The following is a 60,948-nucleotide window of genomic DNA, read 5'->3' as shown; positions in this document are numbered from 1 at the left end:
GTACGTAAAAAGATAAATGCATGAAAAGATTCTTTAAGAAATGAAGGCAGCGATGCGTGGGGAACTGTTTTAAAGATGAAAGCATGTTTTCAAATAAAAATTCCACCTCGCAATGTTTTTAAAATGAAAAGAAAGACGTATGCATGCTATGTAAGATATGTATGTACGGAATGCTAACTACATGACTGAAAATCTGTGTTATTATATTTTGACTGTATGAAATAATGCTTACGAGTCATCGACTCATTTTAATTTTTATGTGTGCCCTCCCAGGCACAGGATGAGCATGACAGGTTAGGACGGGCATAGCCCAAGGGGAAGAGCACGAAGGCCTAGGCAAGATCTTTTATACGAGAAACTTTAATTATGAAAGTTTAATGTTTTCCACTGTAATCTTTTAATTAAGAAAACAAATTTTATTTATAGCATGGAGTCTTTTGTATCCTGGCATGAATGGAAAAGAAATTTTAAATGAATCGTAATTCCCTTCAATTTTTATCAAAATCGTTATGAAAAGGACCCACCATAAGGACGAGCGTTACAGTTATTGAGTAATAAAGACCACAAAACACAATATAGTAAATAATCAAACACAACAAATACATAACCAAACACACATATAATAAATTTAGTAGAAATCATTGATACACAAAAACAATTTATAAGAATCTTGTATTGACTTCTCAAAATCCATATCTAATTTCTCACATAGAATTGAGAATAGAGACTAAATATTAACCAACATAAATGCACAACCTGAATGCACTGCCTACAAGGTGCTAATTTGGCAAGCCAAAAAATAAAAAAATTGGCTCACATTGTTCATTTAATGGTTATTTAAGAGGATCACCGAGGTAAGTTCGATTTGACGTAATGCTTGACCTCCCTCAAAGTTACAAGTCGAAAGGGCGAGTCCAGTCTATCATTTTGCTCGACCCCCTCGTGCCTATGAGGGTCAACAAGGCAAGTCCGGTTTGATGAACTACTTGATCTCCCTCAAAGCTACAAGTCGAAAGACGAGTCCAATCTAACATACTGCTCGACCACCCTCATGCCTATGAGGGTCAACGAGGCGAGTCCAGTCTTGCGTATTGCTTGAATTCCCTCAAAGCAAGTCAAAAGGGCAAGTCCTGTCTAACATACTGCTTGACCTCACTTAAAGTTATAAGTCAAATAGGTGAGTCCAGTCTAATGTATTGCTCAACCCCCCTCATGCATACGAGGGTCAACGACTAAACGCAATCCTTAGCTAACAACTCACACAAAGGTCTTGATGTGGAGCTAAAGTTTTTTATGAAACGCTTATAAAACTCGGCATGTCCCAAAAATGATCTAATATTTGTGACTGATTTTGGAATGGGTAGCATCGATATTAGATCAATTTTGAATTTGTCAACTTCAATGCCTCGGGCTAAAATGATGTGCTCAAGGACAATACCTTGCCGCACCATAAAATTGCATTTTTTCCAATTTAAAAGCAGATTTTTCTCTTCACATCGAGCCAAAAGAACAATGAGGTGAGTAAGACATGCATCAAATGAATCACCATAGACTGAAAAATTATCCATAAATACCTCCAAGATATGCTCAACCATGTCACTAAAAATACTTAACATGTATCGCTGAAATGTGGCAGGTGCATTACAAAGTCCAAATGGCATTTTCCTAAATGCAAAAGTTCCAAACGGGCAAGTAAAAGTAGTTTTTTCTTGGTCGTCAGGGGCTATTTCAATTTGATAATATCCCGAAAAACCATCAAGAAAATAATAAAAACTATGGCCCGCAACTCTTTCCAAAGTTTGGTCTAAAAATGGTAATGGAAATTGGTCATTTCTTGTGGTAGCATTTAGTTTCCTAAAATCAATGCACATGCGCCATCCCGTGATGGTCCTAGTTGGGATTAACTCATTTTTTTCATTTTTCACAACTGTAATCCCAAATTTCTTAGGAACTACTTGAGTAGGATTTACCCATTGACTATCCGAGATGGGATAGATGATACTTACATCCAAGAGCTTCAAGGCTTCATTTTTAATCACTTCCTTCATTGTAAGATTCAACCTCCTTTGCATCTCTCGAGTTGGTGATGAATTTTCCTCCAAGAAAATTTGATGTGTACAAATGGTGGAGCTGATTCCTTTGATGTCGGCAATCGACCATCCAAGTGCTCCTTTATCTTGCTTGAGGACCCGTAGGTGTTGCTCCTCTTACTCAACTGACAAAGAAGATGAAATAATACATGAAAAAGTGTTAGTTGGCCCAAGAAAAACATATTTCAGCGATTCAGGTAGTGGTTTCAAAATTAGAGATGGAGGAACTTCATCTGATGGTTGCTGGTTTATGGATTGAAGTGGCAGATCTTCAAATTTGAGTCGCCACAACGAGTCCATTTTGCTACCTGCACTAAAATTTACTGCATTAGTATCCAACAGTTCACTATTTTCTAAGGTTCCAGGTAAAACATGTTCCATTTGACTCTCTTGCTCTAATAAAAAAGTTTCTTCACCTAGTAAGGAATCCAAGCAATTCACTTCTTGGAGTTCTTTCAAATCTTGTGGTTGCCTACAAGTGTTAAACACATTTAACTCCAACGTTACATTTCCAAAAGTCAATTTAAGGATGCCACTTTGACAATTTATCAAAGCGCTGGAAATAGCCAAAAATGGCCTCCCTAAAATGACATGTGCCTAAAAAACAGAGTGAAGAGTTAATTGAATATCTAACACCACAAAATTAACGGGATAATAAAATTTATCCACTTGCACCAACACATCTTCTACCACTTCCCTAGGCTTTTTAATTGAACAGTCAGCCAATTACAAGATGATAGAAGTTGGTTTCAACTCTCCTAAACCAAGTTGTACATAGGTGTTATAAGGAAGCAAATTGATACTAGAACCTAAGTCTAGCAGTGCTTGGCCTATTTTGGAGCTTCCTATAACACAAGCTATTGTTGGAGAACCTGGATCTTTATACTTAGGAGGAGTATTGGATTGGATAATGGCGCTGACTTGTTCCGTGAGAAATGCCTTCTTTTACACATTAAGTTTTCTTTTAACCGTACACAAATCTTTCAAAAATTTTGCATATGTAGGGATTTGCTCAATGGCATCAAGAAGAGGAATGTTAATGCGCACTTGTCTAAAAAGTCTAAAATCTCAGCATGATGTTTATCTTTATGTAAAGTAACCAATCTTTGAGGAAAGGGTGCCAGAGGAGTTACCTTTGGTTCCAAAGAAACATCAACATCAGAATTTTTACCTTGTATAATAGGAATGTAACTTTCACCTTTCTTACTATCTTCATTACCTAATGTATCAACTTCCTTGCCACTACGGAGAGTTATTACAGCCTTGCAAGTCCTGACATTTGCTTCTGAAGAAAATGAAGACTCTATGGCAGCAATTTGGACTTGAGGATTTGGTTGGCGTTGAGATGAGAATTTTCCTTTCTCTTGTGCACTCAAGGTTGTGTTCAGCTTGGTCAAATTATTCCTTATGTCATTGATGGTGACTCACTCAAAAATGAGTAGCACTAATGCTATCCCAAGTGCAGGAGGATGTCGTGTAATAATTAGGAATAAATTCCTAGATCGTCTCCTCAGGGAAAGTTGCTTAAAATTAAACTTGTTGAAAAAATGTGAAAAACTTCACAAAGAGAAAACAATAGGATGATATGTACAATGGATGGAAGAGGTTACTAGTCATGGACTAGATTCATATTTTTAGATGTTTGATTGTCGGATTGAAATGTAAATGACTAACAAATTAAATTCAGAGATTAATAAAACTAAATTAAGAACTAAACTAGATTAGAAAATAATTGACAAAACATGCATTGAAAATTGAAAATGCATAAAACCAATAGTCTAGGGTTTATCATTGTATCACAAATTCTCAATTTAAACCATAACAATTGTAATCACTATTAAAATGAAAGTTTAATGAAACAATAAAAATAAATAACATGAAATAAGTACACAACAATTAAATTACCCAACTTTAAACAAAAACAAAAGCTCTCTACCAAATCCTTCTTGCAATAAATTAAAAATCTAAAACAACCCAAGCTTAAAAAAAAGAAAATGGCATGAAGAAAAATATACTTGCAAACTCCAAACGATGAACACAAACGAGAGAAAGGAAAAAGAAATGCTCAACGCTACAACCGAAAAGAATAAAAACTAAATATGAGAAGTAAAACTATAGAACTGAACTAAACAAAATTGAATACAAGAAAATAAATTCCAACCGCCTAGTTCATGAGGTCTCAAAGTAAAAGCAATACAATAAATGAAAAAACTAAAACTAACGTGCTGCTGCTGCTAGCTTCTAAATGAAAGTGAAACAAGTAAACAAAAACTAAAACTTTACGTGGTGCTGCTACTAGCTTCTAAATAGAAAATAAAACAAGTCCAAAAACTGAACTCTAAAACTGAAAACTGCTTCTTCTAAACAGAAAAGAAAATAAGTAAAGAACTGAAACTGCAACTGCCGTGCTTCTTCTATGTCTGAACGAAAAGCATGAAAGAAAACTTTAAGCTAAGCTATCGAACTCCCTTTCGAAAAAAACTCCTCCCCTTTTGCTGCTGCTGCTACCAGCTATAAATAGCTGCACGTCCAGCTGCTCCAGCTAACCCATGTGTTCTCCTGCTGCCCCAGATGCTAAAGGCTACCACTGCACGTCCAGCTACTCGGAAAAGAGAGAACAAATCTGCTGCTGCATGTGCATGGTTCTGTTCTGTCAAAGTTGAAGGCCAGGCGCTGCTTTATTCTTCTGCCGATCTGTTGCAAGTTCGTGTGAATTTCTTTTTGCATGTGTGTTGCCCGAATGAGTGTTCTGCTTGTGTGAGCTGGTGTGAGTTGGTTGCTGTGTGCTGTCCGAATGAGGTTGCTGCACGTTCAGGTTGGTCCCATGCATGGTTTTGCTTTGCTGCTGTCCGCATGTGCATTTCTTTTGCTGTCAATGTGCTTTCTGCATGTGTGCATGTGTGTGTCCACTGCATGTCTGCATGTGTGTTGTCCATGTGAGTTTCCTTGCATAAAACCGAACCTGACTTCAAAACACTTCATGTTTTGGTTCGGCCTGTTGGCCACTTACTAGGCCCTTTAATAAGCACAAGTTTGAATATAGGGCCATTTTGTTTGTTTATTTTGGTTTTAGTCCAGCCCATAAAGGATCTATTTGTTACCATGTACCCACTGCCCACATTTACATTTCAAAAGACATCAAGCACAATGAAAAACATTTTCCTTTTGCACATTTGTCTCAGCCCATCTTTGAGCCACTCGAACCCACTCACGTTCCCTTGCCTATTCTCAATCCAGCTTTGAGCCAACTCAATCCTTCTCCATCAATCTTAGGGCCCATACTTTCTTCACCATCATCCTCTAGCTCTCTTTCTTCCAACTCAATATCACCACCTACACTGCATCATGCACATATGGTTGTCACTTGTTCACAAACAATACAAATAACACTCAAAAATAAATTAAAAGAAAAATAGATTATCACAAATAAACTATATATGTGAGGAAATATTGTCCCATTAAATCATAGTTATAAAATTAAGCATAAACATGATATTAATCAATTAAAAATCGCAACTCGTATTTATGCTTATTAACTATTTTTTTCATTTAAAACCAATAATAGTGTCATGAAGAATTTAAAATACATTGGTTTTAAATAGCTAAAACATTCAATATTTCAGCTCAATCACACCCCCCAACTAGCATTTTGCTAATTCTTGAGCAAAATAGTGAAAATTAATTGAGATGAACATTGCATAAAGCTCGAAATTCAAACAAAATCAATAAAACATAATTTTGAATTCTCACAAACTAATTGATTCGTAACTACTCAACACCATGAGTTGTATCCACAAGGAAAGTCTCAGTAATTGTTCACATAGAATTGGGGCAAATGTTTTAGAACTCAGATATGTGTGTGTGGCTAAACCTCTGTATGTTCCTCACTAATAAACATGATTTATCATAGGATTTTTCAACCTTAAGATTAATCATTATTGATTCTAACTACCTCAAAGCCTAAGGGACTAGCAGTTTTCACGCCAACTCTGTTTAAAGGTTGAACATTCAACTCCCAAAGTTTTGGGTAACTGTTTCTAGCCCTTTATTTAGGAAAACTTACACGATCTTTTTCTTTTCTTTTCTTTTCTTTCTTTTTTCTTCTTCTTTTTTTTATTTTTTATTTTTTTTTTATTTTTTATATAAGGCTCGGTAGTCCTGCAGTTTACTTCTCCTGTTTTAAATCAATGAACATTAATGAGGAACACTACAAGTGTAAGCATGTGCAAAATGTTCTTTCAAAACTTGCCCTTCATTCTATATAAATCATACTAATTCTCATTTTTGTAAATATCGCATCCCAGTGTTTCAAGTCACTCCTCAACAAGATATGAGGCATCATAAGTCATGTTCTATGTTTAAGGTTGAAAATAAATCTTCACAAAATAATTCCGCTCAACTACTCCACCAAGATACTCAAATCTAACAAACATGCCAGAAGTGTGTGTTAATCGTTTATGTTTTAATGCACCTCACAAATTCTATTTTATTTTATTTTATTTTATTTTTATTTTATTTTATTTTTTTATTTTTTTATTTTTTTATTTTTATTTTATTTTATTATTTTTTTTAAAAAGGATTTTAACACATTTTTAACAGAAAACCCTCCCCCCAACTAAATGTGACATTGTCCTCAATGTTCAGCAATGAATATTCGATGATGTATGTTATACATACATGAATTTGAACAAGATAAACACTGTAGAACATATATTGAGACGAAAATGATTAAACAGAGAGGAAAAATTCACCTGAGATATTCGAGCGTACATAAGGAGTAGATTTCTGTCAAAGCAAAAGAAAGAAAAACAAAACAAACGAAATGCAAAATGCAAAAAGCAAGCAGAATCCTCCAGAATAGTGGACTCAAAACAAAATAAACAAAATGCAAAACAAGCAAGAAAGAAATTTTTTTTTTTTTTACATAAACTTGAGGTTCTTAGCCTCCTGCTTGAGACGCTCATGTTCTTCATACAACATCAGGTCATCCTTAGCCATGGGAACTGGTAAGCAGAATGAAGAATCTAAAAGAGACTTCAACTGTCTATTCTTCTACCGTTTGATTCCTTCTCTTATGTGAGCCTCTTGAGCAATTCGTTGAAGTACAACGATTTGTTCTTTAAGCCTTTCAACCTCATGGTTTTTGGCTTGTACCCGCTGGGAAAAAGCAACAATGGAGGATGAGTAGCGAGTCCCAAGACTCACCAGGTCGTAGATAGCATCTGAGTCTGACCTATTAGCCATACTATTATTCTCTAGTTGCAACATGGCACTAATGGTAGCTGCAGAAAGAACAGGAGGTTGAGATGCAGAAGGCCTCATGGATTGATCTAGAGGAATGCTAGAGGAATGAGCCATTGACAGAAGAACAGAAGGCTTAAAAACGAGAATGTTAAAAGAATGCAGATGAGTTTATAGAGATGAGAATGAAAACTTGATGCGGATTTGATGAAGTTCAGGACTGATTTTATAGAGATAGCACAAAGAACCAGACGAGCTATCATCCAAGTTAAAAAGTAATGTGATTTCGGTGAAATGACATTTCTTAGAAACTCGGAGCCTCCAATCCCGTTTTTCAACAACATCATGTGATTTTTTTTTTCAAATCTCCAGCCGCTCCTTGTCAGATCACGGACGGATCCAACTATTTTTTTAACTTTCACATCTCCAGCCGCTCTTGTCAGATCACGGACGGATCCAACTATTTAACTTTCAACTCTCTACAGTGTCTACCAACTATTTAATCAAAGACCATGAAAAATAAACAAAGCGAAAGGAAAAGATTAGATGTCACCCAGGCTGTGAAAAGGTTCACAGCTCCACAACGTGCACACAAGGAAAATACAAAAGAAAACAAAAGAAAAAAAAAACAAACACATACGGTATATACAAGGAGGAATCAGAAATTAATTCTGATACGCAGGATCCTCCAGAGTAGTGGACTCAACCGCTGGAGTAAAATCATCCAAAAATGGTTTCAACCTTTGTCCATTAACTTTAAAAACATTACCATTTTCTGGATTTTCTATCTCAATGGTCCCAAAAGGATAAACAGTTTTTACAACAAAGGGACCAATCCATCGGGATCGAAGTTTGCCAGGAAACAAATGGAGCCTTGAATTATACAACAAAACTTTTTGTGAAGGCTCAAACGATTTTCGAAAAATATTTTTGTCATGAAAAATTTTCATTCTCTCCTTGGCAATACAAGAATTTTCGTAAGCTTCATTCCTGATTTCCTCTAACTCATTAAGCTGAAACTTACGAAGAGAACAAGCTTTATCCAAATCAAAATTAAATTTCTTGATTGCCCAATAAGCTTTGTGTTCCAATTCCACAGGTAAGTGACATGCCTTTCCAAAAATGAGTCGATATGGGGACATACCAATTGGGGTTTTAAAAGCAGTACGGTATGCCCAAAGTGCGTCAGTTAGTCGTAAAGACCAATCTTTGCGGCTTGGGTTAACCGTCTTTTCCAAAATTTTTTTGATCTCCCGATTAGATACCTCAACTTGGCCACTTGTCTGTGGATGATAAGGGGTAGCAACCTTATGGATAATACCATATTTTCGCATTAAGGCCTCGAAAGGCTTATTGCAAAAATGCTTACCCCCATCACTGATAATGGCTCGAGGTGTTCCAAACCTTGATAAAATATTTTCTTTCAGAAATTTCAGTACCACTTTGTGGTCATTGTTTTTGCATGGAACAGCCTCAATCCATTTGGACACATAATCCACATCTACCAAAATGTAGAGATTGCCAAAAGAAACTGGGAAGGGTCCCATGAAATCGATGCCCCAACAATCAAATATTTCAACAACCAAGATTGGATTTAATGGCATCATATTCCGGCGGGTAATCCCTCCCAACTTTTGACAACGCTCACAGGTTTTACAAAATTCATGGGTGTCTTTGAAAATGGTAGGCCAATAGAAGCCACATTGCAAAATTTTAAAAGCAGTTTTCTTTCCAGAAAAATGGTCACCACATGCCCCAGAGTGACAAAAAGATATCACACTTTGAAATTCGTTATTGGGAACACATCGTCTAATTATCTGATCTGGGCAATACTTGAACAGATATGGATCATCCCAAAAGAATTTTCTTATCTCCACAAAAAATTTCCTCTTATCTTGTTGAGTCCAAATGTGAGGAATTTCACCTGTAGCAAGAAAATTAGCAATGTCAGCGTACCATGGCACTTGAGATATATCAAAGAGTTGCTCATCTGGAAATGTGTCTTTAATAGGAACTGTCTCTATGGAATCTGAAAGGACAAGTCTAGACAGATGATCAGCAACGACATTTTCAACTCCTTTTTCATCTTTGATTATTAAATCAAATTCTTACAACAAAAGGATCCATCTAAGTAATCTGGGCTTTGCATCTTTTTTCGCTAAAAGGTACTTTAACGCAGCATGATCAGTAAAGATGACAATTTGAGATCCAATCAAATAAGAGCGAAATTTTTCAAGTGCAAAAATTACTGCAAGTAGCTCTTTTTCAGTTGTTGAATAATTCATTTGAGCACTATTTAAAGTTCTACTTGCATAATAAATAACACAAGGCTTTTTGTCCCTACGTTGGCCCAACACAGCTCCAACAGCATAATCACTAGCATCACACATAATCTCAAATGGTAAATTCCAATCAGGTGATTGCATAATTGGGGCTGAAATCAACATACCTTTTAGCTTTGTAAAAGCTAACTCACAATCATCAGTCCACACAAAAGAATTTTCCTTTGACAATAAATTGCACAAAGGTCTAGAAATTGTGCTGAAGTCCTTAATGAATCTTCTGTAAAAACCTGCATGACCTAGAAAAGATCTGATATCCCTAATGTTCTTTGGGATGGGCAATTTAGAAATTAATTCAATTTTGGCCTTATCCACTTCAAAACCTTGAGAAGAAACAATGTGACCAAGAACAATCCCTTGAGTGACCATAAAATGACACTTCTCCTAGTTTAAAATCAAATTATTTTTTTTGCATCTAATCAGCACTTTTTCCAAATGAGTCAAACATTCATCAAATGAATCACCAAAAATAGAAAAATCATCCATGAATATTTCAACAAAATGCTCTACCATGTCACTGAATATGCTCATCATGCATCGTTGAAAAGTAGCAGGAGCATTACAAAGTCCGAATGGCATCCTTCGATATGCAAAGGTACCAAATGGACATGTAAAAGTGGTCTTTTCTTGATCTTCAGGAGCAATTTCAATTTGGTTATACCCAGAATAACCATCTAGGAAGCAATAGAACTTATGGCCCGCTACACGTTCAATGATTTGATCCATGAATGGTAGGGGAAAATGATCCTTTCTGGTGACAGTAGTTTTCTGTAGTCAATGCACATACGCCAACCAGTAGTAACTCTAGTTGGGATCAATTCATTGTTGGCATTCTTAACTACAGTCACACCAGATTTCTTGGGTACTACCTGCGTGGGACTAACCCATTTGCTGTCAGAAATAGGGTAAATGATTCCTACATCCAAAAGTTTTAACACCTCTGCTTTGACAACTTCTTTCATGTTTGGGTTCAGTCTACGCTGCATTTCTCTAGAGGGTTTAGAATTGTCCTCTAGATAAATCCTGTGGGTACAAATCAAAGGACTAATACCTTTGATATCAGCTATGGTCCATCCTATTGCCTCTTTGTGTTCAATGAGAACACCAATTAATTTTTTTTTTTTTCTGAATTTCATCCAGTCTTGATGAAATGACCACTGGTAATGTCTCTGCTTGGCCTAAAAATGCATATTTGAGATCAGCAGGTAGAGGTTTCAAGTCGAGTTTTGGTGTTTGCACACTTGAGGGGAGAGACACGACATCGTGAGGTGGTAATTCCTCAAAACGTGTTCTCCATTTATCAGTGTCCATTATAGGAGTAGATTCTAGCAAAAAGTTCAGAGATGCAAGCACAGAATCATCATCAAAGTTTATACCATGAACCAAACAAGCCTCAAGAGGGTCAGAAAAACTTGACAAATCAAATTTATTTTGAACAAGAGTTTGGATCAGATTCACTTCCTGCACATCATCATCATCACCAGGTTGTTTGCAAATATTGAAAATATTCAACTCCAAAGTCATGTTGCCAAAAGAAATTACCATCACACCACTCCTACAGTTGATTAAAGCATTTGAGGTCGCAAGGAATGGCCTTCCCAAAATTATAGGAATTTGAGTGCAAACATCAAAGACAGGTTCCGTGTCCAAAACAATGAAATCCACTAGAAAATAAAATTTTCCTACTTGAACTAGCACATCCTCAACTATCCCTCTCGGTATTTTAATTGAACGGTCAGCAAGTTGGAGTGTTACCTTGGTGGGTTTAAGTTCACCAAGACCCAACTGCTCATATACCGAGTAAGGTAGGAGGTTAACACTAGCTCCAAGGTCAAGTAAAGCTTTTTCAATTTTAAAATTTCCAATAATACAGGAAATTGTTGGACAACCAGGGTCTTTGTACTTTGGTGGAGAATTGTTCTGGAGGATGGCGCTTACCTGCTCAGTGAGGAAAGCCTTCTTCTGCACCTTCATCGTACGCTTCACTGTGCACAAATCTTTCAAAAATTTAGCATACGAAGGAATCTGTTTGATTGCATCCAACAAAGGAATGTTGATTTTTACTTGTTTAAAAATTTCAAGAATATCAGCATTTTGAACCAATTTGTGAGAATGTTGCAATCTTTGGGGAAATGGAGCAGGTATTGGGGCTTTTACAGGCACATCCAATTCAACCTTCTCAAGTTCACCATCACTCTTGGAATTTAAAGAGTTTTTGGTCTCATCAACTTTCGTTGTTGAAATACTCTTATCAATTATTTTTCCACTGCGTAGAGTGGTGATGGACTTGGCATGTTCAAATTTTGAATCAGAGGGATTTGAATTTCTTACCTCCAATTTACCTTTTGGATTTGGCTGGGGTTGAGCAGGATACTTACCCTTTTCTTGAGCATGTAATGCAGAGGTCAAGTCGCTGATAGAACTTCTCATCTCAGTAATGGCCTGCATTGTCTGAGTGTTGATATTTGTTTGTCCCTGCATAAAAGCCTGTAATGTTTCCTCAAGGGTTTTCTTATGTGGAGGCACATAAGGACTAGAAGAAAATGACCCTTGAGGATTTTGATATGGTGGATATTGGTGCTGAGGAGCACCTTGATTAAATGGCTGCTGCTGAGGTGGTGGGAACCGACCAGGCTGATCATTTCTCCATGAGAAATTTGGGTGATTTCTCCACCCCGGATTATATGTGTTGGAGAAAGGTTGATTCTGTGCTCGATTGACCCAGTTGGTTGATTGTATTGGCTCAGACCCACCTTCTTGAAATACTGGCATAATCGGGCAGTCTTGGGTCTTATGGTTTGAATCAGCACATATAGAACATGCCTCTGCTACTTTTGCAGCCTTTACCTTTTCCATCTCCATGACCTCCATTCTTCTAGTCAATGCAGATATTCGGGCTTGAACATCCGTGTCTCCTTTGAGTTCATATCTGCCCCCTCCAGAAATAGCCCTTAGTGGCTGTGCTGTTAATGGAACTCGATCAGTACGAGTATTCCATTGTTGTGCGCTCTCAGCAAGGTAGTCGAAAAATGATAATGCTTCATCAGGTTCTTTGCTGAAGAACTCCCCATTGCACACTGTTTGAACAAATTGCTTGCATTCCAGAGTGAGACCAGTGTAAAAGTAGCTCACCAACCTCCAGGATTCAAAACCATGATGTGGACAAATGTTCACTAAATCCTTAAATTTCTCCCAACTGGCCTGAAAGGTCTCATCAGGTCTCTGATTGAACTGGCTGATCTGCTCCTGCAAAAATTGAGTTCTCTGAAAAGGAAAAAATTTCTGTAAGAATTCACGTTGCATGTCAGACCAACTAGAAATGGAATTAGGTCTCAAGGAGTTAAACCATATCTTCGCTTTATCCTTTAAAGAAAAAGGAAATAAACGAAGTCTAGTGAATTCATCAGTAACAGCCCTAGTGATAAAAGTAGCACAAGCCAGCTCAAAATCTGTCAAGTGCTGGTAAGGACTCTCAGAATCCATCCCGTGGAACTGAGGTATCACCGACATCATGCCATGCTTAATAGAGAAATTAGGTGCATTTTCAGGTAAAATTATGCATGAAGGTGTAGTGGTACGAGTGGGTTGCAAATAGTCCCTAAGAGTGCGTGGTGCAGGTGCAGCCATGTTTTCTGATTCGATTTCAATTTTGTCACCTGTCTCACTCGAAGAAAAGACAGACGAGCTATCTATCTCCAAGCTGTGTATACTACTCTCAACACTCGATATGACTCTAAGCAACCTATTTGAAGTGTCTCTTACCCATGACATGAAACATTAATTTAATATGGTAGAAATGAGTGATTTATGCAGATGAGATGAGTAACCAGAGACAATATGGTAGAGAAAAATAAAATAAAATAACAAGTTTAAATTTAAGTTAGACAACTTTCCCCGGCAACGGCGCCAAAAACTTGACTCACTCAAAAATGAGTAGCACTAATGCTATCCCAAGTGCAGGAGGATGTCGTGTAATAATTAGGAATAAATTCCTAGATCGTCTCCTCAGGGAAAGTTGCTTAAAATTAAACTTGTTGAAAAAATGTGAAAAACTTCACAAAAAGAAAACAATAGGATGATATGTACAATGGATGGAAGAGGTTACTAGTCATGGACTAGATTCATATTTTTAGATGTTTGATTGTCGGATTGAAATGTAAATGACTAACAAATTAAATTCAGAGATTAATAAAACTAAATTAAGAACTAAATTAGATTAGAAAATAATTGACAAAACATGCATTGAAAATTGAAAATGCATAAAACCAATAGTCTAGGGTTTATCATTGTATCACAAATTCTCAATTTAAACCATAACAATTGTAATCACTATTAAAATGAAAGTTTAATGAAACAATAAAAATAAATAACATGAAATAAGTACACAACAATTAAATTACCCAACTTTAAACAAAAACAAAAGCTCTCTACCAAATCCTTCTTGCAATAAATTAAAAATCTAAAACAACCCAAGCTTAAAAAAAAGAAAATGGCATGAAGAAAAATATACTTGCAAACTCCAAACGATGAACACAAACGAGAGAAAGGAAAAAGAAATGCTCAACGCTACAACCGAAAAGAATAAAAACTAAATATGAGAAGTAAAACTATAGAACTGAACTAAACAAAATTGAATACAAGAAAATAAATTCCAACCGCCTAGTTCATGAGGTCTCAAAGTAAAAGCAATACAATAAATGAAAAAACTAAAACTAACGTGCTGCTGCTGCTAGCTTCTAAATGAAAGTGAAACAAGTAAACAAAAACTAAAACTTTACGTGGTGCTGCTACTAGCTTCTAAACAGAAAATAAAACAAGTCCAAAAACTGAACTCTAAAACTGAAAACTGCTTCTTCTAAACAGAAAAGAAAATAAGTAAAGAACTGAAACTGCAACTGCCGTGCTTCTTCTATGTCTGAACGAAAAGCATGAAAGAAAACTTTAAGCTAAGCTATCGAACTCCCTTTCGAAAAAAACTCCTCCCCTTTTGCTGCTGCTGCTACCAGCTATAAATAGCTGCACGTCCAGCTGCTCCAGCTAACCCATGTGTTCTCCTGCTGCCCCAGATGCTAAAGGCTACCACTGCACGTCCAGCTACTCGGAAAAGAGAGAACAAATCTGCTGCTGCATGTGCATGGTTCTGTTCTGTCAAAGTTGAAGGCCAGGCGCTGCTTTATTCTTCTGCCGATCTACTGCAAGTTCGTGTGAATTTCTTTCTGCATGTGTGTTGCCCGAATGAGTGTTCTGCTTGTGTGAGCTGGTGTGAGTTGGTTGCTGTGTGCTGTCCGAATGAGGTTGCTGCACGTTCAGGTTGGTCCCATGCATGGTTTTGCTTTGCTGCTGTCCGCATGTGCATTTCTTTTGCTGTCAATGTGCTTTCTGCATGTGTGCATGTGTGTGTCCACTGCATGTCTGCATGTGTGTTGTCCATGTGAGTTTCCTTGCATAAAACCGAACCTGACTTCAAAACACTTCATGTTTTGGTTCGGCCTGTTGGCCACTTACTAGGCCCTTTAATAAGCACAAGTTTGAATATAGGGCCATTTTGTTTGTTTATTTTGGTTTTAGTCCAGCCCATAAAGGATCTATTTGTTACCATGTACCCACTGCCCACATTTACATTTCAAAAGACATCAAGCACAATGAAAAACATTTTCCTTTTGCACATTTGTCTCAGCCCATCTTTGAGCCACTCGAACCCACTCACGTTCCCTTGCCTATTCTCAATCCAGCTTTGAGCCAACTCAATCCTTCTCCATCAATCTTAGGGCCCATACTTTCTTCACCATCATCCTCTAGCTCTCTTTCTTCCAACTCAATATCACCACCTACACTGCATCATGCACATATGGTTGTCACTTGTTCACAAACAATAAAAATAACACTCAAAAATAAATTAAAAGAAAAATAGATTATCACAAATAAACTATATATGTGAGGAAATATTGTCCCATTAAATCATAGTTATAAAATTAAGCATAAACATGATATTAATCAATTAAAAATCGCAACTCGTATTTATGCTTATTAACTATTTTTTTCATTTAAAACTAATAATAGTGTCATGAAGAATTTAAAATACATTGGTTTTAAATAGCTAAAACATGCAATATTTCAGCTCAATCAGATGGCTTGAGAAGTTTGGTTATTTATGGTGGTTTGACTTTGCATGAACTGCTGAAGAGTAAAGGCTATTTGCTGAAATGGTCATCCATGGGTTTTCTAGGGGTTGGAATTAGTGCATTTTGTTGGGTATGAACTGAATATTGAGGTGCACCAGCTCCCGGATGTGCTGAATTTGTGGGATGATCATTTCTCCAGCTGAAATTAGGATGATTTCTCCAACCTGTATTATAAGTGTTAGAATATGGTACAGGAAAAGGCTTAGAAATCATGTTAACAGGATAAGAAGCATCACACAAAACTTCTTTAAGAGCTGGAATAGAAGGACATTCAGATGTTACATGGCTAATATCCTCACATATGTTACATTTTCCTTATTTTGGAATTTCATGAATTTCATGCACTTTCCTCAACTCAATCGCCTCCAATTTTTTTGACAATAAGGAAAATTTGGCTTGCAAATCATCCTCCTCATTTAAAACATATTTGCCCCCCCTCCCACTCACGGTCCTCAATGGTTCAGCTATATCATAGACACAAGAAGTGTCCCATGATTGAGTGTTTTCAGCCAAGTAATCAAAATATGCAAATGCTTCTTCTGGCTCCTTATTAAAGAATTTTCCATTACACATGATTTCGACAAATTGTCGCATCTTAGGTACCAAAGCTTCATAAAAAAACTAATGATGCACCAATTTTCGTAACCATGGTGTGGACAAGAATTTAAGAGATCTTTGAACCTTTCCCAACTTTGATAAAAGGTTTCATTTTCTTTTTTAGAAAAATTCATGATTTGTCTCTTCAAAGCATTGGTTCGATGCATTGGGAAATTTTTTAAAAAAATTCAGCTTGCATTTCTTGCCATGTTCCAATGGATCTTGGCCTCAATGCATTCAACCATGTTTTTGCTTTGTTCTTAAGAGAAAAAGAAAACAACTTCAATCTGACAATATCCTCAGTACAATTTTGATCCAAAAATGTGGAGCATACTTCCTCAAATTCCTTGAGGTGCAAGTAGGGATTTTCAGAATCCATCCCATGAAAATGAGGCAATAATGGTATCATTCCAGATTTAAAATTGAAATTGTTTGCATTCAAATGTTGAATTTTGCATGAGGGTGTGTTAGTTTTGACAGGTTGCAAATAATCTTTAAGTGTCCTGCTTTGATTCACCATTTCCCTATCATGATTCTCATTTTCAGCCATGGTGTTATGAGTGTCAGAAGATGATTCAAGAGAAAGAGATGTAGAGTTAAAAGATGATAGTGATTCTGTCCTAAACAACCGAGAAGTTTGGTCCCTAGTCCAACCAGTAATACAAACAAAAATAGAAAATAAAGCAAAATGTAAGAAAAACAGAAAAAAATAAATTAAAAAATAAGAAAGATGTCACCCAAACTGTGAAGAGGTTCACAGCACTACAAACGTCCTCTCGGGAAAAAGAGAATGCTTTGACAAACACCAGTTGTCCCCGGCAATGGTGCCAAAAACTTGATCAGCTTATAATTTCGTCTTCCAAGCGTAGAAGCTGTCAAAGTAATACAAGGGTAAATCCCAAGATCGAATTCACAGGGACAGTGGGAATTAAGCAAACATTTTATAATCACAAGATAAAATATTGACGTTTATGGTGACAAGAAATTTCAAAAAGAAGAAAGTCTTGAACTAAAATGGGGACTATTTATTAAGGAAATGTGGATTGAATTAAGAGTATGATTAGTGGCTATTTTGGAAGTCCAAGCACGAATTAAACTGAAAATAAAGGTAAATCTATGCTTCTGAAATTACCAAAACTAAGAGGTTTAGAGAAAGTATGTAGCAAATGAATTAAACTTGTAAGAAACAATAAAACAAACACTTGGGATGTAATTTTTACCCACTGATTTGGCGATGGATTTACTTCTCTTTTCATCTTCTCTCAACCATGCTCTCATTCTTAGAAGTCATGGCGAATAATATAGTAATGAACCGCAATTCTTAGCCTAATAAAACTACTTGACAGATTATATAACAATTGTAAAATAGTGAAAGAAAGCCATCAAAGTCTTATTACTTGTTCAATTATCAATTGTGCCTTTACGTCTACAACTGATCTAAACCAAGAACAAAGAACTTCAATCATTTTTAGATGTAAATTGAAATATCATCCAACAAATTAATCATTGAAATCATATAACATTGAAGAAAATCCATCCCAAAACAGTTATAGGTTACTCATTGAATTCCAAGCCCAAAATCTAGCCTATCATCTCTAAATTAGTAAAATGCTAAAAAATGATGAACCCTAAAATTTCAAATTGTTGTATGAAAATAAATGCAAGAGAATAAAAATAACCGAGTGACAGATTGCCTAAAATCCCCAATAAACGAAAACGTAAAACTTAAAACAAGATAGATTAATGAAACCAGCTGAAAGCCAATATTGACTGAAAAATCTAGAATGAAAACGTAAAGCAAAGAAAATAAAATCCAGCTGAAAAATGAACAACGAACTCGATTTGCAAACGGAAATGTAAACTGCAAAAAAATAATCAAATGCCCAATAGCCAATATTTGAAACCCCACTAAGAACGAACAAGAAAGCTGAAAAGAAACGAAAAAAAATAAAGACCTAGAGAGGGAGAGAGCTTCCGCCCACTCCACCCAGGTTCCTCCCATGAAAATGTAAAATGAGAGAAAGCAAAAAATAAAAATAAAAACAAGCCGCCCCTCAGTTATGCCAACCAAAACCAAAACAAAAAACTAGAAAGAAAAATCTAAAAGGAGAGAGCTGGAGAGAGCTTCCGCCGACTTCCACTCCACAAATAAAACAAGAAAAATGAATAAAATCAAAATCCCTTTCAGTCTGTGCATGATCTCGTGAATTTGCTGCAGTGTGATTGGCTGGCTTCCTGGTGTGCGTGAACTGCTCTGCACCATGAGGCCACGATCTCCTTACTTTGTCCGTGCGTGATGCTCTTGCCCAGCCTTTGCTGGTTTTGGTTCCAACAAATGTGCTCTGCTGCTGTACGCGTGCGTGAGTCTACCTTAAATTCCAGTGCACTCCAGCGTGTAGCAAGTCCATATGTGCCCCTGCTCCTTGCATTTCTAAAAATGTCCTTCATCAATTCAAATTAAGTGTTCATAATGAGAGAAATAAAATTGTGATATTAATTCTGATGTGGCCTAACAACTGTATTATAAATCTTTTCAAGTGAAAATTATCAGAATTTATCAATTCATTAATCAACTACATAATTAAGTGCTTAACTACTTTTTAGTTACACAATTTATCCACTTAAAAAGCTTAATCATATAATTTTAACACTTTATCAAAGGTCAACGACGCAAGACCAAACTGACATACTGCTCAATCTCCCTCAAGTTTATAAGTCAACGAGGCAAGTCCAGTCTTATGTACTTCTCAACCCCCATCCAGTTTTGAAGTTTGCAAGGCAAGGCCATCCAATTTACAAGTCTACAGGATGAGTCTAGTCTTACGAATTGCTTGATTCCCCTCATGCCTATGAGGGTCAACGAGGTGACGTACTGCTTGACCTCTGTTAAAGTTACAAGTTGAAAGTTTTAATACAGATATATATATATATATACACACACTCTGAAGGCTAGATCTATAAAATATAAACTTATTTGTTCAAATTAAATGTACATGTTCGTCTATAAGAGCATTCATAATGATTTCTTTATCCTATTTTTTAAAATACATCATCAAAACTCATTTTTTCTATTTTACATACTGACTTTTACAATAGGTCATATATCAGTTTATCTATTTTTTCTCTATATCATTTATATTTTTTTAATATTTTTTATTTATTTCAAATATTTCCTCTAACTACCAATAAATATATAATATCTTCATTTTTTTTATATTTGCAATATCTCTCAATATAATATTATATAATTGTGTCATATTTAAGATAAATCCAAATTTAAATAAAAAACCACTATTACAAGGTTTTGATCTAACTGCTTTTCTATTCTTCACCACATTCAAACAACCAATTAACGTGGCTGAAATGAATTACTAGCAAACAAAAGCAGTGGAGAAAAACATCTAGAGGAAAGAGAAAAGAATTAAAAATATTTTAGAGTTGTGAATAGTATTCTCTACACCTAGAGGGTTACTATAGCAAAGTGTAAAATAAAGATCAAAATACAAAATCCATTAGAAGGAACTTTTGATCAACTTTCTTTATTTTTACATAAAACTTTATTTTACCTGAGCCGTTGTGAATGCTGCTCTAAGGACATAAACATAATTAATTACCAACTCCACAAAATTTCAATAAAAATGTCAACATCCCAATAAACCCAGTTAACAAAATAAGATCAAATATGCTAAATAACTCAAATAATCATAGCACCCTTTGGTACTAAATCCACTTTGCTCAACTAATCCTGCCCAAGCCTCCTATTCTTGTTCCCAGCTAAACCATCAAAATCATCTGAAAATATTGAAGGTAATTGGGTGAGTTACCTTCAATATTAGTATGTAAATATGAACCAATGACATAATGCAAAATAAACATATTATCAAAATGTTAGAGTGAACTTTAGAAACATTTATTTACAATGATAAACCTATACAAAATTCCTTTGGCATAAACATAACATAATGTATTTCATGTTTAACCCTCGTGGTAGGGTTGTGCAAACCCCGACGGTCAATCGATCAGAAATAGAATGTGAAATCTTCTTCTTATTATTCTCAGAGCCCCAGGTGTGCACATAATAGACCATGCAGAAAAGTATTTTGTTTCCAAAGTGGGTGCGCCAAAAACAAAATGTTAATACCAAACATATTGACAGAGACCACGGTTTTACACCAGTGGTAAGGGTGACAGAAGCGGAAATAGAATGTCATGCTAGAAGTTTTTCAGATGCAACATATCATATCATCACCAGAGTACTAAACAAATACAAATCGTATTCACAAAATCATGTACAAAATTTCATATTGCATATTCACTCTTAGTTGAGATCAGAATATCAAAAATGCTCATGTCTACATCAGTTATAACAGAAAAGTATTTCACTTTCTTAATCGAATACAAAGAGTAGTGCAGTGAATGATTGAGATTATTTTCAATGTTCCAAAATAAAATATGCAAGTTTTTCATAAAATCAACTTCAGTCAATTTAATTTTTATGCAAAGTCCAGCATAGTCTAGCATAGGAACACTGCTTATCTGACTCTCAGAGTGTGTTACCTACTTTTTGAGCCCATACTTAAGCATTATCACAACCACCTAAACCAAGGGTTAGTGGGAAGATGATTTGTGCTCCTAAATGTTAAGGAGGTTTGGGCTTTAAAGATCTAAAAACTTTTAATGTTGCCTTATTAGCTAAACAATGGTGGAGACTTATGCAAAATAACGATAGCCTACTCCACAAGATTTTCAAGGCTCGATATTTTCCTCATGTTAGATTTTCAAACAAAAAGCTGGGACACAATCCATCTTATGTTTGGAGGGGCATATGGTTGGTAAAAGGTAAACTCCTTCGGGGGTGCAGATGGAGGATTGTAAATGAAAGATGGGTTAGCATTTGGAAAGATAAATGGATCCTTGGGTTTAGAGATCTTAAACAGTTGGTTGGTGGGCTAAATAGAGATGATTAGGCCAAAGTAGAGTCTCTAATTGTTTTAAATAGTGGATGGTGGGATGTGCTAAAAGTGAGTAGGTTACTTCCACCAACAGCTGCTGGTGAGGTATTAAAGATAATAATAAGCTCAAGAAACCATGAGGCTCAACTGATATGGGAATTGAAGAGGAGTGGACGCTTTAGTGTGAAAAGTGGTTACAAATTGTTCAGGAGTATGGGCACCGCAAGACAAGAGGGGGAGAGTTCTACAACGAATAGACAGCAACATGTTTGGAAAGTAATCTAGAAGCTACAAATTCCCCATAAAGTTAAACTATTTGCTTGGAGGGCATGCTTATATGGGTTACCAACAAAAAAAAGAAAACTGAAAAGAAGAAAATTAGTAGAAAATAACTCATGTCAACTTTGCTTATATCTATGTCCATTGCTAAGGAATATGTGGCAAAAATAGTTCCCAATTCTAAAAATAGAACACACATCATTACAGTTCATGGATGTGATGATTCAATTGCAGGAGTGTAGTAGCAAGGAAGAAATCGAGGTCTTTATAATGATTGCATAGGCATGCTGGAGAAGAAGGAACTTATGTCTTTTTGAAGATGAACAAATGAATGTTAAAGAAGGGACAAGTAATGCTCTCTCTTCATAATTATTTGAAGAAAATAAAAGTCTCAATCCAGATAGTATTAAAAGGCAGCTTCATTAGCAGCCACCTCATGAGGGTACAGTCAAGCTCAATATGGATGGAGCAACTTTTCATGAAGAAAACAGTGCTGGTGTGGGCATAATTCTAAGAGATAGTGAAGGCAAGGTATGATATTAGTTAGCAAGAAAGAACATGCTGTGATGGATCCATGAGAAATTGAGATCATTGAAATTCTGAGAGGATTACAATTCTATATTCCTTTAGGTCTACAAGCACTAAGTATTGAAAGTGATTCTCTGCTCTTAGTCAAAGATATTACAAATTCTGAAGCCTTAAGCTCGAGTCTTGGCAACATAGTAACTGATATCAAGCAGCTCATGGGAAGGATACCAAATTGCTCAATCACTCACATAAACAGCGAAGGCAGACAAGCTACACACATACTAGCTAGATTTGCTAGAAATGTAGAACATACAAATGTATGATGGGACTCAAGTCCAAGTTGTATTCAACAAGTCTTCTAGACTGATTTGCATTTGTAATTTGGCTTGATCAATAATAAAAGTTTTCTTATATATATAAAAAAAAAAACTATTCTCTCACATGTTAATAATCCACACAAGCACAAAAACCTAGCTAACAAAAATTCCATAAACCTATGATAGAATAGTACAACCCCATTAATAGTTGAGTTCATAAACAACCTAGAATGAACAAATATTTCATCATAGTGCTTCGGTTTCTAAAATCACACAACACAATCTCCAATAAACAATACATCAATAGTTTAGCTCATCCTCCTAAAATTCACTTCACCAATCATAGTACGCACGTCAAGCAAACAACCCACACATTCAAAAGCATTTACTATCATTTTATCAAACAATTAACAAGCCTACATTTGCCCCAACATGTCAAACAACCGCACATCAACCCCAACCAGCCACATGTCAACCCCAAACAGCCACACATCCTTCATACATTTCTTTGTCCACCTAACACAACCAAGAGACTCTCCAAAACAACAACCCAACAAGAAATAACACAACCTATAGGTTCTATAATTAAAAAATAATTCATTAAATTCCAGCAACCACTAATCATTCATGTCACACATAACATTGCATATTAATATTTGAGTTTTGGATTTGGGGATGCCACGTGATGGAATAGACTCAAATCAAACAAGTAAAAAAGAGAGATTACCTTGGCAGTGAAAGGTTGTCTCCAGTGGCCTTCATCCATGATGGTTCAAAACAAATGAGACTACATGAGTGAGAGCCCGAGAGGTTAGAGAGAGAGAGAGAGCATGTACAAAGAGAAATACTACAGAGAGAGGTATGGACCGAGACAACAGGGCCTACTGGCATGGAAATCAATAGTGCAGAACAGAGACAGAAGCTCCGACAATAGAACCCACACACAGAGGCCGCGACGTACTGGGTCTATAACGAAGAACAAATAAATCTCGAGGCAGAGGAAGAGAGATAAACAGAGAGAGAAAGTGATGAGATGATGAGCTTACCGGTGCTGAACAAGAATTCAGATGAAATGACCCTCATCAACGACAAGGACCCTAGAATTAGAGGTGGCGGTGAGCAACAACAAACAGTACCCAAACGCAGGAACAAGTGAGAGACAAAGAAAATTGTTGAGAGAGAATTTGGGAGTGGGAAAAAATGAAGTGGCATGAGAACGAGTGAACAGGGAGGAGAGAAAACAGAAACCTTCGCCACCAGCCGGGGGGGGGGGGGGGGGGACAAAAAAGTCTAATTAGGTTTGATGGTAAAAATTAAGCCTAACTCAGGCTAGCACTTAACTCTCAAATGTATTGAAGAGAAAACTCTCATTCATGGAAAATAACATAACAATTGATTGAATAAACATGCATGGCCGAACCCTATATATAGAAACCTCTAGGGTTTCAGCCACAAGAGATCTAGATCTATCCAGATCTAGATCTCATCCCAACATACATCAATTCCCAATTTAAAGGAAATAGAATCAAATCTCTAAAATAAATGAAATAACTAGGAAATAAACTAGGAATTAAAATAGGAAATAACAAAACATATTAAAATGAAATAAATCCCTAAATATAATGATCATGGTCGGCCACCACCATGATTGGTGCCTCCACCCCTATTCTTTAGGATCTTGTCATCTTCTCATGCAACTTTCTTGTCATCCAACCCCTAAAATCAAGAAATTGGCCACACATAAAACTCCTCTAGTTGCACTTGCCTTGGACGCCCAACGCCTCACCACCCGAGCCATGCATGCTACCAAATGCAGCCCTCCTATCCTCAGCACGCCTAGCCTTCCTAGTGACATTACGAATGGCTCGTCTTGAATCTCCATCACACAGGCTTGGGCCTTGCTTGGATATTATAGTTGTATATTCCTATATGTATTAAAAAAAATAACTATTTAAAAAAAATTCTATATACAATCTATAAAAAAAGGGATTTGGATATAAAAATTATTCAAATAAATACCCAGCGTATAGGCTACTACATGCTAATCAATCCCGAAAGGAAAAACCAAACAAATCCAACAAGCAAAGTAGAACAAGTAACTAAGGAAAAGAATGAGATCGAAAAGCAGCTTCAATTTCAATTACGCTTTTACATGGTGTGGAAGGAAAGAGTATCAAAGTTACAGAAAGTAATGCTTAAGACCCACCTCCCTAATACTAATCACATTTTACTGCAATGCGAAGATTTCCCTTCTCTCATCAACTATTTTTACAATCATTTTGATAAATGAATGGTGTTTTTATAAAATAAGTTGCAAAGTAACTATTATTATTCATTCAAAATATAGTTAATGTAAAAGGAGTTACAAAGAGAACAAGCGGCATAACTAGAAATCTGACTTAGGGAATATACTGGTGATTGTGTAAGTGTATATATATGTATATGGTGTGCATTTTGTTATTTCCAGTGGAAAAATATATATAGTATGAAGATATGATAATATGATACAGAAATTCTCAAAAGCAAAGGAATATATGAGAAATTTCAATAATCAAAAGATGACTACATTTGAGTAGTGATAATTCAAATCTCACTCACAATACAGAAAATAAAATTTTCCAAAAAAAAAAAAGGAAAAAAAAAAGAAAAGGGAAATAATTTTATTGTAATTCTTTCAATACATGTTCTCATACCTAGTTGGATGGTTCTCTTACCAATCTTCTTCAACGTTGTTACAATTTGCCTCCTTTATTTTTTCCGACATGATCTCCAGCATTGGGCATTCCTTCACTGTGATTGCTTCTAGTGATGGAAATACATCACGAATCTTCTTCGACTCTGGCACCCCCATCTCAGTCAACTTGGGCAGTTCCACCAAATGCAATTTCTGTAAACTCCATTTTTTATCAGCGTCCAAGACATTATTCTGCTCGAATAGTCTTTTTAAATCCTTACAGAATTTGATCCGGAGGATCTTAAGCTTTTCCGGGAATTGGGATGAATGAAAGACATATTTAATCAATGGGCAACAATCTAGATACATTTCTGTTAGATTTTTAAAGCCCCCACCTGCTGTATGTATCCCGCTGCATAAATCCTTCAATTTGGGAAGGTTTGATGCCCGCAAAATCTCTAGATTTCCAGCTTTATCCAAGGTATTCGGCTCAAACAGTATTTCTAAATCCTCACAGAATTTGATTTGGAGGATCTTAAGCTTTTCCGGGAATTGGGAAGAATGAAAGACAGATTTAATCAATGGGCAACAATCTAGATACATTTCTGTTAGATTTTTAAAGCCCCCACCTGCTGGCTGTATCCCGCTGCATAAATCCTTCAATTTGGGAAGGTTTGATACCCACAAAATCTCTAGATTTCCCACCGTTTTGTCTTCTATTTCTTCTTCCAAACATAATGTCTCCATTTCCGGGCACCTCTGTAGCCAACAACCTTTCATTGCATCCACATTTTCCACACCAAGATCTGATAATCGTGTGATGAACTTATTTCCAATCAAAGATATATATGCAGCTTTCTTGAGGACATCCTTAACCTCAATAGACCCAATGATTTCCAAAAACTGGCGACACTCCCCAGGTAAAGATAGAGTGTTGAAGTAAATTCTTCTGAAGTTAGGATCAACTTTGTGCCAATGGATGTCCCCAGCTTTGCCTTGCTCAGGGAAAACATAAAAGTGAAATTCGGGCTCCATCTTCTGCAAGTCAGATTCTTGAATACCCATTATACCCTTTGGCAGATCTAGGTGCTTCAACTGAGTCAACTTACAAATCTCTTTGGGAAATTGCTTGATTCCCGTCTCCCACAAATCAAGAACCTCTAAATGAGCAAGCGATTCCAAATGTTGAAGCTGCTCCAACTTCGAACACCCTCTCAACTTGAGCTCCCGAAGACTGGTAAGATTGTTCAATGTTGATAGAGACGTGATTCCTGTGATCTCTGATAGATCCAAAACCTCGAGCTTTTTATGTTCTCCAAAATTTGGCTCTGATTGATCTGAGATTGAACAACCTCGAAGTGAAAGCTGAGTGAGGTTGGTGAGACTGGAAATGCAAGGAAATGTAAGTCTTGTTCCCGAAAGGTTGAGAGAACGAAGGTTATTGAGCTTGGCCAGTGATGGTAGAGTTTTAATTTTGGTATGTGAGAAATCAAGAAGATAAATATGGCTCAGATAATCAAATGATTGATCTTCAATCTCAACTAGACTAGAAGCATTAGAAAGATGAAGCTCCTCAAGTCTTGTAACTCCTTCCATTTTTGGTAATTTATGTAGTGCACAATTCTCAAGAAAGAGCTGTCGAAGGTTAACAAGGTTGGATATTTTTGGTAGACTTTCAAGTTTTGTGTTTGAGAGGTTGAGATGACGGAGGCAACCCATGTTTTTGAAGGCATTTTCTGGGATTGTAACCAATTTGGAGGAATCAGAAAGATCAAGCAGCTCAAGATTTGGAAAGTTGCCAAAATTGGAAGGCAAACGGCTGATTTCAGTCTTGGACAAATGAAGGATCTTGAGTTTATCCTTATTTTCAAAAAAGTCTTCTTTGATATCCTTTAACATATTAGAATTAGAAGCTGAGATATCAATACACTGAAGAGCAGGTAAGGCTTTAAAGGAAGGCAATCTATTTAACTTACAGTTGCGCAACAAGAGTTGAGTGAGATTTTCAAGGTTGCCAAGGTTGCAAAGGAATGGAAGTCTTTTAATTGAGGTATGGGAAAAATCAAGGAATTGGATTTTCTTGAGATGGGAGAAGGTTTTGTCTGTAATATTTAGCAAAGATGTAGAACCAGAAAGATCAAGCACCTCGAGATTTGTAAGTTCTTTTAGATTTGGCAAGCTTTCCAAAAAAGGGCACCTCCTAAGGATGAGCCAACGTAGTTGTTTCAGGTTAGAAAGAGAGGAAGGAAGCATTTTGATGGAGACTGCACACAAGTTAAGGGTCTGAAGATTAGTCATTTCCTTAAAAAGATCGCCAGTGATCTTTTCTTTCTTTTCTAAGAAGTTAGCATCGGATATCTCCAGAACTGTCAGTGATTTCAGGTTTTGGATGGCATCGATCTCTTGCAATTGATCACAACCTCTGAGAATCAACACACAAAGCTCTTCCATTTTAGACAATAATCGAGGGATTGAATCGAACCTGGGATTGAAAATGGCAAGATTTTGGAGTCCTAGCTTCTCCTCGAAGTATAAATCTAGGTCTTCCCTGCAGAGACTACTTCCATGAATGAGGAGAGTGGAAATATATTTATCTTTTTTTGGGCCTCTTTTTGGTGTCTTTATCATATAATCTGAAGGTGCAAGTGTCCCAAATCCTTTCCAAATGCTTTCGTCAAGAACACGAGCTAATCCCAGGACTGATCTCTGCTCATATCCATCACGACGACAATCAGGAATGGAAAGAACCAATTCTTCCATCATAATAAGATTATCTTCTAGCATTTTCAGCAACCCACATCCTATTAGTTTCATCAACACACGATGCCCTTCTTCATATGACTGCTTAATATGATCGGCAGAACCGAAATATCCTTCCAATATCCAGCTGAATATCAACACATTGTAATCTATTGCACCATGTCTGCTTATGAATTCCCAGCTATGCCAATAGCAATTGACCAAAGTGTCGTTTCCTGGGGTACTGCAAGATCCATGATCACTTCCATGCAACATGTGAATTGCTAAGCGCAAGAGCGAACTTGTGCATTTATCTGCTTCCTTATAATTAGCTATTTGTTTCAGAGCATTTTCCAATTTCAAAAGCTCTAGATCATTTGCTCCTGATAGATTTAAGGCTTCTACTACCAGTTTGACTACTGCAATTGGCAAACCATTGCTCTTTTGGGCAATTTTCTCAATGCTTGCTACAAAACTTTCCTCATGGAGAATTGAAGTTTTGAGAAGTTTCTTAAATAGAGTCCCTGACTCTTTTTCTCGCAAGGGCTCAATATCAATGATCAGTTCCCCATTCTTCAATATTTTCTCGTCCTTGCTCACTGTGTCCCTTCTTCTTGTGACTAAAAACTTGGGCCTAGATTCCTTTGGCAGCAACGTTTCCAATTCAGCCCTAGTTCCCTCTTCATAAGTACTGTCACTACGAATATCATCCAGAATTACTAAAAGAAATAGTTTTTCTTTAGAAGATGATATATGTCCTCCAGACTTCTCATTAATCGGTAACCCAACAGTCTTATTTTTTTCCTTCTTTTTCCAGACACTTTTAATTGACTTCTCAGTTTTCGGCTTCTGATCTTCCAGTCGATCATTACTCTGAAATACTTTGTTATCAGAAAGTCTATCTGATCCTCCGGATTTCTTTTTTTTTGCCATCTCCCAGAGTTTCTTCTCTTCCATTTCTCCGAGCTTCTGAGTTATCTTCCTTTTCAACTCTTCCGTTTTCTTGCTCTCCATTTCCCTGACCATCTTAGTTATCACCAACACTTCCAAGTTGTTGCTTTCTATTCCCCTGAGCTTCTTAGGTATCTCGCTTACCAACTCTTCCATTTTCTTGAGTTCCATTTCCCTGAGCATCTTAGTTATCTCCAACACTTCCGATTCCTTGCTTTTCCTTTCCACGAGCATATTTGTTATCTTCCTTACTAACTCTTCCGATTTCTTTTCGTCATTACCTTCTTGATAATCATCGGTACTTGCTTGTACGGACAACTGATGGGCAAGGACATCATAAAGGAACCTTTTGTCGTGCTCTTTGTTCATAGATATCCAAAGATTTCCATAGAAGTGGTTCTCAGAATTGATGATAAAATCATTGCTTTTTCTAGCCTTCCATGTTTTCCCTACTCCTGCTTCCCCCTCCAGGGCAATGGTTTCCACATTTTCGTCCTCCAACTGCTCCATTATATAATTCTCGAAATCGTTTTCTTGTAATAAAAAAAAAAAAATACCAACATTATTTAGGAGAAAAAAACAGAAAGAAAAGTATAAAAACCTTGCGAAGTACTACATATTAAAGAGCTTGCAAATAGGAGCCGAAAACCTATATTTCATGATTCATCTTGTGTTATGTGGAAATCACTAAAATCTCCATCTTCTACACTGATACTAAATTGTTGAAAACTACACTTTCAAAAAACTACATATTTCTACGAATAATATTTTTCTTCCTTAGTTTATACTTCTTGAATGAGTTACTATAATCAAAAAGCTTATTCGTGATTACGTATTTGCAAAAGAAAAATACCATTTGCAACGAAAATGAATCCATTCTTATAGTAAATAATAAAGAAATATAATGAAAATGAAGACAATTAAACACTTGAGGAGATCATGATCTAAATCCTTCTTCTAACTAGTTACTTGAGATGGCATTAATGCTGCCTAATGAAAATTACCTTCCGTGGATTTGACGTCGTCCTTGTTTCTTGCAGCTGACTCTGTTGGATTTTGGCTAGCAATTTCTGGAAGCATAATTGATTTGATGCAACAAATTAGTTAAAATCACTGAATTAATATATAACACGATGATGAGTTGCATGTAAAAGTAGTAGATGACCTCGATTTTCATGGCATTAATGTACTTGAATGGTAATATGACAGATGATCGATCGCTACTAATTACACATTATACGCATCTCAAACTAAAATTATAGAGATAGAATGGAATAATCATTTCGATCGCTTTAAAAAATCTTGGGAGTGATAAATTTAAACTATGATTGATCACTCAATTCATAATCATGATTTATAACTAACGTATAGAAAAATTATAAGTATTTATAACGAACTATTTTTAATGAAAATTACTATTAATGATAAAAATAGACTCATTAATTTAAAAAGTCATTTAAAAAAAAACTAATAACAAATAAACAAATATCTTGTAATGTACGAATTAATATTAAAATAAAATGTTTAGGTAAAATGCACAAACCCTCTTTAAACTATCACTCAATTCATAATGACTCCCCTAAATTATTAATTTTGGCAACCATATCCCTCCAAACTACCAAAAACTTTCATTGTATCCCTCCATAAAAATGTCTCACATAAATGCCTTTGAAAGAAATTAAAAATTTGAAAAATAGAAAAATTATAAAATTATAGAAAATCTAAAAACAGAATTTAAAACATTTAAACTATAAATGGTAAAAGTTAAAAATTAAAAAAGAAACTTGTTGGAACTACTTTTTTTAAGAAACTATAAATAATATTTTAAGGCATCTACATTGCACACTCCTTATATGATATAATGTAATTTGAAAGATAAATTTTAAAAGTTGAGTCTTACAAATCAAATCTTACAATTTAAATAATATAAATGATGTGCTTTACATACCGACTTAAGAATAAAAAAACACTTTTGTTAATAATAATAGAATCATTCTATTAAAATTTTATTATTCTATTAGTTTTGAATTTTTTTTTATATATTTATATCTTTTATATATTTCTTATATATATTCTGAAAGTTGTATTTGTAGTTTTGCTTTGTATATCTTGCATTTTTTATTTGCAAGTTTGGAAAAATTATAATAGTTATTTTAAAAATGCTTATATTTAAGTGATATTTGAAAAATAAATATGATGAGATGAAATAATATGATAAGAGAATTATTTCCAAACGTTAATTTTTAGTTTTGTGTTTTGATTTATTCTTTACATATATTTGATTTTTTACTATCTTATCGGATTCTTGAAATGATTTCTCCATCTTAAGTGTTTGCATGATGTCATGAAAATACGCATATATGCTCTTAATTTAAAAATTAGTGAAAACATAACGACAAAATCAAGCAATATCATAACTACTTTTAAAGAAATAATTTGTATATATCTCAAATAAATAAATCTCATAAAAATTCTTGTAAAAAAATAGACTCCACTTAAAAAAAATGTAAAATATATATATATATATATATATATATTCTTTATCAGTAAAATTCAATTTTTTTCAAAGAGCTTGTATCAGACTTGTCTATTTGAGGCTAATACTTAGCATTATTTTTATTTTTTTACAAACTAAAAATAAAAAAGCAATTTGTAAGAATGGTTTATGACATATTGAATTTATCATTCGTGTGTTCCATAATAATAAAAGAGATCATAGGATTATTGTAAGAGTTACTTCTAAGTTCTAAAATTAAGACAATTAAACACTGCAGGAGATCATCTGAATTCTTCTTCTTCTAACTAGCTACTTGAGATGGCATTAATGCTGCTTAATGAAGATTACCTTTTGTAGATGCGACCTCCTTGTTTCCATCAGCTGACTCTATTGGATTTCCGCTATTTTTCCTGGCAATTTCTGGAAGCATAATTGATGTGATGCAACAAATTAGCTAAAACCACTGAATAATTAATATATAATAGATGAGTACAAGAAAACTGTTTATTTGTTAATAATTATTTTCTGTGAAAACGACTATTTTCTGTTAAAATAAGTCTGTTTTCGTAGCAAATTGTTATTCTCATAGCACACAATCCATAACAAATTCTCTTAGTAAAAGTTGATGACCTAGATTTGTAAGAATAGCTTATGACATATTGAATTTATCACTCGTGTGTTCCATAATAATAAAAGAGATGAAAGGATTATTGTAAGAGTACTTATTTCTAAGTTCTGAAATTAAGTCAATTAAACACTGCAGGAGATCATCTAAATCATTCTTCTTCTAACTACCTACTTGAGATGGCATTAATGCTGCTTAATGAAAATTACCTTTTGTGGATGCGACCTCCTTGTTTCCTTCAGTTGACTCTGTTGGATTTCCGCTATCTTTCCTGGCAATTTCTGGAAGCATAATTGATGTGATGCAACAAATTAGCTAAAACCACTGAATAATTAATATATAATAGATGAGTACAAGAAAACTGTTTATTTGTTAATAATTATTTTATGTGAAAACGATTATTTTATGTTAAAATAAGTCTGTTTTCGTAGCAAATAGTTATTCTCATAGCACACAATCCATAACAAATTCTCTTGGTAAAAGTTGATGACCTAGATTTGTAAGAATAGCTTATGACATATTGAATTTATCACTCATGTGTTCCATAATAATAAAAGAGATGAAAGGATTATTGTAAGAGTACTTATTTCGAAGTTCTAAAATTAAGTCAATTAAACACTACAGGAGATCATCTGAATCATTCTTCTAATAACTACCTACTTGAGATGGCATTAATGCTGCTGAATGAAAATTACCTTTTGTGGATGCGACCTCCTTGTTTCCTTCAGCTAACTCTGTAACAAATTCTCTTGGTAAAAGTTGATGACCTAGATTTGTAAGAATAGCTTATGACATATTGAATTTATCACTCATGTGTTCCATAATAATAAAAGAGATGAAAGGATTATTGTAAGAGTACTTATTTCGAAGTTCTAAAATTAAGTCAATTAAACACTACAGGAGATCATCTGAATCATTCTTCTAATAACTACCTACTTGAGATGGCATTAATGCTGCTGAATGAAAATTACCTTTTGTGGATGCGACCTCCTTGTTTCCTTCAGCTAACTCTGTTGGATTTCCGCTATCTTTCCTGGCAATTTCTGGAAGCATAATTGATGTGATGCAACAAATTAATTAAAACCACTGAATAATTAATATATAATAGATGAGTACAAGAAAACTGTTTATTTGTTAATAACTATTTCCTGTGAAAACAACTATTTTCTATTAAAATTAGTCTACTTTTGTAGCAAATAGTTATTCTCATAGCAAACAATCCATAACAAATTCTCTTAGTGAAAGTTGATGACCTAGATTTGTAAGAATGGCTTATGACATATTGAATTTATCACTCGTGTGTTCCATAATAATAAAAGAGATCAAAGGATTATTGTAAGAGTACTTATTTCTAAGTTCTAAAATTAAGACAATTCAACATTGCAGGAGATCATCTGAATCATTCTTCTTCTAACTACCTACTTGAGATGGCATTAATGCTGCTTAATGAAAATTACCTTTTGTGGATGTGACCTCCTTGTTTCCTTCAGCTAACTCTGTTGGATTTCCGCTATCTTTCCTGGCAATTTCTGGAAGCATAATTGATGTGATGCAACAAATTAGCTAAAACCACCGAATGATTAATATATAATAGATGAGTACAAGAAAAATGTTTATTTGTTAATAATTATTTTATGTGAAAACGACTATTTTTTGTTAAAATAAGTCTGTTTTCGTAGCTAATAGTTATTCTCATAGCACACAATCCATAACAAATTCTCTTAGTAAAAGTCGATGACCTAGATTTGTAAGAATAGCTTATGACATGTTGAATTTATCACTCGTGTGTTCCATAATAATAAAAGAGATCAAAGAATTATTGTAAGAGTACTTATTTCTAAGTTCTAAAATTAAGACAATTAAACATTGCAAGAGATCATTTGAATCCTTCTTCTTTTAACTAGCTACTTGAGATGGCATTAATGCTGCTTAATGAAAATTACCTTTTGTGGAGGCGACCTCCTTGTTTCCTTCAGCTGACTCTGTTGGATTTCCGCTATCTTTCCTGGCAATTTCTGGAAGCATAATTGATTTGATGCAACAAATTAATTAAAACCACTGAATAATTAATATATAATAGATGAGTACAAGAAAACTGTTTATTTGTTAATAACTATTTCTTGTGAAAACGACTATTTTCTGTTAAAATAAGTCTGTTTTCGTAGCAAATAGTTATTCTCATAGTAAACAATCCATAACAAATTCTCTTAGCAAAAGTTGATGACCTAGATTTGTAAGAATAGCTTATGGTATTGAATTTATCACTCGTGTGTTCCATAATAATAAAAGAGATCAAAGAATTATTGTAAGAGTACTTATTTCTAAGTTCTAAAATTAAGGCAATTAAACACTGCAGGAGATCATCTGAATCATTCTTCTTCTAACTACCTACTTGAGATGCATTAATGTTGCTTAATGAAGATTACCTTTTGTGGATGCGACCTCCTTGTTTCCTTTAGCTAACTCTCTTGGATTTATGCTATCTTTCCTGGAAATTTCTGGAAGCATAATTATTTGTGATGCAACAAATTAATTAAAACCACTGAATAATTAATATATAATAGATGAGTACAAGAAAACTGTTTATTTGTTAATAACTATTTCCTGTGAAAACGACTATTTTCTGTTAAAATAAGTCTATTTTTGTAGCAAATAGTTATTCTCATAGCAAACAATCCATAACAAATTCTCTTAGTGAAAGTTGATGACCTAGATTTGTAAGAATAGCTTATGACATATTGAATTTATCACTCGTGTGTTCCATAATAATAAAAGAGATCAAAGGATTATTGTAAGAGTACTTATTTCTAAGTTCTAAAATTAAGACAATTCAACACTACAGGAGATCGTGTGAATCATTCTTCTTCTAACTAGCTACTTGAGATGGCATTAATGTTGCTTAATGAAAATTACCTTTTGTGGATGCGACCTCCTTGTTTCCTTCAGCTGACTCTGTTGGATTTCCGCTATCTTTCCTGGCAATTTCTGGAAGCATAATTGATTTGATGCAACAAATTAATTAAAACCACTGAATAATTAATATATAATAGATGAGTACAAGAAAACTGTTTATTTGTCAATAACTATTTCTTGTGAAAACGACTATTTTCTGTTAAAATAAGTCTGTTTTTGTAGCAAATAGTTATTCTCATAGTAAACAATCCATAACAAATTCTCTTAGCAAAAGTTGATGACCTAGATTTGTAAGAATAGCTTATGATATTGAATTTATCACTCGTGTGTTCCATAATAATAAAAGAGATCAAAAGATTATTGTAAGAGTACTTATTTCTAGGTTCTAAAATTAAGACAATTAAACACTGCAGGAGATCATCTGAATCATTCTTCTTCTAACTACCTACTTGAGATGGCATTAATGCTGCTTAATGAAGATTACCTTTTGTGGATGCGACCTCCTTGTTTCCTTCAGCTAACTCTGTTGGATTTCTGCTATATTTCCTGGCAATTTCTGGAAGCATAATTGATTTGATGCAACAAATTAATTAAAACCACTCAATTAATATATAATAGATGAGTACAAGAAAACTGTTTATTTGTTAATAACTATTTCTTGTGAAAACGACTATTTTCTGTTAAAATAAGTCTGTTTTCGTAGCAAATAGTTATTCTCATAGCAAACAATCCATAACAAATTCTCTTAGTGAAAGTTGATGACCTAGATTTGTAAGAATGGCTTATGACATATTGAATTTATAACTCATGTGTTCCATAATAATAAAAGAGATGAAAGGATTATTGTAAGAGTACTTATTTCTAAGTTCTAAAATTAAGTCAATTAAACACTGCAGGAGATCATCTAAATCATTCTTCTTCTAACTACCTACTTGAGATGGCATTAATGCTGCTTAATGAAAATTACCTTTTGTGGATGCGACCTCCTTGTTTCCTTCAGCTGACTCTGTTGGATTTCCGCTATCTTTCCTGGCAATTTCTGGAAGCATAATTGATGTGATGCAACAAATTAGCTAAAACCACTGAATAATTAATATATAATAGATGAGTACAAGAAAACTGTTTATTTGTTAATAATTATTTTATGTGAAAACGACTATTTTCTGTTAAAATAAGTCTGTTTTCGTAGCAAATAGTTATTCTCATAGCACACAATCCATAACAAATTCTCTTGGTAAAAGTTGATGACCTAGATTTGTAAGAATAGCTTATGACATATTGAATTTATCACTCGTGTGTTCCATAATAATAAAAGAGATGAAAGGATTATTGGAAGATTACTTATTTCTAAGTTCTAAAATTAAGACAATTAAACACTATAGGAGATCATTTGAATCCTTCTTCTTCTAACTAGCTACTTGAGATGGCATTAATGCTGCTTAATGAAAATTACCTTTTGTGGATGCGACCTCCTTGTTTCCTTCAGCTGACTCTGTTGGATGTCCGCTATCTTTCGTGGCAATTTCTGGAGGCATAATTGATTTGATGCAACAAATTAATTAAAACCACTCAATTAATATATAATAGATGAGTACAAGAAAACTGTTTATTTGTTAATAAGTATTTCTTGTGAAAACGACTATTTTCTGTTAAAATAAGTCTGTTTTCGAAGCAAATAGTTACTCCCATAGCAAACCAGCCATAACAAATTCTCTTAGTAAAAGTTGATGACCTAGATTTGTAAGAATAGCTTATGACATATTGAATTTATCACACGTGTGTTCCATAATAATAAAAGATTATCGTTATAAAAAAAAAAAAAAGTATTGATATTATGATCAATGAGTTCTATAATAATTGGCACATTAGAATTAAAATGCTTTAACCTTTCTTAAAACGATGTACGAAAGTTAAACAAATGACTAAATCAAAAACTCTCATGAATAACTTTCAGATCGAGACACAAGCACAAAGGAAAATAGAAGACAATCAACCAAAACAAAAAAAAACTATTATGATATTTTGAGAGCAAACAATATATTCAAGCATATAAGCAAAATAATCGGACAATTGTTTTTATTTTTTTTATATGAATTTGAATTTGAGGACATAAATTAGGAGAGAGATAAATTCCTAAAATGGACCCTACAGAATTTATATAGCATAATTTATTGTTGTTCGACATATTCAAAGAGATAACAATACATGTCCGTCACTATAAAAAAATTAGGCTTTTGCAGCAAAATAATTTGTGGCAACTAAGATTTAGTCACAAAAAAGGAGTTTCTAACTGTAGCTGCATTTTCATTGCCACAAGGGAAAAGTCACCATAAATATAGTTTTTTGTGGCAACCTTTTGTCGCTGCAAATAAATTGGCCACCAGTAAAGGATCGTAAATCACTACACTATTACTTTTCCAATGACAAAAAAAATCACCCTATAACTATAGCCGCATGTTATATGATCCGTTTTACTTATGACAAGAATTCTAAAAGATACAAATCATCATGTAAAAAAAAAAACGTACATACCTTTAGACTTGGTTTCATTACTTCGCTCTGCAGACTGCTGATCGGCCATTTGAAAGAGAAGAAGTTGCAACTTTTGTATGGAAGAAGAGTAGTTTTGTATTTATGGGAGGCAAGCGATAACAAATTGTCTTGGGTTCTCCTCTTTAAATAGGCATGCAATGGCAATTACATTAGATCTGAAATTACAAACTTCAAGCTAAAATTAATCTTAACATGGAAGATTTCATTATCTTTACAATTGCTTCCCCTTTAATTTAAAGAGCTGTAAAGCCCACGAGAATGAATGAATTAGAGACACGAATATTATAGGAGAATAAGCAGATCAAAAGAAGCAGCAATTAATCGAACAAGCAACGAATCAAATACCAACACATGAATGAAAGTAATGGATCTGAATAAAGAGAAAGGAAAATGACAGCACAAGATCAAGACAACCACGACAAGTACTATTATTAATTGTTTATCACTATGTTTATGTTCATGAGTAGTTGCTTGGGTTCCAAGAAGCCCTAGAAACCAAACTATCACGAATAAATAGATCAAAAGAAGCAGCAATTAATCAAACAAGCAACGAATCAATTACCAACACATGAATTAAAGCAATGACTCTGAATAAAAAGAAAGGAAAATGACAGCACAAGATCAAGACAACTAGGACAAGTACTTTTATTAGTTATTTTTCACTATGTTTATGTTCATGATCAGTCGGTTCTTCAGTTCCAAGAAACCATAGAAACCAAACTATCACGAATAAGCATATCAAAAGAAGCAGCAATTAATTGAACAAGCAACGAATCAATTACCAACACATGAATTAAAGCAATGGATCTGAATAAAGAGAAAGGAAAATGACAGCACAAGATCAAGACAACCAGGACAAGTACTATTATTAATTTTTTTTCACTATGTTTATGTTCATGAGTCGGTTCTTCGGTTCCAAGAAACCATAGAAACCAAACTATCGCAAATAAGTAGACCAAAAGATGAAGCAATTAATCGAACAAGCAACGAATCAATTACCAACACATGAATGAAAGCAATGGATCTGATTAAAGAGAAAGGAAAAGAACAGCACAAGATCAAGACAACCGGGACAAGTTCTATTATTAATTGTTTTTCACTATGTTTATGTTCATGAGTCGGTTCTTCGGTTCCAAGAAACCATAGAAACCAAACTATCGCAAATAAGTAGACCAAAAGATGAAGCAATTAATCGAACAAGCAACGAATCAATTACCAACACATGAATGAAAGCAATGGATCTGATTAAAGAGAAAGGAAAAGAACAGCACAAGATCAAGACAACCGGGACAAGTTCTATTATTAATTGTTTTTCACTATGTTTATGTTCATGAGTCGTTGCTTCGGTCCCAAGAAACCCTAGAAACCAAACTATTACACATATATTTTACACACGTGTCATATGTACATTTACTTGATTATTTTGTACATAATATAAATACTCTACTTTTACTTTATCTTTACCGATTTTTGTACAGTTGATTCAGATCAATAAAATCATTTTACATTTTCTCTCAACATTCGAGAATCTTCCTCTCCTAGAGTTTCGTCTTTACACCTCTCCTAGGGTTTCATCTTTACACAAACTTCTACTTTTGGGGGTGGGGGGATCAAGGGATCCGGATTGCCTTATGCTCAAAGCAAGTGTTCCAACAGAAAGATTTTCTTTGTCTTTTACACTCACCTAGCTGATGATCTATATGGTACTAAACCTTGCTAGGTTGCAACTAAGTAGAAGAGTGGCTTCAGAAACAACGGAAAGTTCATGTGGATTAATTTTAAGGGTTCGACGCAACATAAATAGAGGTCTATGGCAAAAAAAATTAAAATTAAAATTAAAATATTTATTTATTTATAATATAATAGAAATAATATCAATTACTATGTTAAATGTGAAATTTTAATTTTTATTTAAAATTATTCATCTGGCTTTCAAGATGAAAAATTTCTAATCAAATCACTACAAGGAATATGGTCATTTGCATCGCTTGTTTTAATTGTAAAAATAAGGAAAAATCGATGCAAATATTTTTTTGCATCGATTTTTTATCGTTGACAGTTGGATGCAATTATTTGGTTATTTTTTAATTTCAGCATCCATTTGATGAAATGGTTGCTAATACCTTACCTTTTGCATCGATTTTTATCTGCTGCAAAAAAATCCAAAATTGGTTGGAATTAGTCATCCCAACCACTGATGTGTTTGGATGCGAATGGACATTTGCATCCATAATAACTTGATGCAAAATAACCTTATTTGGATGCAATTCGTGCAAACAGTCTATCATATTTGTCCATTCGCATCCATAATAACTCGATGCAAAAAAAAAAAAAAAAAAGTTTGGATGCGAATGGACAACTCGATGCAAACTAACTTTATTTGGATGCAATTGGTGCAAATAGTTTATCATATTTGTCTATTTGCATCAATAATAACTCGATGCAAAAACAAAATTTGGATGCGAATGGACATTTGCATACACAATAACTTCATGTCCAACAAAAAACAACCAAAGCACCATAGAAATAACAACTAAATTTAATGTGAAAATTTTTTGATTAACCCCATTCTGCAACCACATGATCACCATGTACACTGCATTCCCTGTATTTTCTAAGTATAGTCATGACAAAAATATAAACTGCAAGCATTCTTTTGAATCATGAGAGCATAAAAATCATCAAGACAAATCCAACTATTATTAACAAGTATCTACAAATTGCTGACACATGTTTAGATGTTTTGCTCGTTCATTCAGCCAAGTCAAACTCCACATCTACATTAATTTATATATATTATAACATGTTACATGTGATGGGCAACAACCACCCAGATACTTAGCCAGTTGCCCATTTCTAGTCAAGTGCTATTACATAAATAACTAAATTCCATCCCATCAAATTCTAACCAAAACATCTAAACACTTGCCATGTACTGAATTAGTGGAGGGTAAGCTTTAACTTCCAAGGGAATGTTGGGGAAGCAGATGTGAGTCACATTTCTTCAAGAAAATTGAAACCACTTTCAGCATCTCTCTATCATCCTTAGTTCCACCAAACTAAGTTGAGCATTTCAAAAATCTTTACCATTAACTTTTCCCCATGCTTCTTTTAGAGCACCAACCAATATGCACATATAAGAAGCCACATTTTCAGCATGTCTTCATAGAAGAAGGTAAAATCAAGATCACTTTCACCATTAAAAATCTAGATTTGGAATAAATCTATATGGCAGCCACCAAATAAAGGACTTGAGAACAGAAAAACTACTCTTAAAAATAGTAAGTTACCTTTTCTTTACTTCCAGCACTTCGAACAGCATAACAGCCCAAGAATTTGGAATTCAAAATACCAAAACAAATTAAGCTATTAACAGCACATTCTAAACATTACCAAGATAATAGATGGACATTCGCTCCATTATCATTTCTGAAATGGACCTCTTGAACGACTACAGAAAGCCAATGAAGGAAAGTTCCAGTTAGAACTGTTTGGATGAATTTCCCCTTCAACATTTGTAAACTACTGAAGAGCAGCAAAGAATAAATAAGATGCACTGCAGAAATGAGTGATGATGGGTTTATAGGACCGATCAAAGCAACTACATTGGACTTCATGGTTAACAAACCTTCATCTACCCAATATGTCTGACATGCATTCAAGGATTGAAAGACAAAAAGTAGCATTCAAAAAGACTCAAACAATGCTCTCTTTTTTAGTTTAAAGTAGAGAGAGCTTACAGGTTCTTTTTTGGCACAACCATATTTGCTCTGCATCTGCAAGAATGTGAAAATTAAAATATAAGTATTAAACAACATGAAGATGAGGAAGACTATGGCTGTAAATGTTACCTTCAAAGAAAAGTCACTGACATCAAGCAACAGCAACTTTGACTCAAAGTAATGTGCTATGTGCTAAAGCCTTGGCTAGCATTTGCTGGTAAAGTTCTTTAGCAATTTTAAAATGCAACCCAGGTTAGTTTAAAGTTGAACTTCAAAAGATAAATGTTATATAATATATCAGGAGTTTGGGAAACCCCATTAATCAAAAACCTCTATAGCAAGTCAACATTTTCATAAAAATCAACTAGAAAGACTAGCAAAAATAAGAGCAGTAAATTTAACAAATCAGTAAACCACCATCAATTTCTCTGTATCCATCAGTTTACACTAGATAATACCTGGTATGGGTTTGGCATGCACGTATTTCATATCATCCAACTACTTCAATCATATGGCATAAAACAATGAGAGCTACTACTAATGATAGCCTAAATTCAATAGCATGCATACACATGGTATAGGCTAGCATGTACACATCCAGTACAATTACATAAATTAATGAGCTTAGCACAAAAACAGTCAATAATGGTGTGAGCATATCAGAAGCAGCAACATCATCTACACACCTTTTCCATGGATTCATTTCTTGCTTCTTAAGACATATATAAAGATCAAAATGACCAGGGCATAAAAGACGCAATAAATCTAAGAACTAACATATTGGAAATCTTAGTTTGATTTATAACTTGGCTTTTAAAGTAGCTCAACCCAAAGAGGTATAATGCCATTAACAAGTAGTGATTTTCCTGTGAGCATTACCAAGTAGTGATTGCTGTCCTATGAAATTAATATAGCATGCTAATATGCAGGAGAGAATCTTGAAAAGATCATATTTCTAAGCCTTCCAGCCTCCTCATCCATAGGCTAATCAAGCTTCTGATCCAACACCCACATACTGCCAATAAAGTTATCATTGTCTTCATCAACCTTCACCCTTGAAGCCATTTGAAACTCAATTCAAACAATTCTGCAGCTCTCAGCACCTACCCTCTCTAAGACCCCTTTTCTCAGTCTCTAACTCCAAAACAGGAAAACAAACTCAAAACCTGCAAACTAAACCAATTTGAAATAACACAAAGTGAACGAAACCCAAAATCTCAACTTTGATCTTCACTTGAAGTCTAAAACAATCCAAATATAACTTTTCCCACCAATAAAAATCTAAAAGAGAACAAAAACTGAAATTAGACTAATAACCCAATCTAAAACTGTGTCATTCTAAACCAACAAAATGGAATTCAGATTCAATTATTAGGAATTAAAATCATTTCTAACTACCCAGATTGATCGATGGAAACTGACACCAAATTGAAGGTGAAAGAACCGAACCAAATATTCAAGTTGTAATTAAAACTACCAAGTTAATCTGAAAAATGAACCAAAAGAGAAATCTTGATGTTAAAAGAATATTTTTTGTGGCAAGTCACTTATGGAAAACCCAATAAAAATCAGGAATCCTTGAACAGGCTATTCTTTTTCTTCCTATTCTTGTCTAGGTCTTTGGGTGTCGTTGGCTTCAGCCTAGGGAACAAATTCGGGGGAGCTTCTTTCTACTCTTGCGAGCTAGCCTCTGTCTTTGTGCTCAAAATTTTTGGACAGACAGTGTAAAGGCTCTAGCAAGAGTAGAAGAGGGATTCTTTGGAAGGAATTGAGGAGGGAGGCTTCTCTATGTGACGAAACGAGAGGGTTTAAGTCAAATTGAATAGAGACTGAGACAAAGAGAGAGAGAGAGACTCACCTGCTAGGCGAGGCAGCAACGACGAGGTAGGGCACAGTGTAGGAAGGGGCGACAATGCACAACATGAGAGAGAGAGAGAGAGAGAGAGAGAGAGAGAGAGAGAGATGTGAATGCACAGATACAAAACACAGTATCGGGATGGGGGGGAGAAGAAATATGAGGGAGAATTTTGAACTTATTGCAGCGAGTTTCATTTCGTTGATGAATATTAAAAACATGCATGAACACTTTATACAGCGCTATAATTACGATGCAGTAGTTAAAAGTCGATGCAAGTGACCTATTTTTTTATTGTGACAAAAAATTTTGATGTAGTAGAGTAATATATTGCTGCAAATAACTTATAAAAATAGAACTGTTGGAAGTTGATGTTCTATTTATAGTTCCAATCAAAGGAGGCGCTTCAAAACCCTAAATTTTAAGTGATCTGGAAGTTTGGCTCGAGCGAAGTGTCGAGCAAGGGTTGAGCGGGACATTCTACCTTAGTTCGCTCGAGTTCAGTGTCGAGCGAACGTCAAGCGTTCCAATCTGCCTGAGTTAGCTCGAGCTCAGTGTCGAGCGAGGGTCAAGCGTTTAACTCTACCTGAGTTCACTTGAGCTCTCTGTAGAGCGAGGGTCGAGCGTTCAACTCTGTCTGATTTCGCTCGAGCGTCCTATCAAGCGAGGGTCTAGCTTTCAACTCTGTTTGAGTTCGCTCGAGCGCCCTGTTGAGCGAGGGTCGAGCGAAAACATCTGCATGGTTTTAGAAATCTCACGCTGTTAATGTGCATCCATCCATCATTTGGAAGCAATCACTCTTTATTTGCATCCAATTCTTTTGCCACGTATAAAAAATCGATGCAAAAAGTCATATTCTTTGTAGTGAATTTATGTATTTAATTAATTGGTCCACAACTTTTTTTTTCTTTTTTTTGCCATTGATTTTTTTAGAGAACTGTTACAAATATAAAAAAAATTACATAAAGTAAACCTACAAATTGATGTGGTTTCATGAAATCCGTTAGATCTACTTTTAAAATAAAAGTGACTTTACAATCTGATATACTACATCAAGTCTCATCAGTTTGTGAATTTATTTTTGTGTAATCTATTTATAATTAAAATATTTTCCTTATTTTTAGGACTTTTATTCTTTTCACAATTGACAAAAACTTATCAAACACATTTTTTTAATCAGTTTTTGTCAAACTTTCATCCCCTTTACGACTTGGTCACTTTTTTTGAAAAAATGATTTTTTTTTTTTTTTAAAAAGAAAAGAAAACACCAAACTTTCATTTTAGGGCTTCCATAGGATGGGCCTTAGGCAGTGGCCCAAGACCTTGCCCTTGGCCCGACCTGGTTATTAATCTTGGTGAATCTAGGTGTGACTATACGACAAGGCCTTTCCTTGTTCGATAAATCTCATCTTCCGATCCGTTGTTGGATTCTTTGGACATTGGAGCTAGTACGTAGTAATAAGTATGAAAAAATCTTTGACCACACTTCGTTTCTTTTTAGATAGAGAAGCTCTGTCTTTTCTCTAGAAAAAAACCGATCCTTTCAAGTGCTGTTGCCGGTGAGTCCTTCCTCTCCATTTATTTTTCCTTTTCATCTTCATTTCCACTACCTTTTTGTGTATATGCTTTTATGATAGTGCTTTTCTACCAGTTCGGATTTTCCCAGATCTGCAGCACTCCGACCATGAACAGTTGACATGCGCCCCACCACGACGTTTCCCTTCAACCGATATACTAGGAAGACGCAGAACCGCTCCCAAAATGTCGACGCATGGACCTCACACGTGGCTTGTTTCCACTCATGGCCTTCAAGCGCCGCTGCACTCTGATAGCTCCGCTAGCTACACACGCTGTACTAGCAAACTCCTCACCCTCCAATCCTTTAGATCGACCTAACCTCACCTTCATTCCATCGGTGCATAGTCCTCGCACCACTCCAGAGGCACATGTTGATTATTCCGCCACTGCATATTTGCCTTTCTGATACTAGTCTATCCGGGTTGTTGTTTTCCTTAACCGGTGATCTTATGAAAAAAACTAAGGACCTCACCAACAAAAAATATCTCAAGACTTTCAACTATACTATATCTGCATCTGCTTGCACCGCCTCCAGCAGTCACTTACCTTCAAAACTTCTTTTAAGACGATATCCTCTTTGTAGGGGTTAGGTAGAGACCAAGAAATTGATCTTAAAACCTTTTTCTTTTTCCCCACATCTTTTGCATTGTAATTGTTGTTTTGGGGTGTTTTGTTGGGGAACCCCACCCTCTCTAACTTATATCATCTTTTATTTAAATAAAGTTTGCTTGCTTAGAAAAAGAATATATATATATATATATATATATGATAAAAACCCTTTTTAATAATTATTTCTAAGCAAGCTTTATATTAATAATAACATAATATATATAATATTTATTATATATTATTTCTAAGTAGTAGTAATATATATGAAAAAAAAAACACTTTTTAATATTTATTTCTAAGCAAGCTTTATAGTAATAAGAACAAAATATATAATACAAGAGCCGGACGAGGACACACCTGAAAACACCTCATTATAATTTATACTTTATAGCTAGTACTTTGCAAGAAAAAGAATAAATTTTAAAAAGGGTTCTAAGATGAGTTGTATAGCTCTATATTATTAGAAAAAACTTAAATATAAGCCTACACATCACATATCTTCTATATATAAAAAGTGCCTATCAAACAGAATTTTATTATTTTACTGAAAAATCTTGTTTTTCCGTTAATTTTATTATTCTCGTTAAGTATCAGTTAAGCCACCGTTTGTGGCAATTTGTGCCGTGTACCGTGAATGTAAAGAATCGACCATCGTATTTGAATTAAACTTCATTAAACCCTGCATTTATTGCCTTCTTTGTCTCTTCGTCTTCTCTCTTATTTAAGTACGACGACGAGAACGCTTCGATTTTCACAGTCAGAAACGCTCCTATTTCAGAAACCATGAAAGCCAAGACCGATCAGTCGGTAAAAATTGAAACTTCCTCATCCCGTAACTTGGAGAAGAGCTCGGGATCCGCTGCTGAAAATAGCGGAGCATCGTACGATTTGGCCAACCCCCAAGCAGTACTAACGTCGTTGGTGGCCCAACCGGGATCAACAATTAAATCAGAAAGGAATCATATATCGGATTCGAAGGCTTTGACCGAGGAATCGGAGGAGAAGTCCATGGGAGTGAATAAAGAGGAGCCTCCTCGATCGCCCAAGAAGGAATCATTTGTGCTCATAGTGGATGATAATTACGACACGCGAAAGCGAAAAAAGCGTGAGCATTTTAGATTTTTATTTTTGAACTTTTCTGTTGAGAGCTTGTAAAGCTGTGAAGGGATATCTTTTTTTTTTTTTTTAAAGGTGGGTGGGGATGTTATGCAGGAATTCAACGATCTCCATGGCTAAGAGTACCAAGAAGAAAAGTACCAGATAGATCTGATGGTGATGAGCTTATAAAGACCCCTTTCTTCACCGAAATCATCATTTGAAATTTAACATTTTTTCTTTGGTTTGGTTTTGCAGGCTCCTCCTCCTGCGTTAAGATCATCCCAAGAAAGAGATGTTGAGATTGAATATGGGACAGTAGATGCTAAATTTATGGTCGCAAATGAGGATACAGTGAGTGGGCCAGTCTTTATCGCTTTTTTAATTTTCCTCTCTGGTATGTAATGGGTTCTGGGTAGTGGGTTCACGTGTTATTCATCTGGTGCTTCTATAACTCGTCCGTATAGAGCTATACTGATCAAACTTGACACATTTTATGTGGTTTATTAATGGCTTGATGTTTTCTGTTATAGAAGGAGGAAAATATTGCACAGGAAGTTTGAGCACCCTAGGCACGAGTCCCTTGGGTTTCTTCCAAGGAAGTGAGCTGCTCGTCACAGGGGAAAGGGTATCTGATTAGTTTCTTCATTATCTGATATGCAATGTAATCTTGCTTGATTGTTCATAAAAAGAAAGGTGTTTCATCCTGAAATTAATGTTGTTTTTTTTCATCTAATGATTATTGGTGGCTTTGACCCGTGCAATGAAGGCTTTTCCTAAGGATGACCCAACCAAGCCCTTGTTTTTTTTTTTTTTTTCATCTTTTCTTTGTTTATGGTTTCTTGCGGTCCTTAAGCATCCCCTTGTTTTTTAGCCCATTTTCTTTGGATGATTTTGTGGGGTCGCTTAATTGTTGTGTTCAAACACATTGTTGGATGCTGTTCATTATGCTTTGATGTGTGCATTAAGGCACCATCTTGAGACACTCTCATTGGATAGCTTGCAGGTTGCCTCAAAATGCTTGAGGTACTTATTCTTTTTTCATGAGCAAAATGCTTGATGTACTTGTTTTCATCTCTTTACGTCTTTGGCTAAGAAAACCAGTATCTTGAATTACAATTTAAATTCTAATGAAGTTGTGTTAGCATTCTCGTGCAAAGGGTGTTTTGGTAGAATTGACTTGGCGCACACTATTATTCCTCTCCTTAGGGGATCTTCGAAGTAATTTTTTCAAGTTGTTACAGTTGGTTGTAAGGTAGGTGCAATAGGTTGGTTTTTTCTACATCTAGTTCTGTACAATACTGGATTCAAATTGTGCCGAATGCATCTATTCCATTCAATCAAGCTGCGTAGTAATGTATAATTTTGTTTCCTTCCTGTTGGCAAGCAATTGATATTTTAGTGGTCTGCCCATTGGAATTGATGTTGGGATGAGGATTTTGGCTTGTATATCTTAAGTGATTATGTGAGATTTATATATTTGTGCACACCCTTCCATCTTATTATATAATATAAACATGATTTTTTTTAACATCATCATGTACATCTATATTTTAATATTAAAACTACACGTGAATGCTTTGATCTATGGGCCATTGCTTACTATTTATTTTCTTTAGTAAGTTGTTGAGACCTAGAACATCAGATAGTATTCAAATTCTGCAAAATTGAATAATCTTGTGGGTATCTTCATGTGCTCTCAAAACATGAAATTATTATATTTCATTATCTTATCATTATCTAAAGATATTTCTTAATTATTTTTATGCATTAATTTTTTTTTTTGTAAAAAAATTATATTTTTTATTAACAATCTTGTCTTACCCAACTAAGCAAACGTACTTTGCACGTTGCTCCTACCTAGTTATATATATATTATCTTGTTTTATGTTAAGTATTTAGTTTATGAATAATGAGTAGAAGAAATGAGTTAATTTAAAAAGAATAGAATTAAATTTTTTTTAAAAAAATGAATAAAAATATAATATATAGTATGTAATGATCATTATGAGTAGTAATATAATAATATTATAATTATATTAATAAAAGTTCTGCTACTAGGGATGTAAAAAAAAAAAATCGATAAACTGATTAACAGGACCAAACCGATGGGATTGGTCCAGTCCCAAGTTTGGTTCAGTCCGGTACCGATTTTATTTTTCTTAAAACTAGTCAAAATTGATTCGTTTCCAATTTTTCTTTTGCTAAAACCGAACCGGACTGGTTTATATATATTATAATTTTTTATATTGTATATAAATTTATATATAATATATAACTATATATAAAATAGTTTTGTATTATATGATTAATAACTAATTAATATAATATTAAATTTTAAAATCTTATATCATTTTGTTTATTGTATTAATAGTTATACTAATATTATATAGTGCATATTAATAGTTATACTAATACTATATCACTATATATTATAATATATTATAATATATAATTATAGTCTATAATACAATTATAATATATATTATAATATACTACAATATCTTATCACTATAGTATCATATACTATAATATTATTATATAATATATAATATAATACATTAAAACCGGTAAAATCGGAGTACCGGTTTAGGAAAGTAACTGATGCGTAATCGGTTTAAAAAAATGTAAAATGGGTGCATACTGGTTTGGTCCTAAATTTTGTCCAAAATCGGACCAAACTAGACTGGTTACACCCCTATATTGAGAGGCCGCTTACATCACATATTGAGAAGTGGTAGTTAGGCTTGCAACTTGATGAAGCCAAGTCGGATCTGTGCCTGGTCCAACCCGACTCGGCTACCAAAACGTGCCAAACCGACCCGACTCATCCGTACATGTGGGTCTATACGGACGGATAGGATCTTTTTTTTTTTTTTAAATCAGTTCTTGCAGTTGAGTTCATTTCTGTTTTGATCAAATTCTACAACACTCTATTAGTTTGGTCTCTTTTCCATACGAATCAATATCATTTCATTACTTAAGGAGTGAGCAAAACACTAGTACAAAGCTATCAAGAGAAAAACTGCAAAATAAACATATTTTTCTATACAATCACTGTTAGGGAGTTCCTGCTTTTTCAAAACTTAAATCCGTTTAGGGAATTCCTAAACATGCAGCCAATCCTCTATGAGTTCAATCTTCTATGAGTTCAAACAAAGAAATAAGTCATCCATCATAGCTTTTAACCTCTACCAAACTATTAAAACCAATTCCATAACTTGTTGAGAAGGCAACAACAAAATTTCCCCAGCATCTCTTATAATTCGAAAACCTCCACTCATCCTTGGGTTTCCAAAGCTACTACCTACATTCCATTTTAATCTACCATTTTGTGGGCCTCGTCCATTTCATAATCTGCACTTAATCCATCCACATGCCAAGCTTTTGGTGCCTTTTCTTTTAGCTGTTCCTTCTTTCAATAAAGGAAATAATATAAGAAATTTTCAAGTGAATCTACAAATCCAGTATCAAAGGTTTAGAAACTAATATGGGGGAAGATCAAATCAGAGATTTTAATTCATGAAAATCATATACAAAGGAGTGAAAATGAAAATCATACCATTCATGCATACCATAAGACTTGAGTTACTTCTCAATCTCATCATCATAAGCAAAACTTGATTTCGGACCAAACTCTAAAAAAACACATGATAATTATTAAAATGATATAAAAATAAACATTATGAAAAAGTTTAATAAATATGTAAATAAGAAATAAATTCATTACTCAATTCCACCTCAAAGCTTTCAATATTATCCAAGGAGGCACAAAGATCAATGGGTATTGGATCCTTCAACCAATTTTGTGTACAAACAAGTGCCTCGACTATTCTTGGAGATAGTGAACTATGAAATGGATCAAGCACATGACCCCTTGCACTGAAAGCTGACTCAGAAGAAACTATAGAAACGGGAATGGCCATTACGTCCTGTGCAACTCTTGCCAAAATAGGATATTTTACTTCATTAATCTTCCACCAATCCAAAATATCAAAATTTGGAGCTTGTGCCTCACAACCATGTTCTAAGTACTGATCGATCTCCGATTTGTTCATCAAATTAGACTCAATAATTTCTTGCTCATACTCAATCCAAAAATTCTGTTGAGAATCAAAATCAATCCTAGTAGGATCAACTGAGGAATAAGGCTCAGAATAGGAAACTCCACTTGAACTCTCGTACACATTACTATACTCCTAGTAAATGTCAATCATCAAATGTTTCACTATTACAATCATTTCTTTAACTAAATTACCACCATATATCTTTTTGAACCAAAAATCTAAAAGATTAAATTTGCATCTTGGATCAAGAACAATAGCAATAAATATCATCAAGTTAGTCTTTTCAATTGATCCCTAATATTTGTCATACTTAATCTTCATATTTTCCGCCATACATTTTAACACTACATAATTACTTTGACTCATTTTTTAAAAATGTGATTGTATGCCACAAAACTCCTGGCAATATGCATTAGATGTGACATACAAAGAGCCAGAAAGTCTCACAATAGCATCATAAAAAATCTTCAAAAACTTTATCAATACTCTAACTCTCTCCCAATCACTAGAGTTAGGGGGGCCCAAGTTCACACTACAACAATAATGAAAAAAAAAAAAAAAAGAATCATCATCCTCCTCCAATCGTAAATTTTATATGTTTCTACAACTTTTAGCATTAGATAAGTCAAATTTCATCTCGTGGAAACATCAAGACATACCAATTTTGTACAATTAATTTTCTCCTTCTCTATACACTTTTTGAATTTCTTCATTCTTGCGGGAGATGATCTAACATACCTTACTACGTACATTGCGCACCCTTGTGATTGAATCATCACAATCTTTTAATCCATCATTCACAATGAGGTTCATTATATGAGCACAACGCCTAATGTGAATATACTTCCCTTCGAACAAATGACCTCCTACGAACTTTCTCAAATACTCAATGGCAACATCATTTGAGGAAGCATTGTCAACTGTAACAGGAAAGATTTTATCAATGCCTCAATCTTGTAGACATGAATCTACAAACTTTCCAATAGTTTCTCCTTTGTGATTCTGGATCATACAAAAGTTTAGAACTCTTTTGTGTAGTTTCCACACTTACACCGCATACAAAGAAGTGGTACACTGGTAGCCAGCGTGTAATTTTTTTAGTTTTATTTTAATAGTTGCAAGGCTAGCAGAAGGAGCACCGTCTCTTCAACCTTGACTATGAGAGAATAAGAATGACAGCCCACTATAGTGTAGTTTTTTTTAGGTTTTTCAAAAGGGTGATTCGAGAGCCACCCGCTAGGTTAATTATATATATATATATATATATTTATACTTTTAAATATTTTTTATAAAAAGTAAAAAATTCATAATAATACTAAATAATATTTTTTTAATCACTAAAAAAAGGAAAAAAAATTAAGAGCGGAAGATCCTAGCGGATCCTTATCTTTATTCTTTTCAAAATCTAAACAAGAATTAGCTTGCAAGTCTACTGTCGCCAGCTATCTTTTCTTTTCTTTTTTCCCTTTTTTGTCAAATCTTTTTCCAACATCAACACGATGTTTCTCAATTCTCACCTTCTTCAAGCCCCAAATTCATTTTGATTGCTGTTGTTCACTTCATTTCATCAAGCTCAACATGCTGTTAATTTTTTTTCACTTTTTCTAACCAAAACACGCTATTGTTCACCTTCATCTTGCCAAGCTCAACACGTTGTTGTTCATCTTCTATGGATGACTTGTTAGCATGGGTTTTGATGAATTATTGAAGCCAAAGGTTTTTTAAATCACCGGAATCGTATGGTTTATTACTAGACGTACCCAAAGTTGGAACTGGTCCTCTCCTGATCTTTAACAAGATGAGGTTTTTTTCCTCTCTTCAGGGTGAGGTTGTTTCCTCTTCTTGAGGTTCTTGCTTTGCTTGAGACAAAGCTGGTGTCTCACTACTTGTGAATGTCAAAGATTTCTACAGGATGGATGAAGACCTCTCCCACATACGGGAGTCAGTAAAGCTTACTAATACAGAGCAAGAAGGGAAGGCCATTACTGGAGAGCTAACTTATCCAACAAGCTCTAAAAGCAAGCAGTGCCTCTTGGCCATGGTTTTCAATGATAGAACCATTAATAGAGAAGCTTTCAAAACCACCTTAGCAAAAGTATGGAACCCCGAGGGATGGCTCACCTTCAAAGACTTTGGTTTGAATAAGTTTCTAATGGAATTTCAACTCATGGCCAACAAAGAGAAGGTGATGAGAGGAAGACCTTGGTCTTTCGATCGACACCTCATCTGTTTAAGTGAGTTTGATGGCAGTCTCTCCCCTTCAGAGGTATAGTTCAAGATAGAGCCTTTCTGGATACAATTCCACAACCTCCATTTTGCAGGAATGAACAAGGAAGTGGGAAGCCTCCTTGCATCTAGCTTGGGAAGAGTGCTAGATATTAAGGTAGACGCTACACGTTTTGGTTGGGGAAATTGTCTAAGATCCAGAGTAGAAGTCAACATCACCAAGCCTTTCCCAAGAGGACAGTTCATTAGACTTGGTGCCCGGCAATACTGGATAGAATTTAAATACGAGCGCTTGCCAAATATCTGCTTCAACTATGGTCTCTTAATGCATGGGAAGGAAACCTTCTCAGCTCCAACGCAACAATCTCAGGACAAGCATCAATATGGACTTTGGCTACGTGCTTCACCATCTATGTCCAACAGTTTTTCCCCCAAGAAATATGGTGGCTCAACTAAAACCAACCACGAGGAACCTTCATGGAGGGGGAGCTCTAAGGAACAAGATGTCAGAAGTACAAGAAATGGTGATCCCCCATCACCTGTCATCACAGTGACACGTACTAAGGAATGCAGCTGAAAACCAGGATGTCACCATACCTGTTGAAAAATGTGTTGTACTACAAAAAGCTCAGGCCCAAGTTGCTAAGAACAGTACCTCTGTTGCCATGGAACTCAGGACACGCCACCCAGCTGCTTTGCTTAGCAAGACACAGAACAACTTTTCCAAAGTGCCTAACAACATGATCAAATTGGTTAGTCCCCTACCCCCTTCTAGTTTAGTCTTTATCAACGAGGACATGGAGCTGTCTGACCTTTCGCTAGTACCAGACCTTCCAACTTCCTATAAATCTGGTCATCTCTCTAGTCCTACCATAGTTGATCTTGAGAATTCAACCCCTAAACACACCTACTCTAAACAAAAGAGAAATAGGTAAAGGAAAGCCAGAGGCCATGGCACAACCCTTTCTGACATCTCAAACAATATACCACTCCACCCTTTGCAAGACTCTGCTAAGAGACTTGCCATTGATATGCTGACCACTCATTCTAGTATAACCAACAAGAAATTCAAGCCCCAACTCATGCCTGTTTTGAGCCTCAAACAGGAATCCATGGTGGAGACTGCTTTGCAATCCCACCAGCCCCAATGATATGCTTGAGTTGGAACTATCGAGAGCTTGGGAACCCTCGAACAATTCATGAACTTCACCAACTGGTGAGGTTAAAGCATCCCAACTTAGTTTTCCTCATTGAAACTAAGTGTGATAGAACCAAGATGGAAAAAATAAAACTAAAAAGGGGGTTTGACAACTGCTTCAGTGTTGATAGTAGAGAGAGAAGTGGTGGGCTGGCCTTGTTATGGAATTCAGATTTTGATATTGAACTTCTGACCTACACCAATTGGCATATCTCAACCCTAAAATGCCTAGTGAGAACTTAATATGGCAGGTTACTGGCTTCTATGGCCACCCCAAGACTTCCAAAAGGATTGGAAGTTGGAGACTCCTTGAAGCCTTAACACCTGAGTCCAACATCCATTGGCTCTATCTGGGTGACTTCAATGAGATCACTCATCAGAAGGAAAAGTTTGGAGCATCCTTTAGACTAGGGGTGCTACCCGCACCATACGGTGCGGGGTAGCCCCCTCCCCGCACCCCGCCCCACACCATGCGGGGGTGGGATTTTCCTCCCCGCCACCCGCCCCCACATCCCCGGGGCGGGGTACCCCGCCCCGCTAGGCGGGGTGCGGGGCGGATACCCAATCCGCCCCGCCTTATTTTCACTTAAAATATTAACTATATTTTATTATTTTAAAAAATTATTTCTAGATCTAAAAGCGATAAAAAATATATTTTTAGATCTAAATTGTAAATTTAAATTTTGTAAATATGACTATAATTTAAAAATGATGTAATTTTTAAATTTACTAATGCATATTTTGTGTAAGTTGTAGTGTAGTAGTTTTTAAACTATATAGTTTTTAAATTTGCTAATGCATAATTTGTGAACAAGTCTAACAAATTATAATATATATATTTATATATACACAATTTGTAAAATATAAATATATATTTATATATATAAACATATATTTATGTTTTTGTATATATAAATATTTATGTTTATATATATATAATATATATATATAGGTGAGGGCGGGGCGGGGTTGGGCCCTCCCCGCCCCTCGCCCCCGCTAGGGGGACTAGATGCGGGGCGGGGGCCCCCGCCCCGGCCCATGCGGGGTGGTGTACCCCGCCCCATCGTGCGGGGGCGGGGCGAACGGGGGCGGGGTAGCGGGGTGCGGGGCCCCGCTGCCCACCCCTACTTTAGACCTTATAGTCAGCTAGTAAAATTTAGAGAAGCACTCAATGATTGTGGTCTCTTTGACTTAGGCTACACTGGTGACAACTTTACATGGTCTAATAATCAAGAAGGGGGCCAATTTACCAAAGAGAGACTTGATAGGGCTTGTGGTAATTCCCCATGGTTAAATCTTTTTGATGCCTATGCAGTGCACCATCTCTCTAGCACACAATCTAACCATAGACTTCTCCTTGTCCAGATCAAACCCCTAGCCCCAACCCAACCCAAGAAAATGCCTTTTAGGCTCAAGTCATCATGGTCCAAGCAAGAGGATTGCTTCATCCTTATAAATAAGATGTGGAACTCCTCAGCATGGGCCTCTAAATAGCACCCTGCAAAATCTCAAAATTTGTCATAGGGAATTGAAAGCATGGAGTAGCCTAAAATACAAAAATCAAAGTAGGAACCTAGAAGAAAAATCTAAACTCCTAAACTACCTACAAGAACAGAATGATGGATCGTTAATTGAGGAGATCAAAGAGGTGCAGCAAGAAATTAACTCAATTCTGGATGATCAAAACTTGAAATGGCGGCAGAGGGCCAAACATGCATGGTTAAGTGAAGGAGATAGAAATACAACCTTTTTTCACAAGTGTGCAAGCCAAAGAAAGAAGATCAACACCATAACAAGGATCCTATCTAGCTCTGGCCAAGAAACAAAGGACCCTCACACTAATAGTCAAATTTTCCAACTGTTTTTCAAGGACTTGTTTACCTCTTGCCTAACCAGAATTGAAGAGTGCCTGGCACCAATGAAGAAAGTAGTAACAAATGAGATGAACACCTATCTATCTCAAGCATTCAGTGCTGAAGAGATAAAAGAAGCCATTCTAAGCATGACCACATAGGATCACCTGGTCTTGATGGCTTTCCAGTTTTGTTTTATCAAAAGCAATAGAGTTCTGTGGGCCAAAAATTGTTGAAGCTGCTTTAGAAATCCTGAATGGAGACCTGTGGAACAACCAACTCGATGAGACTCTCATAGCCCTTATACCTAAGAAGCACAACCCATCCCAGGTATCTGATTTTAGACCAATAAGCCTCTACAACGTCTTCTACAAAATAATTGCAAAAGTTTTAGCTAATAGACTTAAGTCCATACTTCCCGAGATCATCAACTCAAACAGCATTTGTACCTGGCATGCTAATCGCAAACAATGTGATTGTAGCATTTGAGTCACTTCATACAATGAAAACTAGAATGAAGGGTAGGGAGGGTTACATGGCCTTAAAGTTTGATATGAGTAAAGCCTATGATAGGATAGAGTGGCAATTTCTGGAGACTGTTCTAAAGACCATTGGATTCACAACTTCTTAGATCTCTTTAATAATGAAATGTGTCACCTCAGTATCCTACTCATTAATTATAAATGGAGTACCGTAGCCATCCTTCAAGCCCACCAGAGGTATAAGGCAAGGGAACCCAATATCCCCTTACCTCTTCATTCTGTGCAGTGAAGCCTTGAGCTGTCTTCTTAACAATGCAGAAAATTGGGGATTCATCACTAGTTTCCCTATTAAAAAGAACCACCTACACATTAACCATTTCCTTTTTGCAGATGACTCTCTCTTATTTTGCAAGGGCAATTCGATTGAGTGGAGCCACCTCTATCACCTCTTGAAGTCTTATGAGCAGGCTTCAAGGCAAAGGCTGAATAAAGATAAACCATCAATCTTTTTCAGCAGCAATACTAAACTAGAGACAATGGACATTATCACTAGCATATCAGGGATTCAAGGGACAATATCATATGAAAAGTATCTGGGGCTTCCCTCTCTAATAGGAAGATCTAGAGGTCAGGCCTTGAAAGGAATTCTTGACAAAGTCCAGTCTAAACTCAGCAGCTGGAAGACCAAACTCCTATCTCAAGCAGGAAAAGAAACCTTGATCAAAGCAGTAATCCATTCAATCCCTACCTATAGCATGGGCATCTTCGAATTGCTAAAGAAAATACTTCATGAATTCAGTAAACAAGTAAGATCATTCTGGTGGGAACAACAGGCTCAACAACAAAAACTCCATTCGATAGCATGGAAGCAAATGAGCAAATCCAAGATATTAGGAGGCTTAGGCCTAAGAGACTTTGAAAACTTCAACAGTGCCTTTCTAGCTAAGTAATGTTGGAGACTTATCTCCTCCCCAACCTCCCTTACTGCCAGAGTTTTGAAAGAGAAGTAATATAAGGGAACCAACCTATTTTTAGCTAGAGTTGGCTCAAATTCTTCCTACCTCTAGCAAAGTTTTGTTTATGACATCCCCTTACTCGACAATGGACTTATTAGGTTAATTGGCACTAGAGAAGACACAAGGATTTGGTTGGATAAGTGGATCCCAAAAGAATCTACCTTTCAGAGCCCTATCAGGTTCCTACCTGCAGATACAAGCGTGGCAATGCTTATTGACAAGCAATCCAACCAATGGAACCAGCAACTGGTGAACTCCATCTTTAACCAAGAAGAAGCGGCCACCATTATGAGAATCCCTCTTAGTCCTCTACCTGAACCAGATAAGCTAATTTCGAGGTGTGCTAAGTAAGGTGATTTCACTGTCAAAAGTGCATACCATTTAAAGAATGCACTGTCTAATCAACACTTGGGACAGCCTTTTGAGGACACAAGGGAAGACAGACCCTAGACAAGAATGTGGCATCTCCACATACCCCCTAGTGCCAAAAACTTTCTATGGAGGGCATGCCTCGATGGTCTTCCCACAAGAGCCAAGCTACTCCAGAGGAATAACATCAATGATGATTCCTGCCCAATCTGTCTATCTAAGCCTGAAACAGTTGAACACGCCCTATGGTCTTGCCCCTCAGCCCAAGATATTTGGTGTAATAGTGAAAAAAGACTTCAGAAAGCAAACCTGTCATCCCATACTTTCACCAACCTTGTGGAAACTCTCATTGATGAACTTGAAGATGAAGAAATGATATCCTTTGCCTTAACAGCATGGAAAATATGGAAGAGGAGGAATGAACTTATCTTTAAACAAACCTTCCAGCATCCCAATTCTCTTATCCAGGAAGTAAAATATCTGAAGCAGGATCTCATCCAACTCCACCAGCCTGCAAAATCCACTTTAAGCAACCAGAGTACACCCCCTCAATAGATAGCTCCCCCACGTGGCAAACTTAAAGTCAACTAAGGTGCTGCACTTGACAAGACTCACTGCCAACCTAGATTTGGTGTTGTCATCATGGACAGTGAAGGCCAGGTCAGAGCAACATTGAGGAAAACCCGAGACCTCTTCCCTGATTCTTTGCTAGCAAAAACATATGCAGCACTTGAAGCCTCCCTTTTCTGCAAATCACTAGCCTAGAATGATCTCATATTGGAGGGAGACTCTCTTCAAGTTGTCAACTACCTAAACTCTAGCTCAGATGCTAAGTCCTATGTGGGGACATTGATTAGGGATATTAAAACTACTTTAGACTCATTTACTTCATGGTCTGTAAGGCACATTGTGAGAGTTAGCAACAACGTAGCTCATGCTCTTAGCAAAGATGCACTCGGCATCATTGGAAATATCTCCTCTTTGGATACTATCCCCTTTTGTATTAGAACCTTGTTATGAATCCAATCCTTTAAGGCATTTTCAAAAAAATTACTAGAAGTACCCACATTGGATTTCAATGGGAACTTTGAAGACAATGGAACTTCATCATCCGAATCTTCAGAACATGTTCTGACAGTAATCTTTGAGAGAGAGAGAGAGAGAGAGAGAGAGAGAGAGAGAAAGGAGAGAGATGCGAAGCAATACATGTTTGAATTTTGCTATACATAAGTCCACACATTACACACCAAACATTTTTTTATATTTTTTTAATTTATTTTTCTTAAACTAATTGAATTATTCTACTTATTTTCCATATATCAAATATTTAGTAAAATAAAAAAAATATTAAAAAATAGTGTGGTGTGTGATGTGTGGGCTTATATTTAGAATTTTTCTACATATTTTATGGAAAAAAACTCTATTAAAAGGCTCTTTATTTTGCACACTCCACACACCCTCAACGTCACTAGGTATGATTGTCAAATTTAACCTTGTTTAAAACAACTTTTCCCTCTCTTTCTCCAGAAGCTCGAAAGACTTCTCATAGGCAAAACTCTTTAGGTTTGGGAGAGAAGTTCTCTTCTCCTTCAGCCATTCTATCGGAAATCATATCTTCAGGCAAAGGATGAAGGTTTTAGAAATGCATGGGGCTCTAGAACTGAAAAAGTGGGGAAGGCATAAAGTGTTTAAGGAAAGGTCTAATACAATGAAAACTTAGAAATGCTTTCGGATTCTCATCTTTTCCATTACTTGAAAATGTATCACATCATACTATATGTAGACAATGTCCATAATAATCTTAATTCCTTTTCCTATCATGTTTTGACAAATGTCACTCTAGCTATTACATTTTGTTATAGTCTAAATTCTACAACATTCCAGATTATTCTCTCTATGGTGTATTGAGTGTGTTGTGCATTGCTGGTATAGTACATTGCACTGCTGCTATCAAGTGAAGAGCAGAGCCTTGTGCTGCTGTAACTGAGTGAGATGCCTTAATATCCTCATGCGATTCAAGCGGCACAGATGTAACTATGAGGCTTGATCGTAATTGAAGAAATCAAGTTGTGGAGAGGGGCCTGGTTAAGATGTTTGCCAATTGGTCCTTCACAATATAAAGGAAACCTGCAGTGTGTTGGTAGCAACTTGATGAGTGTACGAAAGTGTACTCTAAATATCCTATTATTGGACTAAAATACTAAAATGTGAATAGAAATTATAGGAATTAATGTGTATTATTGAATTGAGTTTCTATTTATTTTTGGATACTTCTAAGCAGATTTTTATGCTGAATTTTAGAGTTTATAAAAAAGTAAGTCAAAGCCTAGTCAAATTCAAACAAATTCAAAGGAGGACTTTCAAGTGGGCAAGATGTTAGAAAAACCTAAAAACTTTCAATGAGTGTAAGACTCTTCAAATAAGGATAATGATGGGGTTTGAGAGCAATTTGGATCAAGAAAAAAAATACAAAAGAAAACCGCAAGAAATCCAAGTTTAAAATTCGCTAGGAGACACAGGACATACTTTAGTATTTTGATCGTAACTTTCCATTCACATATATGATCGATGTGATTCTTAATGCGTTGGAAAGCTATCTTAAATATCTACAAATTTTTGTCCTATTTAAATGTTGACTCTTGAAGCATTTACAGGACTACTAAACCAAGTCTTAAAAGTTAGGTGATTTTTCAAACGAGAATCAGGAAAACATTAAGGTTTCTTTTCTATCCTATATAATCATAACATTGGCACAAAATTGAGAAGGAGGAGAGGCACAAGAGGCAAATCTGAATAGTGAAAAAATTACTATTTTTTATTTGTACTTTTTGAGTTCTCTCATAGAGAATTAAATCTTGGGTAAAGCTTATGGTAGAAATTGATTGGTGAAAATGTTTTGACTTTATTTCAATTTATAAATTAAGTATTATTGTTTAAGATTTTAGGATTGAATTCCTTTATTTGTTTTGAATTTTTATAAGTTTGAGACAATTATATTAAATCTTGCTATGGCTTTTTTTGTAAGTTATAAGATTATGAATATATGATTGTGACTTAAATAGTTGTTTTTCATGCCATTGATGTAATCTCTTGCTGAACTATTGTTTGTACACATAGTACCATGTCTAGATCTTATATTTATTTTTATATATGAAAACTGTTGTTTGTAAAGAGGGAAATAGATTCTAAAATTAAATTTGAAAAAGTAAATAAACATAACGTCATATCTTCCAATTAGGAATTTGGTGCTATAATTCTTAATTGTGTATATAGTTGGAATTAAAAAAGTCAGAATATTGGATTTGGTTGACTAAAGCCCAAAGCTTTACTTACCTTTTTATCCATGCCCTAATCTCATTTTAATTACATGCTTTAGGTAGAATTTTCAGATTATTGTC

General features: G+C 35.2%; 1 protein-coding gene and 2 long non-coding RNA genes across 39 annotated transcripts; all 3 read right to left on the bottom strand.

Moving 5' to 3' along the window:
• Positions 1-4,422: 4,422 nt before the first annotated feature.
• LOC122288977 lies at positions 4,423-15,065 on the bottom strand. The gene is made up of 2 exons (XR_006236064.1): positions 14,506-15,065; positions 4,423-4,484 (listed from the first exon to the last, which is right to left on the bottom strand). It is a non-coding gene; the product is annotated as an uncharacterized LOC122288977 (long non-coding RNA).
• Positions 15,066-24,302: 9,237 nt separating this feature from the next.
• LOC122290448 (putative disease resistance protein At4g19050) lies at positions 24,303-38,799 on the bottom strand. Of its 37 annotated transcripts, none has more exons than XM_043098132.1 (15): positions 37,460-38,799; positions 36,381-36,452; positions 35,895-35,966; positions 35,412-35,483; positions 34,928-34,999; positions 34,441-34,512; positions 33,958-34,029; positions 33,472-33,543; positions 32,986-33,057; positions 32,710-32,781; positions 32,224-32,295; positions 31,738-31,809; positions 29,897-29,962; positions 25,243-29,425; positions 24,303-24,453 (listed from the first exon to the last, which is right to left on the bottom strand). In XM_043098132.1, the coding sequence occupies exons 1-15, from the start codon at positions 37,506-37,508 to the stop codon at positions 24,438-24,440; spliced, it is 5,106 nt and encodes a 1,701-aa protein (XP_042954066.1). In that variant the 5' UTR covers positions 37,509-38,799; the 3' UTR covers positions 24,303-24,437. The 37 variants fall into 37 exon arrangements, with proteins under 37 accessions (XP_042954066.1, XP_042954068.1, XP_042954071.1 ...); XM_043098134.1 differs by having other exon boundaries at positions 32,710-32,748; XM_043098133.1 differs by having other exon boundaries at positions 24,318-24,453; positions 25,222-29,425.
• A 1,431-nt stretch (positions 38,800-40,230) lies between these two features.
• On the bottom strand, positions 40,231-41,381 carry LOC122288946. Its single transcript, XR_006236060.1, has 3 exons — positions 41,332-41,381; positions 41,221-41,256; positions 40,231-40,931 (listed from the first exon to the last, which is right to left on the bottom strand). It is a non-coding gene; the product is annotated as an uncharacterized LOC122288946 (long non-coding RNA).
• Between the last annotated feature and the right edge of the window lie 19,567 nt (positions 41,382-60,948).

The sequence above is a fragment of the Carya illinoinensis genome, chromosome 12 (assembly GCF_018687715.1).
Source record: "Carya illinoinensis cultivar Pawnee chromosome 12, C.illinoinensisPawnee_v1, whole genome shotgun sequence".
Taxonomy (NCBI): Eukaryota; Viridiplantae; Streptophyta; class Magnoliopsida; order Fagales; family Juglandaceae; genus Carya; species Carya illinoinensis.
The sequence above is the reverse complement of the archived record's forward strand: the minus strand, read 5'-3'. Positions and strand labels throughout refer to the sequence as shown.

Coding starts and splice junctions, on each gene's coding strand:
- LOC122290448 (XM_043098132.1), bottom strand. CDS start 37,508: ATGGCCGATCAGCAGTCTGCAGAGCGAAGTAATGAAACCAAGTCTAAA. Junction 35,000..35,411: donor GGAGGTCGCATCCACAAAAG/GTAATCTTCATT, acceptor TTATGCTTCCAG/AAATTGCCAGGAAAGATAGC. Junction 31,810..32,223: donor GGAGGTCGCATCCACAAAAG/GTAATTTTCATT, acceptor TTATGCTTCCAG/AAATTGCCAGGAAAAATAGC.